Raw genomic sequence first — 72,089 nt, 5'->3', positions numbered from 1 at the left:
CCATCCATGTTGCTACACATGGCCAGATTTCATTGTTTCTCATTGCCATGTAGTATTCCATGGTATAGATAAACCACATCTTCTTGATCCATTCATCTGTTGATGGACACTTAGGCTCTTTCCATGTTTTAGCTATTGTGGAGAGTGCTGCTATGAACATTGGGGTACATGTGCTCCTATGCCTCAGCATTTCTGTATCCCTTGGGTAAATTCCTAGCAGTGCTATTGCTGGGTCATAAGGGAGTTCTATTGTTAGTTTCCTGAGGAACCTCCACACTGTTTTCCAGAGGGGCTGTACCAGTTTACATTCCCACCAACAGTGTAGGAGGGTGCCCGTTTCTCCACATCCTCGCCAGCATCTAGAGTTCTCTGATTTGCTCATTTTAGCCACTCTGACTGGCGTGAGGTGGTATCTCAGTGTGGTTTTGATTTGTATTTCCCTGATGAGGAGGGATGCTGAGCATCGTTTCATGTGTCTGTTGGCCATCTGGATGTCCTCTTTGGAGAAGTGTCTGTTCATGTCTTCTGCCCATTTCTTCACTGGGTTGTTTGTTTTTCGGGCGTGTAGTTTGGTGAGTTCCTTATAGATTCTGGATATTAACCCTTTATCTGATATGTCATTTGCAACTATCTTTTCCCATTCCGTTGGTTGCCTATTAATTTTCTGGGTTGTTTCCTTGGCTGTGCAGAAGCTTTTAATCTTGATGAGGTCCCAACAGTTTATTTTTGCTCTTGATTCCCTTGCTTTTGGGGATGTGTCAAGTAAGAAGTTGCTGCGGTGGAGGTCAAGGAGGTTGTTTCCTGCTTTCTCCTCTAGGGTGTTGATAGTTTCCTGTCTCACGTTCAGGTCCTTTATCCATTTTGAGTTGATTTTTGTGCATGGTGTGAGAAAATGATCTAGTTTCATTCTTCTGCATGTTGCTGTCCAGTTCTCCCAACACCATCTGTTAAAAAGGCTGTCTTTTTTCCATTGGATATTCTTTCCTGCTTTGTCAAAGATCAGTTGGCTGTATACTTTTGGGTCCACTTCTGAGTTCTCAATTCTGTTCCATTGGTCTATGTGTCTGTTTTTGTGCCAATACCATACTGTCTTGAGGATGACAGCTTTGTAGTAGAGGCTGAAGTCTGGGATGGTGATACCTCCCGTTTTGGTTTTATTTTTCAGTATTACTTTGGCTATTCGGGGTCTTTTGTGGTTCCATACAAATTTTTGGATAGTTTGTTCTAGTTTTGAGAAGTATGCTGGTGCAATTTTGATTGGAATTGCATTGAATGTGTAGAGTGCTTTAGGTAGTAATGACATCTTAACTATATTTATTCTTCCTATCCATGAGCATGGAATGTTTTTCCATTTCTTTGTGTCTTCTTCAATTTCCTTCATAAGTTTTCTATAGTTTTCATCATACAGATCTCTTGTATCCTTGGTTAGGTTTATTCCGAGGTATTTTATGGTTTTTTGTGCAATTGTGAATGGGATCAGTTTCTTGATTTCTCTTTCTGTTGCTTCATTATTGGTGTATAAAAATGCAACCGATTTCTGTACGTTGATTTTGTACCCTGCAACTTGGCTGAATTCTTGGATCAGTTCTAGTAGGCTTCTGGTGGAGTCTGTCGGGTTTTCTATGTAGAGTATCATGTCATCTGCGAAGAGTGAAAGTTTGACTTCCTCTTTGCCAATTCTGATGCCTTTGATTTCCTTTTGTTGTCTGATGGCTGATGCTAGCACTTCCAGCACTATGTTAAACAACAGTGGTGAGAGTGGACATCCCTGTCGTGTTCCTGATCTCAGGGGGAAAGCTCTCAGTTTTTCCCTGTTGAGGATTAAAGAAAACATTCCTAGAAGTAAGTCACTCCACAATGAGATATGCAAACATATTGCTGATGAGTTTAAGGTTCTTGACTGCTGTATAGAATCAGTTGAGGTACAACATATTCAATGTAAAATGACTGATAACTCCAGGAACTGTAACTTATAGATAGATTATGAAATGAAGATTTTTACATTTTTAGGACAAGAGGCATCTTAGAGAACAATTCATCTTTCAATTGTACCTCTTTTTTTAATTTTTGTTTTTTGAGAAAAAGAGAGCACAAGCAGGGGAGGGGCAGAGAGAGGGACACAGAGGACCCAACATGGGCTCTGCACCGACAGCAAAGAGCCCAATGTGGGGCTTGAACTCATGAACATATCACGACCTCAACTGACATCAAGAGCTGGACACAATCAACTGAGCCACCCAAGCGCCCCCATCTTTCAATTTCACCTTTTGCAGAAAACTTAATAACTAAGCAGTGATATAATGAAGAATACAACCAGGTGTCTTAGTTCTCAGTTCAGGGCTTAGTTCGTTTACCATACTAACATATTCTGTAATATATTCTGAATAATTCACATTCCACCCCAATCACAATAAAGTATCCTTCTATATTGAGTCACTAGTTTATCTCTATGATAAACAACATCTAGTTTGACATAGAGACATGAAACTAATCACGTTTATGTCTCAGGAGTTTAGAATGAGAATAATGGGGGACTAAGTCAGGGAAGAATACTTGAACTGAAAGGTCATGCTAAATAGTACAAAATTAACATCGGGTGCCATGTTGGGTATATGCAATAACATAAGGTAAATCACCAGGGAAGCCCCAAGAGACAGAGGCTTAGCCTGAGGCTCACTCCCCCAGACCAGTTCTTCTGAGGCCTGGCAATATTTAAGACTTCATGAAGCTCATTTATATTTTTAAAGCAATAACCTCAACCAATCTACTTGAATCAGCTTAGGTAGATTTCCCTTCCCTATAACCGAAGTGTCCAGGGAGAAAACTCTTGCCTCTTTTTGTTATTAACTAAGCAATTATAAAAAGAAAATGGATGTTGAATAATGGGATGATAAAAATGGCCACTGGAATCAGCATGAAGAACTAGGATAAAGCAGGAGAACAAGTTTAGTCAAGTGCCAGCTGTAGTTAAAGAATGTCAGTGTATGGGAAAGAGGTTGAGATCCCTTTCTCTAATTTATTAAGCCAATTTATTAAGCTCCATTAGGAGCAGTCCTTGGTATTATAAACATATGGGCTTTGAATCAGAAGTTTCCTCTCCCCCCCTCCTCTTTTGGACTTGCCATGGTGGATACAGACAAGATAACAAAGGAACCTAATGTTGGAACATGAAAGGGCATATTCCCTTTCCCACAAGCTACTCTTCTGATCACAAACTTACAGTCCTTCTGAGCTCTCTGCTACTTCTACCTTTTGGGGATAGATCAAAACTTTAATTCAATAAGGCCTCTTGCAATTTCCTACTAATTTTATTGGTTTCCTATACACCCAAGACAATCACTATACCTAAATCAATAAGGTCTTCTCCCAATAACATTAAACACAATTGTATTAGTATTATTTTTAACCAGCAGCCATTCTCTTAATGCTTTGTTGACAGAACCCTGACCACCCACTTCTCAGGGAAGGTGACCCTATCCCTAGCTCATTAGCTCAAAAGAAAATCCAGATTAAATTAAGATAATCATGACAATGTCATCCCCTTTGTCAATAACTGGTAGAGGTATGAGCATGTGACATAAATCTAGCCAATGAGATCATGGTAGCTAAACACTAAATGTTAATATGTACTAATACCATGTACCCTGTTCTAAGCATTTTCATGAACTCATCCTTTTTTCCTTCATTAAAACTCTATAAGTAGGATCCATGTTGTCCCTACATCATGTCTTCTTGAAGTATAAGATAATTCAACCTATTTCATGGTTTAAGCCATTTTGATTTGGATTTTCTACAAACATTTGAACCAATACTCCAATTAATCTGTCCTCTTCTCTTTAGAACCACACTTGAGCATGAATGTAAAGACAGAAAAAGAGTATATAACTTCCATACATACTAATCAGTTCTTCCTTTTCTATTTCCTGTGAGAGTTTTTCTTACCCTTTACTATGAATTTAAAAAGGAAGCAGAGGGAGGAAATATCCTCATTCTCATTATTAGGTTTATTACTAAAATACCTTACTATTGGCTTGTTTTATTTATGAAAAATTAACCTTGTAAATAAGTGTAACAAATGAAAATAAGTTTTCAGTACAAGCCTTACCAGAAAGATGAACAAATAGATTTTTCCAAGCCTGTATTGTTTCACTTAGGACTAATTTCTGCTGAAGCAATCTTAGATCCTCAATTTCTCATCCCAAGACTTCTAACTGCATAGTTATCGAAATAAATCCAATCTTCTCTTCTATCATAATTTACATTATTATGATTTTAATTTGTGGACCATCTGAAATCATTGCTCACTATTCAACCATATTTCCTGACACCCTGGTTTTATGCCTACATATTTTTGGAAATGTAGGGAAAAATTATTTTTAATTAGTAGACACTTGAAATAGCCATTACATGGCTCTTGACCGTTACATTTCTAATATTACATTAAATTACTATTCAGGTGTTTTCTTATTGCTCTCTGGCCAAAAATAAAGCAAATTAATTTAACAATTTTTTACATATTATTATAAATAATTCAGTTACAGTGAGGTAGTTTAATGTAGTGGCAGAACAAAATGTCAATATGTAAATACTAACTGTGTAATTTATTATCTTTGTAACACTGGGCAAATTAACATTTGTACCTCAGTTTCCTCACATGTAAAATAGGGATACTACTAATAACTACCTTTTACAGTTGTTGTGAGGATTATATAAACCAATATATATGAAGCACCTGAAAAGATCTCAGGACACAGTAAGAACTGTGAATATTATCATTCTTATTATTATTTCTAGAGTTAGTTGGTAATTAACAGAGAAGTTGATTAACAGTGGCTTTGACCATGAGAACATATGTTACTTAATACAACATTTCTTGGCCCTAGGGTTGATTCATAGCTCAAAGATGTCATAAAGGTGGCAGCAGCAGCCGGGTGGCTCAGTCAGTTAAGCATCTGATTTCCACTCAGGTCAAGATCTCAGTGAGTTTGAGCCTTGCATTGGGCTCTGCGCTGATATTCCAGAGCCTGCTTGGGATATTCTCTCTCTCTCTCCCTCTCTCTGCCCCTATCCCACTCTATCTATCTCAAAATAAATAAGGCTTAAAAATTTTTTAAATCAAAGATTTATAAAAGATTCAGGCTCCTCCCACCCTTCTGCTTTGCCATTCCCATTGCACTGGCAAAGTTTCCCATGAGTTACATGATGGCCACTCAACTACAAGTTCTTCCAACAGTAGTTAAGGTAAGGGGATGAGGGCAAAACTAAAAAGGGATGGGGGAGACCTCTCTCCAGATTAATATTTATCTTTTCAGAAGAAAAATACTTCCCAGAAATGGCCAACAAATATCTCATGCCTTAATGGCCAGAAATGGATCACATGACCACTTCTAGACCAATCACTGAGAAAGAACAGAATTACTATGATTGACTTACACCAAGCATGAGCCATTTTCTGAGGCTGAGGCTTTAGTTGCATGATCAAAACCAGTCTTATACCACCAAAGAAGAGAAGAGAATAGTTACTTGGGTATGCAACCAATACTATGTGTCATCAACAAGCATTCATTTGTTGCCTGTTGTGTGCTCAACTAGTGCTCCTAATAAAACTAGAGAAACTATCAAAGGGTGCCTGGATGGCCTAGTTAGTTAAGCTTCTGACTCTCCATCTCAGCGCAGGTCTTGATCTCAGGATTTTGAATTCAAGCCCCGTGCTAGGCTCCATGCCGGGTGTGAAGCCTATTTTTAAGAAAAGAAACTATCAGAGAATAAATGATATTTTCTTTGCCCTTGAGGTCCTGTTTACTTGGTATCTTCAGACTGAAGGCTACTTCTGTTAGGCCCTGGCAAGTAACTAAACCAGAGGCTTTAAGGCCTCTTTCCTGATGTACTCACTGTAAGTGGTTTCACCTAGTCTCTCCAAATATGTTTGATCTGCCTTTTCTTGGTCACATCTTTGTGTTGCATCTTAAAGTGTTTCATACTATGCATTGTCCACTTTCAAGTAGTGACAACTGAAGGACTGCACAAAAAGTAATTCAGGGGCGCCTGGGTGGCTTAGTCAGTTAAGCGTCCGACTTTCGCTTAGGTCATGATCTCGCGGTTCGTGGGTTCGGGCCCCGCGTCGGGCTCTGTGCTGACTGCCAGCGCGGAGCCTGGAGCCTGTTTCAGTCTGTGACTCCCTCTCTCTCTGACCCTCCCCTGCTCACGCTGTCTCTCTCTCTCTCTCCTAGAAATGCATAAAACATTAAAAAAAAAAAAAAGTAATTCAAAATTCCATCATTAGAATCTCTGAGCACCCCAGATACCCAGGGTCAAACCCATTTCTCTTTTTTTTTTTCCCCTATATTGAGGGGCTACTGTGAGACAGGCACTTTCATAAAAACGTTTCCACTCATTCTCACCAAAAAATCCATGAAATGTAGGATTCAGATAAAAGAAAAAGAGATAAAGACAGAATAAGTGATTTGTACAAAACCAGTGGCTACAAACAGGAAAAATAACTATCCTTTTGAACACTGTACTAAATGCTACATGTGAATTTATTCCTTTAATTCTCTTAACCAGGTAAGCATTCACTCATGACAAACACTTTCTAAGTACTCTCTTCCTGCCATTTTATAAGTAAGAAATTTGCAGTTTCAGAAACAGACCCATAAATACAGAGGACAAATTGGTGTTGCCAGAGGGTACAGAGGGTAGGAGATGGGCAAAGGGTTGAAGGGGAGTGGGAGGGTACAGGCTTCCAGTTATGCAATTAGTAAGTCATGGAGATGAAAGGCACAGCAAAGAGAATATATTCAATGGTATGGTAATAGCATTGTATGGTGACAGATTGTAGCTACACTTGTGGTGAGCTTAGTATAGCATATAGACTTGTTGGGGCACCTGGGTGGCTCAGTCGGTTGACAGTACGAGTCTTGATAATGACTCATGAGGTCGTGGGACGGAACCCTGTGTCAGTCTCCATGCTAAGCATGGAGCATGCTTAAGATTCTCTCTCTCTCCCTCTCTTTGCCCCTGTCCCCTGCTCATGTTTTCTCTCAAATAAAATAAAATAAAAATATTTAAAACAAAAAAAAAAAAAAAAGAAATTTGCAGTTTCAAAAGCTAAGTAACTTCAAGTTTACACAGGTAAAAATAACTGTATTACTTAAAGCTAGATCTGGGGCGCCTGGGTGGCTCAGTCAGTTGAGTGTCCAATTTCGGCTCATGGGTTCATGGGTTAGAGCCCTGCATCAGGTTCTGTCCTGATAGCTCCAGAGCCTGGAACCCGCTTAAGATTCTGTGTCTCTCAGGGCACCTGGAGTGGCTCAGTCAGCTAAGCATCTGACTTTGGCTCAGGTCATGATCTCACAGTCCGTGAGTTAGAACACCACTTCGGGCTCTGTGCTGACAGTTCAGAGCCTGCAGTCTGCTTGGGATTCTGTGTCTCCATCTCTCTCTGCCCCTCCCCACTCACACTCTGTCTCTCTCTCAAAAATAAACATTAAAATAAATGAATGAATGAACAAATAAATAAAGCAAGCTATATCTAATTTTAAAAGCTTTGTGTTGAAGCCTTACGCACCCTCACATGGCAGGAATTTGAACCCAGCCTCCTAACTCCTGGGTTCATTCCATAATTGCTAAATCATAGATGGAATATTCTGATGTATTATTCTATCTGCTGTTCTGTGAGACGTTCTCCAAACAATTCATGATTGGTCTAGGTGTCCAAAATGAAGTTGGGAATCTCTCAGAAAATATTTAGGAAATTATTATTTCCTCTTTTTCCTTTTGAAAGTAGAGAGGGAAAGCAAGTTGATCCCTGTTAAGCTTAAATAAAGGGGCTTCTGGGGAGGTAGATTATCAACATTTATCACATTTCTGCACTATCATTAAGCCACATTAACTATTAACACTTAGATTAAGCAAAATCATGACTTTACCTATTTTACCTAGTCTAAATTTTGTTAGCTGGTCTGTGTTTTAAAAACAATATGGCCAACGGCTCTGCTGTAAAACATTAAAGTCTTTTATTCCCTGTCAGCCCCAGGTGAAAGCTTGCCAGGACAGAGATTTGACAATTGGTAACTGCTCCGACTTTGCTACTAATGGAAGTATCTGTCCCTCTCTAGTGTAACTTTAGTCAGGTAGCTTCCTAGTCAGAAATCAACTGGGGCTCTATCTGTAAAAATACGCAGTTCAAGGGGCACCTAGGTGGCTCAGTCGGTTAAGCATCCAACTTCGGCTCAGGTCATGATCTCATAGTTTGTGAGCTCCAACCCCGTGTGGGGCTCTGTGCTGTCAGCTCAGAGCCTGGAGCTTATTTCAGATCCTGTGTCTCCCTCTCTCTCTTTGTGTCCTCCAACACTGGCACTCTGTGTCTCTCTCAAAAATAAATAAACATTAAAAAAAATTTTTTAAAGAAATATGCAGTTCAAAAGACTTTTCCTTGCCTGTTTCTAGACTTACAAGAAATGGGAAGTGTAGATATTTCTTTCTTTTGTTCACTCTGTTTGTTTCTGTTATTTTGCTTTTGGTCGTTAGGTTTGAAACATGCCATGGGTCAAAGTTATTACCAAATCCTTTCTCTAAATGCATTTATTTTCAGGAAGGAGTGAAGTTTCAGAAAGTAAAATCTAACATCTAATCTCTGACACTAACTCAGAGCTAGTGCCTAGTACCTAGTAGCTGGAAAAATCATGTTTTAGGGAAGCATGTGTGTGCTGATCAACACAACTACATAAACAATCCAAGTTAAAACAAGATGGATATGACAATCCCAGTGACCAGAATTATTTCAAAAGGTGCAAAGAACTATGTAAGATGAATGATTAAGGAAAACAATGTATTAAAGTGATATTTACAGTTTTCTTTCATTTGGATACAAAACACAAACACACACATACACACACACACACCCCAGAGTATCATTTAGGAAGTCCATGTGCATGGGACAGAAAGCACGATGTAAACTCTGAAGGCCTTTCATGAAATGAACATATCGAAGTCTTTCTAATTCTGAGTCCCAATTTTCTCTTAGGGAAAGAAGGTTTTGATGAAAAATTATCTCTAAAACTAGCTTCTTCATCTTGTTTGCCATGCTCTTTACAAGTTCATATACTGTAGCACTAATTATATCCCACTGCTCTGTAATTAGCAGGGATATTTTCTTTCTGTCTCCTACCACCAGACTTAAGGTATTATGTCCTGGGCCAGGTATTAACCTGCATACTGGCTCAGGACATGGTGAAAATCTAGTAAATGTTCATTAAAGCAAGATAGGGGTCTATCTATGGATCTATTCATTTCAAAGCCTCCAACCAAATTCTGAATGCTATTGCTGTAACACAGTTTTCAGAGTCATCACTATGCTAGAAATTCCCAGGAAGCAATCAGCCAACTATTACTAAAAACTATTTCAATAATAATTAGGGTAAGACCCTTGGGGACTTATCTAACATTTGTTGAATACTATGATAAAATGTGTATAATCCTGTTTTAGTGAGATGATAAATCAGTGGATTAATCTTCTATGGGATTACAGCAGTCCATCCCAACCCCTTCCCAGATGTTCCTCGTATATTTCCTCCTCCATCAAAACCACATGAATCCAGGGGCGCCTCGGTGGCTCAGTCAGTTAAGTGTCTGACATCAGCTCAGGTCATGATCTCATGGTTCGTGGGTTCGAGCCCCGCATTGGGCTCTGGCTGACAGCTAGCTCAGAACCTGGAGGCTGCTTCAGATTCCGTGTCTCCCTCTCTCTCTGACCCTCCCCTGCTCACGCTGTCTCTCTCAGAAATTAAAAAAAAAAAAATACATTAAAAAAAACCTACATGAATCCCAAGCACCACTAAATCATCATTTCTCATAGTTCATTCTATGGAGCCCTGAATCTGAAGTACCCAGGGGGGTTGTCATAAACACCACTTCATGGGCCTTCCTCCAGCCTTGCTGGAGCCCCTGAAGCTACATGTTTCATAAATACCACAGACAATTCTTAAGCATTCTCAAGTACAAGAACCACCATTGAGGACCCACAAATTAAGACTGAAGGGCAAACAGGATTGGACTGTGAGGATCTGCAGGAGCAATTAAGTAGTCTGAGGCTCCACCAGGTTATAAGATTACCTTGAATCTCGCACCCAAAAGAAGAACCTTGATTCCTGAGCCTGCTACCTTGTGCTGTAACTCAGAAGTCAATTACCACCTGTAATTACATGATCTTCTGGTTTCATTATGCCTTTCTTTGTGAACAGAATCATCTCTTTCTCTGTCCTGGCCAGTTAATATACATTTTAGAAAGCAACATTCCTGTACTCCTAACTTCCCTTCCACATTTCCTACTACTTTTACCAAACCTCAGATCTCTGCCTTTCCTATAAAGAAGGGAAACATTGTAAAGACTGCCTCTGTAATAGCCATGTCACTCAGGGTTCTGCTCAATGGTAAAAGTGCTTCCCTCTGGACCTCATCAAGATTAAAAGCTTCTGCACAGCCAAGGAAACAACCCAGAAAATTAATAGGCAACCAATGGAATGGGAAAAGATAGTTGCAAATGACATATCAGATAAAGGGTTAATATCCAGAATCTATAAGGAACTCACCAAACTACACGCCCGAAAAACAAACAACTCAGTGAAGAAATGGGCAGAAGATATGAACAGACACTTCTCCAAAGAGGACATCCAGATGGCCAACAGACACATGAAACGATGCTCAGCATCCCTCCTCATCAGGGAAATACAAATCAAAACCACACTGAGATACCACCTCACGCCAGTCAGAGTGGCTAAAATGAGCAAATCAGAGAACTCTAGATGCTGGCGAGGATGTGGAGAAACGGGCACCCTCCTACACTGTTGGTGGGAATGTAAACTGGTACAGCCCCTCTGGAAAACAGTGTGGAGGTTCCTCAGGAAACTAACAATAGAACTCCCCTATGACCCAGCAATAGCACTGCTAGGAATTTACCCAAGGGATACAGAAATGCTGAGGCATAGGAGCACATGTACCCCAATGTTCATAGCAGCACTCTCCACAATAGCTAAAACATGGAAAGAGCCTAAGTGTCCATCAACAGATGAATGGATCAAGAAGATGTGGTTTATCTATACCATGGAATACTACATGGCAATGAGAAACAATGAAATCTGGCCATGTGTAGCAACATGGATGGACCTTGAGGGTGTTATGCTGAGCGAAATAAGTCAGGCAGAGAAGGACAAATATCATATGTTTGCACATATAGGAGGATTAGGAGGAACTTGACGGAGGAACAAGGGGGAGAAGAAGGGGGGAAATGGTGGGGGAAAGGGAGAGAGGCAAACCATGAGAGACTCTTGAATGCTGACAAAAACTGAGGACTGATGGATGTGGGGGGGGAGGGGGGAATGGGCATGGAGGAGGACACTTGTGGGGATGAGCACTGAGTGTTATGTGGAAACTAATTTGACAATAAACTATTTGTAAAAAAATAAAATAAAATAAAATATCAGTGATAAAATTTTAAAAAAAAGTGCTTCCCTCTGAACTAGAAATAACAAAACCACCTTATTTAACAGAGAACAAAAAGTCCATGCCAATGAGAACATGTTTTACTGAAAAGATGGGTGTTCTAAAAAATTTTAACTTAAAATTTAATTTAAAATTTTAAAATTTAAGTGACCACACAAATACTCTGTTATGGGAAAACATAAGCTTTTTGGTGAAATTGAAAATATTTTGATGATTATAATAATAGTGACATTTAGGCGGATTTTCCTTCTGGACAGTACCCTATTCCAAAGAGTTTGCAGAGAATCTGATGGGAAGACCTTCCCAAAAGAAACTGTATACTGTGCAATGTTCATTAACCTCTTGCACATGCCTTTTCCAGCAACAGGTGGGCTTATTCTGAAATACAGAACTAAAAGGAGTTAAAGGAGACAGAATGCTTCTGTTCTATAAGAAATAAAGTACTATCACATAACGGATACTCAAAAAAAGGGAGGGAGGCAATGAATGGATGAAAAGTGTTTTCCTTCAAAAGAAAATAGAAAACAAAATATAGAAGACCGAAACAGAAAGAAAGAGGGAAGAAAAGAGTAATAAGGAAGTCTAATTCCATTCACTGAAGAACAGCACTGTAAGTGGAAAGGAGGAAAGAGGATGGATTTCAAAAAAGAGCATGATATAATGGGAGACCTAAAAAGGGAGAGTCTGTTCATTTCTCTACTTCTAATAGGTTGGAAGAGTCTCCCTGAGCAGATACCCCATGCCCTGGAGGAGAGGCTCTGAAAAGCAACTGTGCCATGGATATATGATTCTTTGAGTTTTGCTTTTCAATTGCTAGATAACAACCACAGTAATGAAGGAATTTACCAAAGTTAATCATGTTAATCCCCCCACCCCCACCCTATGTAGAATGGAATAAATGTCTTCTTTCCAAAAGCGATAGACATCCTCCAAATCTTCCCAGTGCTCAGATCCTGTCTACAGTGGATCACCTCCAACCTCCAGATTTAAAAAATAAATAAATAAAAAATAAAAAGTTGAGTAAATAACCCACTGAGTGGGAAAGAGGATTGTTGCTGAAATAAAACATCTCACCAGATCACTGCCACATCCCTCTGGCTATTCAGAAGAGATCTGAATTAAGCCTATCTCTTAATTAATAGAAATTTTCTGAGGTAGTTGCACAGCTGAGTCATTCCATAATGGCAGTGGGGGGGGGGGATGGCGACAGGGGGAGGAGCACAGCAGAAAAAGTAGACTGCACTGATGAAACATATTACACATCACCATCCTTTCCCCATGCCTCATTCCTCCAAGAGAAAATGTGCTTTGTAAGGAGCTAAAAATGTGAATAACATTTGGAATTGAGACAGATTTTTAGTCTAGAAACAAAAGCACCACTGCTGTAATTAAAACTTTTTTAACACAGAGGAAACATGGTCCAATGCTGCCAACTTACAGCCCTAAGTGCTTCAGCTAACCACAAGGAGTTAACATTTATTGAGTGTTCACTATGTGGGCAGAGCTTTTACATTGATTATCTCTTTTGAAAATCCTATTTGCGATAAAGATTTGTTACTTTCACATCTAGAGCAGAGAATCCATGGGAGGGATTATTATTATTTCACCAAAATAATTATAGCTACTTTATCAGGTAAGCCCTGATTTTTTTTAATCTTGGCTCAGAAGCAAGCCAAAGAACAAACACAGTACCCTAAACCCAACCTTGAAGTTGTCTTCATCTCAATCTCATGCTTTTGTTTGCAAACCCTGCCTTTACATAAAAGACCAACCTCACTGGGTGTGGCTGGCATGCCCACACAGGAGATGTGCATATTTCTCTTTGGGGATCAGCATCTGGGGCAACCTCAGAGCAGTGTCACTACACGGCTATGATCCAAATTTCAGGATGAAAGCTGAGGTGCTGAATAAGCTGAATAAGAGAACATCTCAGAATAACAAAAAAGGGAACCTGACCACAGGTTAGTGAGAAACAACTGTCAATTCTGCAGGCGAGTTCAGGCTGCAAGGAGGCAGGAGCAACATAGTGTGACAGCATGGATCATGAGAGAAACAGACCAGGCTTTTCCAACATGCCCACTGGTGTACTGGGAAAACCTGGAAAGCCTATGGTATCACCACACGATACCAGCTGCCCAAAAAGTGGCCCATAAAGCAACCTGTACATTTCAGCAACTCTGAAACAAATACTGTTCACAAATGCAATGCCAGTTGGGCCACTTTGCCAGGAGCAAATATGATCTTTACTGCAATTACTTTAGAAAGCTGCCTTCTTAAGGTTAGAAGAAATCAGCTCTGGAGAGGTCATAAAAAGAAAAATGCTTAAGCTTTGGAGACAAAGTTGTATACGTACTTGACCCAGTTACAATCTTCCTTTCTCTTTTCCCCTACTCACTGTTCAGAAGTCTCTTTCCTTAATTCTACGTGGTTTTTTTTTCCCATTGCAATGTATTTTTTCTTAGATTACATTCATTTTAATTTCCTTTTCTCCTCTAAAGTTTTCTTTTAAAAAATTCTATCAAAGTTAAAAGTTGTCTACTATAGGATATACAGGAGAAAACAAAGCTACCAAAAAAAAAATCACATCTAATCCTACCACCTGGATGACCAAAAGCTCTTTCTTTATTAACTCCAAATCTTTTAATTTTTCTTTGTGTTTTGTATGTATGTATATACATATACATGTTTGTACATATATTCAGTTATTTTACAAAACTGGGATCATTCCAAAATACAGTTTGTAATTTTTTTCTAGTTATAATGGCAGCCTATTCTCAAGCCATTAAATACTCTTTGAAAACACATTTTTTTAAATGACTACCTAACTACTATTCTTTTTCAGGCTTTGACATTCTGAGTGCAGTACATTAAATGGAATAATATATGGATTTCCCCCTTTTTAATGTAACTTTGAACCATTTGTATTTGACTGCACTCACTTTTAATGCACTTCTCTATTGTTTTTCAAGATAGATACTTTAAGTGCAGCCAATTAAGTTGAAACATTTAAGAACATCAAGAAAGATTTATTGATAGTATAATACTAAAGATACCTAACCCAGCAGTATATCTCACAACAGCTCTGTATTTCTACAATCAAATAAAGTTTACCTTCAATGAACTGTTTGCTCCTTATTTATTATTTTAAGTGTTACAACGGCTGGCTTAGTTGTGTTGACTTGTGATGGCACTATATCCCCAGCTATTGGCTATTCCTTTGCAAGTATCTGAAACCTATTATTCCACTGGGTGGCATTTATTAGCATCACACCATCTAGTTGTTTAAAAAAAATTGGATAGCTGACTGCATCATCAGTAGGACTTAACTTTGTTCTAACAGCTATTATTCCCACTGTCTGGTTTCAAACTGGTTGTTTGGAGCTCTCAGAAGACATTTTCCCCCAAAAACAACCTCTAAGTGGTAAATAACTGAAAAGGACCTGAGGCACAGGTCCCTGCCAGGAGCATCATGTAACACTATCTCTGTGATACTGGGGGGAATGATTTCAGACTACTGGTCCTGGGATCAGTGCCTTTTGTTCTCACCTTTCACCTCAGCTACCCATCCACAGGAATAAAGATTTCAGAGGGCAACTTTGGGACACTCAAAGAAGCATGGTGGTAACAGGAAGGCTCAAGGGCTCCAGGTAAAGAGGGATCCACTCTTTCTCAGTGTGGGTCAGCTTTCAGACACTCTGCACTGTGTGCCTGCTTCAACTTGCTACCATCACCATCTTTCAACATCCCTCAAGCTTCGCCCACTTCCCAAATTCTCTCAAGCCTTCTTTTTCCTATATCAAGTTCAAAATCCTTTTTGAGGTTTTCTAGGAGTATGTGTTGCTAGGGATAGTAAGAAAGTTAAAAGCTCCCTCCTAAATTCACTCCATAATTTTAATATTCTATAGTGAAAGACAAGGGTAGGAGTAAGGGAATAGGGTGGCTTCAGAGAGCACAAAGGCCTAAGGAAAAACAGGCATCTATCTACATTTCAGAATAACATTCCATGCTAATGACTCCCTTGATCACTGCCCCCACTGCTCCCCACCCTCCAACAGAGTGAGGAGGGAATTTAGAAGATTAGGTAGAGGTGAGGATTACTCTACCTGAATAGCAAAGGGAGAAAACCTGAAAAAGAATTAGCTTCTGGTCCTTTTTTCTTCCTTTTTGCTATTTTCATTTCCACTACTTATGGGGAAGGGAAATAGGGTATATTAAAAAAGAAATGAGCCTGAGAACAAACTGAGGGCTGATGGCATGGCGGTGGGGGAGAGGGGAAGGCGGATGATGGGCATAGAGGAGGGCACTTGTTGGGATGAGCACTGGGTGTTATATGGAAACCAACTTAACAATAACTGTGAAAGACAAAAAAAGGAATAAGCATTTCTTAACTTCTTACCAGGGTTCATAAACTGGGCTTTTACAAATGAGAAAACTGAGATTCAGGGAAGTTACTTGAGAAACAAGGACAAAGGGAAGCAGGAAGAGGATACAGTTTTTAACAGAAGCAAAGCCAACAAAAGGTAGGGAAGGCCAATGGAAGTCCCAAGGAGTGTCAACCAGGAGGGAAAAATAGCCCTCTATACCTTGATTGCCATTTCCTGAACCCTGACTAGAATGTGGCTGCCACTGTGAAGACTATTTCTGTATATGGAATGAACGTAAGGCAGGCAGCTGTATTCCGATTTTCATCTAGATATTCTAGCATCATATACACACCGCCATGGCATTTCAGTTTTTACCATAACAAAAGATACTCAGAAGAAATTATTTACAGTTTAATGTTTCCAACCAGACAGCCATGTCTCCCTCTCCAGCTTGCACTGTCAAGATCTGAATTTGGTTCCAAGATGCCACTCTAGTCTAACAGTCTTCAACGCTGAAAATAAATTGCAATTTAAATATTCATTCTATTATTTTCAAATAGGATGGTGCATGTCTTACTTTCAATTGTTCTTACATAAACTAACGGTATTTTATTCCCTTTTTGCAGATCATCCAATTCTAAAATTCTTCTTTCTTTTGTCTTTATTTGTTTATATCAGTTTTTGCAATGTTTTAACCTATTTCAGTGTTTTAACCTAAAGCTTTCCAACAAGTCAAAGCTATAGACACTTTCCCTATGATCTCTGGAAAAACAACCTTTCCCACAATAACTTAGAACTTTATCTTTCCATTTTACTAAATCTCTCAGCATTTCTCATTATTCTCAGTGATGAATAATATTAGCAACAAAGACAGCAACCACAAAACCATTCCTAAGCAAAGGAGACAGACTGGAAAGTTCAGTCAAGAATTGATAATATCCTCTCATACTTAGCAAATTTCTTGTGACTACTCAGTTCAGAATGTGGCATTATAAGTATTGTGGAAACAGAAACATAAGCATTCCTGGGAGAATCTTGTTTAAAAATATTTTTTTTAATGTTTATTTATTTTTGCAGGAGGGAGACAGAGCATGAACGGGGGAGGGGCAGAGAGAGGGAGACAAAAAATTTGAAACTGGCTCAAGACCCTGAGCTGTCAGCACAAAGGCACCTGGGAATTGAACTCACAAACCGTGAGATCATGACCGGAGCCAAAGTCAGATGCTTAAACAACTGAGCCACCCGTGAGAATTTTATCTTAAAAGAGCAAGAAAACATGTGATAATCATGCAGAAAAGGTCCAGACCCTTCAGCGGTGAAACAGGAGGATGGCGTAGTTCTTACCAGCAGCAAAGCCAATAAAGAGGGATAACTCAGAAGAGTCCATGGACTGTTATAAAGCAAAAATTCTTTGGGCTTTTTCCTGTGCTTAACTGTCCCGTGAGTATGGAATATTAGCAAGTACTTTATTAGCACCACCATCAGTTGGAGTTCTTTGCAATCTAAGCACAGTGGACAACTTTATTGCTGAAGAGAAGCAGGATCTAATTCCCTGGTAATAGCCATGCCAAATCTCAGAGGCAAAACAAGATTTTCTTCATTGTTCTGATGAGACACAAGAGATTTCTGAGATTTAGAGTCCAGCTTTTACAGGCATGTCCCTTTTGCCTTTTGCCTTCAAAACCAGTTTATATTTACCTGGTATAGCCTCTTAATTTCCACAGGCAAATTTAGTCCATAAAAAAGAAGTCAAAAAGTCAAAGATAATTAAAAAGCTCAAAGACTTCAGTCCAGAGACTTACGAAGACTTTGGGTTTGATTTATATTTGCTGTTCCTTGGCGTTATTATTTATGTGGGTTAGGTTACTATGGATAAAGAGAGCCTGTTCTTAAAATTAGATGACTGGATAAATGAATAAAGAAGATGTCATTCATATTCCTATATACATTTTTAGCCATAAACAGAACGAAATGCTGTCCAATATGGATGGACCTTGAAGGCATTATGCTAAGTGAAGTAAGTCAGACAGAAAAGGTAAAATACCCTATGATTTCACTTATATGTGGAATGTAGAAAAAAACAAATGAACAAGCAAACAGAAAGAGACATAAATACAGAGAACAAGCCAGGCAGAGGAAGTGGGAGAATGGCAAAATAGGTAAAGTAGATTAAGAGGTACAAAATCCTAGTTATAAAATAAATAAATAGTGGAGGTGAAAGGTACAGCATAGGGAATATAGGCAATAATATTGTAATAACTTTGTATGGTGCCAGATGGTAACTACACTGATTGTGGTGAGGATTTCATAATGTGCATAATTGTTTAATCACTATGTTGTACACCTGAAACTAATAGAACATTGTATGTCAACTACACTTCAATAAAAAAGACATAAATAATTAGGTGAACGGGAAATCATTACAAGTATTTATAGCATACTAGTAATAGCCTAATGTGAACCATTGCTTTAGTTTCACTATTTAATCGCTAATAATTATATCTTAAAACAATAAATCAACCTTTCATCATGTGTGTTATTTACAAAGCACAACTTCAATTTCAATACCTGTAGCTTTCCTTTCTAAAGTTTTGTGATATTTTTCAAAATCGTATTTCTTTTTTATGCCATAGCTTTTTTCTCATAACTTTTTATTGAGACATATTGAAACACAATGTTACATTAGTTGCAGATGTATGAAACAGTGATTTGACAAGTCTATGCAAATGCTACGTTCACCACAGTAAGTATAGCTACCATCTGTTACCATACAATGGTATTACAATACCACTAACTATATTCCCTACACTGTGCCTTTTATCCCCATGACTTATTCAATTCTATACCTGGAAGTCTGTATGTTCCACTCCACCTTCACCCATGTTGCCACACCCCACCTTTCATTTCTTTTATGGTTTTAAAATGTTTTTAATGTTTATTTATTTTTGAGAGAGAGAGAATAAGCAGCAGAGGAGCAGAGAGAGAGAGGGAGACATGGAATCAGAAGCAGGCTCCAAGCACTGAGCTGTCAGCATAGAGCCCAACACGGGGCTTGAACTTGCAAAATGCAAGATAATGACCTGAGCCAAAGTCGGACGCTCAATCTTTCATTCTTTTAAACATACTTCTTTTATAGTATCCTAAATTTCATATTGTTTTATTAAGTTCCTGGGATATAAATCTTCCTAATTTTTGTTCCCTTATCATTTCATTCTATGGCACATGGGGTGTGTGTGTGCCTGTCTGTCCAAGTGTGTGTGAATTTTTTATGCTGTGAACTGCAGAAATGTACTTAGAGAATGAGTTTTCCTATAAAGGAAACCCCAGAGGTTTCATTACTCCACAGTCAGTTTCTATATTAATTTTTCAGTTTGAGATTCCTCAAGATGCAGGTTAGGTAAATTTGGATCTTACACCCATGCACAGCACACTCATGGTGATGTTATTTTTTCCACTAGAACCCAGGGACTCATGAGCTTTCTCAGAGCTTTGCTCGGCCAGTGGAGAGTTCTTTAAGTTCACCTTTTATTGAAAGAGCATGTATCACCACCCTAGCCTTATGCTAGGATCTCAGGAGCCTTGAGTAACCCAAGGACAGACCTTTAGGCATTAAAACCTCACCATCTATCTAGGTATTTGAGGCATATATCAAAGTCTAATTCTCTTCTGGGCCATGGGGACATCTGTTCATTAGCTTACCATTCTGGGTTTGTGTTCCCTCTTTGTTTCTGAGACGTGGAGATTTCCCTTTCTTCCTTTCGAGTACAACTTTCTATTTTTAATATATTATGAAGTCTTTTTAATTAATTATTTCTATGTGTTTGTTATGTGCAGGGGTTGCTACAGTGGAATGTCATGATCCTGGGACCAAAAGTCCAAAGAACTTTTACACAATTTTCTCATTTGTTCATCATGACACTGAAGTAAAAGAGAATTTGTTTTCACAATTTTACAGATGAGGGAATAGAAAGACACTCAGACCTATTAAGTCACATAGCCAGTGCATGAATCAAAACCTACAACAGCTAGACCTATATTCTTTCCATTCCACTAGAGATTCCTCAACAGTGCGTCCTTCAATCTTTTTGGGTCTAGGCATTGTGTTCAGGCTAAATAAACGCCTTAACATATTCTACTATACTTCAAATATACCTAGATTTTGTTACTAATAAATATAACTTCATTTAAAAGGAAAACTCCCAGCAAGTCCACTTCTTGCCACCCACCCCTAAAGAACCGCTGACTACTCAGTCCTAAAGTGGCACATATACACAAGGATGTTTTTTGCAACAGTTTTCATAGTAGCAAAATGTGAGGAAAGATGGAAATGATCAATGGCAGAGGGATGGACAAATAAACAATGGTATTACACATGGGTTAAAAAGAGTAAGTGGGGTTCTTTATGAACTGACATGAAATGACTTCCAAGTCATAATGTTGAGTTGCAGCACAATACATAGAGGCCAGTACAGTGTGTGTGTTAGAGAACACATGTACCACACATGAAAAACAGCACCAAATATACAGATTGTTATACATTAGTAAGATAGCAGAAAAAAGACATGGATGGATATACACTATAGTGCTAATAGCATTTTCCTCCAGGGAGAGGTCTGGAATTGAGGCTCAGGTCCAGAAATGAGAAAGAATGTACAGCTTTGCGGGTTGTATCTAATTTACTCAATGAAAATGTAGACATATGTTAATTACATAACTAAAAATTAATAAACTGTTATATTTAAATACATTTAAACAAATATCATGTACCTGAATTCACAACAGCTTTTTTTATTTACATTTTGTAATTTCTCAATCAACAGACACTAAAAAGATATATGTTAATGAAAACTGTGGAAGTGTGATGGGCCTCACAATCACATAACTGGAGACATCTGTCCTTAGCCACATGCCTCTTTTAAGTAATAATGGCTTTGCTGATGAGGATGGGGAAACAATATGGCATTATTATGAATTGGTAAATCCTGGATGTGTCAAGTCCATGACTAAGGCTAGTAGATGACAATGACGTGTACATTAAGTGAGAAAGTGTCATATGCACCTGCCATTGCTGCACATGCTCTCTAAGAAAGGTAATCTACCAGAGGCCCTTACTGTGCAAACTGTCTTTATTGATATATCAAGAGATAAAATGAACCAAATGCAGAGATCAAAAACCAAAATAATACACATATTTTTCTTGTCTTTGTCACATATTATTTCCTGTCTTTGGAGATTCTTCTGATGCGGATTAGGCATGCTGGGTATTTCTCTTACCACTGAAAACACAGCACTAACCTTTTCTCCCCCTTAGCTTCTTAAAGCTTTTGTTTAAAAAGGGGGTGGGTAGTCCAAACCTATTGAAAGCTAGCTCTCCTCCTGGGAGAAATTCTTACACATACAGACTGAAGACCTTTAATTTCAAATCATTTGTAAGTACTAAAGACACTATGGTACTCTAGGAGGGCTCATGGTGAAGAGGCCCAAGAAAATGCGACAGAGGAAGTGTGAAGCCTGAAACAATCAGACATCAACGGTGAAACAGCAATACATAAGCCTATGTATACCCATTGCTGACAAAAGGGTTCCTCCATTCCAATAAATTTTTTCAGACCACTGTCAATGCACCTTTGTCAGGAGTGAAAAAGAAATACTGGCCAACACATACTTTTAAAATGGTAAATGCCGGGGCACCTGGGTGGCTCAGTCAGTCAAGCATCTGACTCTTGATTTCAGTTCAGGTCATGATCTCATCATTCATGAGTTCAAGCCCTACATGGAGCTCCTCACTGACAGTGCAGAGCCTGCTTGGGATTCTTTCGTGCTCTCTCTGTCTCCTTCTCTACCCCTCCCAGATGTGTTCTATAGCGCAATTTCTCTCTCAAAAAAAAAAAAAAAAACTTAAAAAAATAAAATGGGAAATGTCTTTAAAATGGGAAGGTCAAACTATCCCATAAATACAAATCCATTTATAGATCTGCAATTAGCCAGAAGGAAGTTAGGCAATGCTAAGTTAAAGCACTAGGGTAAAATTTGACTCTTGGAATGATCTGCAAGCTCCTCTCCAGAGTATCAAGAGGACTCAGAAGCATACAAGAATCTAGCCTATCAGATAAGGCCTCAAAGAGAAACACTCTGCACTTTGAATCAAACCCGCTAACAAACAAAACAAAACAGATCTATCATGCCAATGGGCAAATCAAAACATTCATGGATATCAATGCCTTTCAGTGATGTTTAGACTCATGTTTCTAAGCAAATCCCCAACACACAGGATTTAGACAAAGCAGTTCTTATCAAAATAAAGAAAGACATTAAGAAATCATGGGAGCAATTCTCCAAATACTTGTTTTAGAAGATAATTTCCCATCACTTTTTTAAAAAATATATTTCCTGATACATGAACATTTGCATACAGATTTAAGTACTTTATTAAATTAGCAAATGCAGTCAAAGTCATTTCTCAGACCTTTATCGATGAACACAGACTTCAGAACCTTGTGGGACTATGGAAATGCAAAAGCCCTGATTTCTAAGATAAGTTAACTGTAGAAATTCCAACCAGGCAAAGCCCTTAGCTGTTTTTTTTTTTTTTCAGTTTTGCCATAATAAGCACCATTGTCAAATTTTAATGAGTTTTAATATTATCCCTTCAAGCAAGGGAAAGTTTTATATTGACAGAAACATCCTTATGAATCTAAACAGAAATATCTCATTTACTTCTGCCCACTAGATAGCATCTTGGTTCAAAGGTTACAATGAAAAGTTGTATTGCATAGGGATTTCAACCTTGAGTTCTCATCCTTTCAATATGGCTTAGCTGTTCTCCGTTGTTCATAAGATCTCCCCTGACGTCAAATGGGTTGGCAGTTTTGTAAGATATAGCTAAGCATAAACAGGGAGTAAGAATTAGGTCCAAGATTCCATCAAAAGCATATGTCATTACACAAGTCAGACTGCTCATCACAGGAGTGTTATTGCTGCAGAGGTCCTTACAGACTGACCTAATTTTTCCATTTGACAAAAAAAGGAACAAATTATAATAACTATAGCTATCATCAGTAGAGCATTTTGCTTTAGTGCATTCTCTCATTGAATTTGCAATAATACCTTGTGAGAATATCATTATTTGAGAATATCAGATACTATCATGACCCCATTTATAGATGAGAAAACTATGGCTGGGAAAAACTAAGGACTTCCTTTGGATCTCCACTCAAGTGTCATCGGTGAAGTTTTCCCTTTGTAAAACAGCAGTCTCTCTGTGGCACTCCCTCTCCCTGTCAGCTTTATTTTTCTCCCTGCCACTTATTTCCAAATGATACATTTACATTTTCATAGTCTATATGCCCTTCTAGAATTTAAGCCTCACTAGGAATAGGCTTTGCTTTATTCACTGCTGTATCCCTAGCAAAGAGTACCTGGCACATAGTTGGTAGTGAATAAATATGTGGTGAGTAAAAAGTTATTAAAGAATCTGCCCAAGGCCACAGAGCTAGTAACTGGTGGACCCAGAATTTGGGCCCAGAACTATAACTCTAACGCATACACTTTTAACCATTTTGAGGTTACTTCATTTTCTCTAAGGAGTCAGCTTACTTCACAGTAATATATTTTACACGAATTCCAAGTCATCTTTAATTTTCTCTGGTTACCTCCCTCACCTCACCGTGATTACACTATTAGGATAGTTATTTGAAGGAAAGAGGACACATGGGCTGAGGGTCCTAGAGGATGGTTTTTGCCCAGCTAACTGGTTACTGAATCTTTCTACATCTTACTTCTTCATCAATAAAGAGTATTTTTTTCTGCTTGAGTTCTGACTCTGTTATTCTAAATTCTTAGACTGAGAATCTACAATGTGCAATAGAATTCGCAGTGACTCCAAATGATTGCAAAAGCCTCCTAATCCAAATTTTAATTGAATTAAAAATTTAAGATAACATGTGTATTATATCCACATTCTGCCTGCCCAAACGTCTCTCTGCCAAAAAATAAACAAATTTTTTTAAAAATTCTTGACAGAAAAGTCTACAATATATAAAAAATATTAACAGAGGTAGTATTTGAGACCAATAATGATGTTTTTTCCTTTTCACTCTTCTGTAACCATATTGTTTTGTAAAGGAAATACATACCTTATCTTAAAAATACATCTAATAATAAAGTTATATCCAATATAACTTTTAAAGCAAATAGCATTATCAAGAATGGAATAGTTCATTTATTCCATAATTTATTAAGTACCATTATGAGACAGGAAACATATTATTCCTCCAAAAAATGGCCATCAGTCTTTATTTTATAAAGTTTAGTAACAGCAAACGTCCAAGATAAAAGATTTTGTTAGACTTTTTTTCACTTTACAAATGGGTTAGATTTAATGAGAAGATAGGAAGAAGAGAGACTTGGCCACCTACTCTCATCCTTTAACATTTCCCTTTCTATAGACACCCTAGAACTGCCTCAAGTTTCATTCTAATTCAGATGGGTCAAGAGAATCTAATTCATGTTAAGAATCAACTTAATATTGATTCAATGCTAGAGAAAGTCATGGATCTTAATCAGAAGGTGGACATCCTTCTAATATTGGCTGGAATTCTCAGTTCAGAATCTTTCCCCTTTCCTTTTTCCCATTTTGATGGTCCCCCTGACCCTCTCATCCTCCTATTCCCCAGAATTTCCACTCACTCTGATATTTTTTTTTTATCCACCAGTGCTCTCAGCCATATCAACAGCCAACTTCACAGTGCCTATCCTCTTAGATTTGGCCAAAGAAGAATAATGTGACTAACAAGAGAATGAGCAAGAAAGAAAGTAGTCAGGCTTTTCTGGAACCCCAATTTATTGAGTCATTAATGGTCTTGGTGTCATCTAGTCTTCCAAAAACAATAGGGCAGTAGTAATTAGCTTGGCTTGGCCAGTTAGCAGCCCTCAGTAAAAGGCAATAAAATGGAAAGACAAAAAATAAAATAGGTTTACAAGCAACATACCTTTAAACATTTTATTATCATTTAAAATGAAAAGGTTTAGACTCTTAATTTTATAATTAATAGCCCAAGAAGCTACTTGTCTGGACAGAAAGCATACCAACTTTAAGAACTAGAGTGAGGGTGCCTAGGAGCAACTTGGGCACAGGAAGGTGCAAATTATAAATTCTTATACAGAGAGCAGCAATGTCTAAAATCCTCTGATCTTCCTCATGAATCTTATTCCAGAGAGAAGTAAGTGTTCTGCTGTCCCTGAAGGAGCCGCCAGGACTGGCAGCCTAGGAACCTCACAAGGCAATTAGCAGAGTCTTTTTCCTTTAGTAAAACAACACTGTACTGTTGGGAGTTGGTGCCCACTTCACAAACACTCTGTTATGTTTTCAGTAAATATATATAATGTCTATACATGTGTATTTTATGTATATAATATATACAATACCTATATAAACTATATGTATAATATATATTTATATATTCTATACATATAATACACATAAATACAAATACTTGAACCCATGAGAAAGCCAAACATGTCATTTCAGGTTAGCATCAATGCTGAATTTCAATTTATTTATTCAGATTTTTTTCTGTTGGTCATCTTGACTTGAATGTTATGATATAGAACTAAAGTTATAGATGTTTCAAACTATAAGTGAGACAGTTGGGTCTTCTCACAACCACTGTCTAGTTCATCTCCAAATCCATTTCCTCATCATCAAAAAATATTACCATTGTTATTGAGAATGGTGATGGTCCTAGCGACACTGTCTCCATGGTCACATTTGAGTGGGTACTGCTACTGTGGTACCTTGAATGAGGGCAGGAGCAGTGAGCTGTGCTGAAACCCTAATGCCAAGCCAAAGGGAAAAGAGAGAAAACCAAAAAAGTGAGGGAGCCAAAGCTACGGGAACATGACCATGTAAGATGTGAGCCCTTAAGGAGAATGGCCAGCAGTGTGCTGGGGCCACAATGTGCAAAGGGGCCAGATGATCTCTAACTCAGTACAGAGCAGTATGTATGACACTCTGAGACGTTGAGTGGATAGAGCACCTGGAGACCCCAGACAGACAAGTGTTGATACACTAATTCTAGAATATCTTAGTTCAAAGCAGGACCCAGTCCAAGAAAAAAGTCACTAGAAAATGTTGAGAAGCATGTGTACACTCCAGCTAAGCAGGCTACACTTCAAACCTAGTTCTAAAAAAATCAGGAATGAGGATAAAGGCTATAGCTCATACAGTAAGTGCTTAGGCTCATGGCCATATCAAGGGCAGGGAAAGTCAGGTACAAGGCAAGAACCAGAGTTGCTAATACCCTTGAAGCCTTGAACAAGATTGGCTCAGGACTGGAATCTGTTCATAGAAATTTCCTGGTATTACAGCAGATTGGGGGAGACTGAGGAAAACCAGGGATTGACTTGAGGCTCACTGAAATTCATGGGTGAGGTTTCTCATCACTCTGGTATTAAGTGACTTAAAAAGCCCTAATGGGGAATTTAATGTGTTAGAATAACTATAAAATAGTTATCAAAATCCAACATCTACCTTAGCCTGGGGATTGGTGGAACACTGCTTTTAAACCCTTTAGTCTTTCCAAAAAGTGAACATTTGTGTGAAAATCAATACTCTGAATTCCTCGGTGCATTTCTGCTCTAAAACACAAGGAACATGATTCTTCAGAGCACACTGGGTATCTCTCCTTGGACATCAATAAGATTAGGGGCGGGGTGCCTGGGTGGTTTAGTTGGTTAAGCGTCCGACTTTCGCTTAGGTCATGATCTCGTGGTACTGGGTTCGAGTCCCGCGTTGGGCTCTGTGCTGACTGCCAGCTCAGAGCCTGGAGCCTATTTCGGAGTCTGTGTCTCCCTCTCTCTCTGACCCTCCCCTCTTCACGCTGTCTCTCTCTCTCTCTCCTAGAAATAAATAAAAATATTTAAAAAAAAAAAAAAAAGAAGAAGATTAGGGGCAAGGTCAAGTGCCTTCCAAGTTCTACCTGGAGCAACCCTCCAAAGCCAGAAAAAAATACTTAAGACTAGGAATTTTAACAAGCTGTCTTCTTAACACTTACAAGTGAATCTACTTGTTACCTCTGGTCTTGGCCAGGAGTTACCTAAACAGCTTCTGGATAAATGCTTAATTAACATTATTTTCACTTTGTCTCGATCTGTGGCTAAAAGGTTAGTCATGTTTTGTTTTACAACATGAGGGGAATTTGGTGCCTGGGAAAGAGAGTGGCTAACTCAGACCATAGGCCAGTGGTTTTCAACTCAGGCAGCACATAGAATCACCAGGAAACCTTCTTAAAAATTTTTTTAATGTTTATATATTTTTGAGAGAGAGAGCGCGCGCATCAACAGGAGAGAGGTTGGGAAAGAGAGGGAGACACAGAATCCAAAGAATCTAAGCTCTGAGCTGTCAGCATAGAGTCCAATGCAGGGCTTGAACTCACAAATCACAGGATCATGACCTGAGCCAAAGTGGGACATTTGACTGAGCCAACCAGGCATTCCTAGAAACTTTTTTTTTTACAAAATACCAGTGCTAGGGCTCTACCCCTAGAGATTCTGACTTAATTTATATGTGCTAGACAATATGACAGGGAATGTTTTAAAAGCTTCAAAGGTGATCTTTCTATCCAGCAGGGTTAAAAGCAGCTCTTCTCAAACTAATGGGCATATGATTTCTACAAGACATGGCAAAATCAGTAGATCTCGATCCAGAAGGTCTGGTGTTGTGCTTCCTAGGTAATACTTAAGCTGTTTGAAGGCCACACAGTGAGATGTTAAAAAATGGAGGGGAAAGTGTGAGGAAAGAGGGTCCACACTCATGTCTTCCCAGGACTGTTAGTAGGTGAGCCCTCCCTGACCAGGGCAAAACACACTCCCACTCCCCTGTCTGTGGTTCTGCCTTAACTGTCAAGTTGAGCATATGTTCCCAGAGCTCAGAGACGACCTTCTGAGCTATGAAAACAAGCAACTGTCCAAATGTCCAGAAAGGCCCCAAATCAACCAAGACAATTCTAATGGGAATCCCAGAGTGAGGAAATAAGAGTCAAAGCAGTGAACTTTAAAAAAAATGAATCTGCCTTTGTTTCACTTTGGCTCTGTGTCTGCAGGGAAACTCCATAAGCAGAAGCTTGTGTGGCCCTAGTTTAGCCACATGGCAAACGGGCTGTAAGAGAGGAAGAAAGACATCAAGGAAGGATGGCACACAGTCCAGAACACACCACACAGAACACTAAATTCCACAGACCTAAGCTTTGGTCACTGGGAGATTGGACCCTGGGAGTTCCTCTTGCAGTGACTGCCACTCTCTTCTGTCTTCACTTTCCTGATATACTGCTTTTCTCATCTCCCTTCCCTAATCAGAAATGTCCAGCCAGATGAACTCCAAACTCTGTGTGACCTCTAATCCATGTAATTCCTCAGCCTTACCTACAAAGACACTCTTCTTTTCTCTCCTCCCAAATGCAGTGGCCATCTCTTTGTCAGGGCTAACAGCATGACATTTCTCCACCTGGAATATTCTCCTTTGTACATTTCCTGTTGCTGAGATTCTCCAGCTCTTCCCAAGGCCCAGCTCCAGCCCTTTCTCTTTTCTGTTAAGGCTTTTCTCACCTTCCAGCCACCATACCTTCCTGGGCACTTCTAGAGCTTTCCTTTATAGTCCATGAATTTTACTTGCCCTGCTTCTCCTGACTTACTATCTTTTCATAAGAATATACTGCGTCTTTCTAACCACATCATAAACTTCTCGCTGGAAGTACTATACTTATACTTTCTTGTACCTCCTGTACCCAGTATGGTTCTATATAAATAATAGATGCTACAGCAAGATTTGTCACACATTTATCAGAGAGCTCACCAGAGCTGATGAAACTGGGATTCCCCAAGGCAAGATTCTCAGGCATCTCCACTCACAGACAAGGCTTCCCACAACTAACAAAAGTGTTAGCTGCCTCAATGCCTCAGATACCTCTCTACTCCAGTTATGTTTGCCATTATGTGCCACCAAACAGTCCCTGTTCTGGATTCCTGCAAAGCCTAATGCTTTATACCCCAAGAGTCCTCACACCCAGCCAACCCTTGTGCTAGGGTGTGAATCCAATTCTATAACATAATCTTTAGGCCTGTCCAATTTTCTGTCCTTGTAAGGAAGTAAAAATTCCTTTCAGGATCGGGCTCTCAGTCTGTTCCTTTGAAGAGAATAACAATAGGGCGTGGTCAGGAGAAAAGTAGAGACCTAGCCAAACTGTCTCCTGGAAAAACTACTCAAATTGCTACAACAAACAGGTATGGCCACTCCACTAGCTCTGAGCAGAACTACACCAATGCAAGGCTGCAGATACATATGGAGGAATCCTATCCAATACCATCCACACAAGAACCATTTCTTTGTTTTTCTATGGTTGGGGGGAATCTTGTCCAAAAAATAAATAAAAACAATGAAAATGAAGGATGTGATCATTAGAATGCACCATGAGAATACTACAAAAGTAGACTTTGCCGAGGGGGTCTTAGGAACGTCCTACGGTACTGGCAGCCCTTTACAAACAGCAAAAGAAAACTGAGACTCATTTGCTGCACATTCTGGATTCTCCCCCAGGGCTCAGTGCACAACGGCCCTGCTCTGTTCTCCCCTAGGACACATAGCCAAAAATGTTAGTCTCAGTTGCACACCAGGCTTGCCTTAGCTAAGTTCTGTGTTGTCCATGGGCACTAAATGCTGCTCTGAATCCTCCCCCACTGCTGTTAGGTTCCTCTTTTGTTTTGGTAATACTTCTCTCAGGTCTCTGTCCTCCCCCATTTCAGACACGTTGAGAAAATAAAGTTAAGTCAACTTAGAGGAGGGAGAAGAAGACTTTGCAAATTAAATTGCTAATTAAGGAAGTACCAGCCTGAAGAAGCTAATTTGCACTGACCTATTTAAAATAGCTAGCAGTAGATCAGGCATGAATTAAGGTACAGCCCTTTTATGCATCGGCCAACTGGCCTTCTTTCAGAGCAGCAGCTATCAATAATTCCATGCTGAGGACCAACTGATAGGGAATCAACCACAGGCCCCTGGAATGCCAGCATTCCCCACTGCTCTGTTTTCCCAGTTGTCAGATCTGTTTATAAATTGTCCATTTATAGCAAATCCAGCACCTGCTATGAACACCTCATCCTGCCAAGTGTTGGAGTGCATCTCAGAAAGAGCCACTATAGACTTTTCCAGTTCCTTTTAACCTTTCCCAACCCAGGAGTTTGAATATTTGCCTAGGAATTCTGAGGGAGAACATATTCTATACGGAAAAAGCTAGTCTATTATAAGTTAGCATTTTGCTCCACTAAAAAAAAAAAAAAAAGAAAGAAAGAAAATCATCATTCCCTTGGGAGACACAACGCTCTCTTTCTGAACAAGTCTGACACTGGGACACATTTAAAAAACTCCAAAAAAATTCAGCAGGGTAAAAATGCTCTGGGGGAAAGTTAAGGGAGGCTTTCTTTTTAACTCTATTATGTAGCTTTTTAGCTCACTGTCAGTACTTCCACTTAGCAGACAATGCTGTCTGCTGCTCCAAACCATTATGTACAATGTATTTAAAGACACTCCCAGGGCTGAAAACCCTATAGATGACCTAGATTTGAGCTTTTTCTTGCCAATTATCCATTTGCAAAGTGCCTAGAATTAATTCTCAAAGTTCTATCCCTCCTCCAATTCCAGTACACTTCCATTCACTTTGTTCTTTGTAAAACAAAATAAAATCAATGGCATACATATAATATTTGTAGAGTGGGGGTTCATGGTTTCTAGAGGGTTATGAAGTTCAAACTAGACGCTTTCGTGGATAGAAACGTATGGGTAACCTCCAGGAGGTGCAGTGACCCCTTGATGCTTCAATTTATGCCTTCCCTCAATAATCCTTCTCAAGCATAAGACTGTCACTTTTTTTTTTTTTAAGCCAAGAGGGAAACCCTAATTAAGAGCACGGAGCAGAGGCCGCTGGTATGAGGGGGTGGCATTTCTGATTTTCAATTCTACATTCAGGGGGGAAGCCATATATTTTTATGTGAGGATTTGAACGTTTAATATCTCTTTTTTAAAAATGTTGAGGTATCTGGACACAGAAGACAGCCTTTGCAAGGTAACTGTTCTTACAGGGTCAGTAAAGTAAGGCAGTCATGAGATTAGGCAAAACAGAAGCGACTCAAGAAACAGAATCAGAGGGCATGAAATTAAACACCTATAAAATTAAAAATGCTTGCTCTGCGCAATGGATTATCCTTTGCAGGGGCCAGGGTCTTCAGCATTCCAGTCTGGGATAGCTTACAGCTTTTTGGTGGAGTTTATATAGATTAAACTAAACTTAGATTACATATGCATCAATTATTTTTTTCCAAAATGGAATTGTGCTTAATCTATTACATGTTACTCCAGTACAAATCATCTTTGCTTACTTTTTGGTCATTTGATGGCCATCTGTTTTACCAACCTGGATTCTTTCACTCATCACAAAAGTCAGGCCCCATTACTTGAGATGATCTCTGAGATGCCCCTGCTGGAGAAAGGAATGTGCAAATTAAGAGACTACAAATCAGTTTGAAAACTCAATGACTCCTTCCCATAAATCTGTGTCCTTAATATTAAAAATCATTTGGAGGTGCTGAAAAGAGAACTGATAGCTAACAGAAAACAGCAGCCCTACTCTCTTCAGGGCATGGATTAGCAGTTGAGAGGGACTATGCAGATCTAAATCCATATTCTGCTACCAAAAATAGAAAAGAGGAAACCTTTGAAGCCAAAGAAGGCCTAAGAATAACTGTCAGCAAAGAGTTAGAGCTCCATGGGCAGGAAGCAATGCTCAAGTGGCCGTTTTGTGCTTCTTTTTTTCCCCCCTCCCCAGTGGCTTTCACATTTATCCTGTTAGAAAGATAGCTTTCAAAGACTTCCCTTTAACACAGACACATAAGCCTTCACAACCCGCCTTTCTACAGCAGCTCAGGGGCCTGGTGTTTCACATCACTTCCACACAGCCCTTGGGTTCGGTGTGATTTCCCCCCATGGATCATTTCAATCTGTTTAAGGCTGAACAGTGAACTCTTCATAGACCACATTACACAGAGAGCCTCAGTAGGAAATGGCTGGCCAAGAAACATTTGTTTCCTGTTTTGCTTTTGATAATTTTACATTTCAACTCAACCTAGCTTTCATCCTCTTAATTTTTTTATAGTCACAAAAATCAATACATCAAACCAGTGAAATTTGTTTTATGACACTATGAAAACATACACTTGAATCTATCTTATAAAAGATATTCAAGTTAGAAGAGGTTTTCTGGAAACAAGACAGTGAGGATGCTTTAAAGTGGCCTGTGGGACAACTGGAGAGGCACAGAGGCTGAAAGGGTTATTAGAAGGAGATGTGGCCAATGTGTGGTTATAAGCAGCTTGAAGGCCAAGGAATGGAAAACAAGTCATGAAGGAGAATAGGGAAAATAAGACACTGAGGAAGATGACAGAGTCTTCTCTAGCCAAACAGCACCTTATGCAAATGAGGAAAAGGCACCCCTTTCAAGCACACACAAACTGATGCGAAGGTGCATGGCTTGGTTTCAGCTCTCACTCTTCCCTATGACCAGATGCCCTTCTGCAAGGCACAGCCTAATCATACCACACCTGGGGTTTGTGAAAAATGCGTGCAAGAGACTAAAAGGCTCAAATGGGGAACTTGAGACGAACTGTCAAAAAAAAATGTCACAGATGCTTCTGGCAGCATACAGGAAATCCTGTTTTGAATCAAAGAATTTTGCTGGTGAGTGTGGTTGGGGGAGGATGGTTGGCAAAATTGACTTCTCCAAACTAGCTGTATCAAAACATCCCAATGGAACATTTTATCTTTTGTCATGTTTCATATGAGGCATGCATCATTCATTTTTTAAAATATTTATTTATTTTTTGAGAGAGAGAAAGAGTACAAGTAGAGGAGGGGCAGAAAGAGGGAGACACAGAATCCTAAGCAGGCTCCACACCATCAGCACAGAGCCTGACATGGGGCTCAAACCCATGAACTGCAAGATCATGACCTGAGCTGAAATTAAGAGGTGGACATTCAACTGACTGAGCCATCCAGGTGCCCTGTATTGCTCATTTTAAGAGAGCTTTTTGTTCATCACATCTAATGAATATCTTCCAGGATTAATACATTTTATATTTATTTGTCAGGATCACAATCTGTGCCTTGATACAAAACCCTAGAACTAGTATATAATCTGAGCACAGTTCATAAAATGAACCGTTGGGGATTCTTAACTGCCTTTATCTAAAAGTTCTTGAATGTTTTATTGAAACAACGTATTAAACTTCAGCCAAAACAAAAAATAAAATAAGCCCTACCACTCAGACAGATTGCTTTTTCAAGGTCATTGCCTCAATTTGTACTATAATCCTTTATCAATCTGCTTAAGTTAGGTCCAGGAGTTGCATCATAGTCAGCAAAACTAAAATGGGCAAAAACTATAATCTCACAGAAAAGAGGGAATCAAGAGAAGAAAGAGTAAAACATGACATTACATACCTATTATTAAAAACACAATCACTATTTAACAAATGCTACCATTCTTGCTTTTGCTCAGGACCTGGGCATTCAGTGACTGTGAGGGAACCTTTAACGTTTATAACAATGTACAGGTTTTACAGCTCTTCAACAACTGTTACAAGTACCATCTCATCAAAAGCTGAGAATTCAGACAAGCTGAGAGACTTACTCAAGACCAACCAAATAGTAAGTGACAGAACCAAGACTCAATTCCAAGCCTTCTGGCTCAAAGCAATGACCTTGCTAGGATACTGGTTCTCTGGTTCAAATGGACACATGTCCTGATAGCTTTTTGTATCATGGACAGGTCTACCTATTTCTAGGATGACAAACAGCCTGAGTAGTTGATGGGATCAGCAATGATTTATTCTAGCAATCTGAATGACTTAGCTTTTGAATATCTATTTTATTTTCAAAAGATATTTTCTTCATGCACTCCCTCTGCCAAACACATTTATGGAGAAGTTAGAAAGTTAACTGATTTCAGTTAATAATAGCCTCTGAGTTATCTGGTTCTATAACACTCCATCTCTCTCCATACAATGCAGGTTCCTGATTAAAAATAAAAAACTATTTTAAAAAATTAAGGATATCTTTGTACTTATAATTGCATGTGTCTGAAACCAACTTGATTAACTTCAAAGTATCAGGGTCTCAAGTTGTCTAACAGTGACAAAATAATTTGGGAGGTTTTAAGGTCAGAGCTGGCAGTGATCCATTAGAAAACCTGCTTCCTAAAAGATTTTAGCCATGTAACTAAGTGATGACACCAGATGGTCAAACTCATCCATCATCACATTTTTACAATAAAAACAGCATCCTTAGAATAAATCTATTGGAAATGACACATATAATCTAACCAATTAACTAGTGATATTTTAAAAAAATAGCCTCTAATTGCCTATATCGACCTAAGTCCTAAATGTTTAGATTACACTGTTACAAGTTATCATTTCCCAACATATTCTATAACACCAAAAATTCTACTTCTAGTTTTCTACCCTAGAAAAATTCTTACACGTATACAAAAATGTTTGTGGGCAATGCTGTTTGACATTTTTCAAAAGTTAACAAACAACCACCCCTCACTGGAGAAATGGATTCAAATACTCACAATCAATGTAAATACAATAGAATGCTATATAACAAATAAAACAAATGAACTGAATGTACACATTTCAAGATGGATAAATCTCAAAATATATTGTTGAAAGAGAAAAGCAAATTGCAAAAATTTATGTTTAGTATGCTAGTTGTTTAAGTCCATTTGGGCTGCTACCACAGAGTTGGTAGCTTATAAACAGAAATTACTTGCAGTTTTGGAAGCTGGAAAATCCAAAATCATGGTACTAGCATGGTCAGGTTTTGGTGAAGGCATTCTTTCCAGTACACACTGCAAACTTCTTGTGCTCTCACATGGTAGAAGGAGCAAGTGATCTCTCTGGAGTCTCTTCTAATCTCATTCATGAGAGCCCTCATGACCTAATTACCTCTTATAGGCCCCACTTCCTAACACTACCACCCTATGTGCTTAGAATTTCTACATATAAATGCAGGAGGGAGACACATTCTAATCATGGCACCAGTATTTAAGTAAAAACTTTAAGCATACAAAAGAAATTATAAATGGGTATACACAAGAATATAACAAATGAATGAATGAAAGCATTCATGGAAATTACACATATCAACTTGACAAATGGTGTCACCTCTAGAGATAAAAAGAGAAAAAAGAGAGTTTTGCTCTACCTATAATTCTTTTAAACCTTTAGATAGATTTATGGGTTTTTTTCAGAGTAATCAAAATCATATAGCACTCACATTAAAACATGCATATAGACCAGTAGAATAAAACAGGAAGTCCAGAACCTGTTCTACTTTGCATATGTTGTCAAATGCTTTTTGACAAGGGTGCCAAAAACACTCAACAGGGAAAAGACAGTCTTTTCAGCAAACGATGCTGGGTAACCTGGATATCCACATGCAAAAGAATGACTCATAAAGTTGGACTAATACCTTACACCACATATTAAAATTAGTTCAAAATTAATCAGAGACATAAACATAAAAGCTAAAATCATAAAACTCTCAGAAAAAAATATAAGGGAAAAGCTTCAAGGCACTGGATTTGATAAAGGTTTCTTAAATGTGACTCCAAACACATAGGCAATGAAAGAAAAAAATAAATCAGATTTGAAAATTTTAAATTTTGTGTATCAAACAACACTATTGACAGAGTAAAAAGACAACCCATAGAATGGGAGAAAATATTTGCAAATCATATATCTGATAAGGAATTAATACCCAAAATACATAAAGAATGCCTACAACTCAACAGCAAAAAAAAAAAAAAAAAACCAACCCAGGGCACTCGGTTGGCTCAGTCAGTTTAGCATCCCACTCTTGATCTCACAGTTTGTCAGATGGAATCACCTATCAGCCTCTGTGCTAACAGTGCAGAGACTGTTTGGGATTCTCTCTCTCCCTTCCCGGCTTGCTTGACCTAGCTAGCTAGCTCTCTCTCTCTCTCTCTCTCTCTCTTTCAAAAAATAAATAAACTTTAAAAATAAATGTATCTTAAAAAACAACAACCCAATTTAAAATGGGTAAAGGACTTGAATAGATAATTTTCCAAAGAAGATATACAAACGGACAACAATCACATCAAAAGAAGTCCAACATCACTAATTATTAAAGAAATGCAAATCAAAGCTACAATGGGATACCACATCCATCAGGATGGTTATTATATAAAACGAACAAACAAAAATATGTATTGGTAAGTATGTGGAGAAACAGGAACTCTTGGGCAATGCTTTTGGGAATGTAAAGTGGTGCAGACAGTATGGAAGGCAATATAGTGGTTCCTGAAAAAATGAAACATGAAGTTACTATATGATCCAGCAATTCCACTCCTGCATATATACTCAAAAACAGTTAAAGGAGGGAGTAAAACATATTTATAGACCAACAAATAGCATTATTCACAAGAGCCAAAAGACAGAAACAACCCCATGTCTGTTAGCAGATGAATGGATAAACAAAATGTTATATATACGTGCAGTGTAATATATTCAGCCTTAAAAAGGAATGAAATTCTGATACATGCTACAGTCATGGCTAAAGCCAGACTCTTGAAAAACATTATGTTAAGTGAAATAAGCCAGACACAAAATGACAAATATTGTATGATTCCACTTACACAAGGTACCGAGAATAGCCAAATCATAAAGTAGAATAGTGGTTACCAAGGTCTAACAAAAGGGGAAATTAACAGTTATTGTATAATGGATACATGATCTCAGTTTGGAATAATGAAAAAGTTCTGCTGATGAATACTGGTGGTGCTGTACAACATGAGTGTATTTAATGTCACTGAATTGTATACTCAAAAGAAGTTAAAATGGTAATTTTAATGTTATATCTTTCATCTCAATAAAATTTTTTCTTCAGTAGGTGGAGAATGAGGTAAATCAGAAATGGCAAACTGCCAAGATTAGTATCTCTTTAAATTCAGTGGTAGGTTTACAGATAGTCTATTAGTTTCTGTATTTTTTGTATGTTTGAAATACCTCAGCTTAATTTTTGTTAATTTGTGGTAAGTTCTGAAGAAAAGTTTTCACAAAATTATTCTGACCCTCAGAATGATGAGACTCTGGGATAAGATATTGAAGGCTGAAGGTCACCTCTCAAATTATTTGATTAGTCTCTTTTGCTCTACAAGAGAGCTTCTCAAATATAAAGTGAATACAAATTACCCAGAGATCTCATTAAAATGCAGATTCTGATTCAGTTGGTCTAGAGAGAGCCTGAGAATCTCCATTTCTCACAGGCTCGCAGGTGATGCCTATGCTGCCAGTCCATAAACACACTTTGAATAACAAGGATCTAAAGAATTATAGTATTCTACATGTACTATCTTTCATCTGAAATTGTCTTAATTATGTATTTCTAGATGATAAAGAGCTAAAGCCAGGCTTGAGTATTCTTAAATGAAAATTCATCATCTTATAATTTGTGTGATAAAAACTACCATACAGCAATATAACAATGAAAGGCGAACCATTACTGAAAGTATTTCACAAAGACTACACCTCTGTTAAAAATATGAATTAGGAACTTTGACTCAGCTATCAAAATATATAAAAAATGCATAGTTTAGGACATATTAATCCCTCTTCCCCAAATGAGTTGTGAAATAGGAATTACTATAGCACAAATTTCCACGGATGGGAAGTTATTTTACTTAATTATACAGTCCTTAGTCTCTTTTTATTTTGTAAATTCCAGGATAATCCTAGGTTGGAAGCTAATAATTTCACCCACTATAAAATGACTGATTAATTGCCTAAAATTAAAAAAGCCTCTTGCACAAGATTTCTTGCCAGAATGGTCTAGAATCTGGTCTGTATGGTGGGCCTCATGAGGCCATTCTAGTTAACTGAATTAAAGCTTCAGCAGATACAGGGGCACCTGGATGGCACAGTCAGTTAAGCATCCTAGACTTGTGATCAGCTCAGGTCATGATTCCAGGGTCATGGGGTCAAGCCCCACACTGAGCGTAGAACCTTCCTATGATCCTCTCTCTGCCCTCTCTCACTCTCACTGGGGGGGGGGAAAAGCTTCAGGAGATACAGTGCTCCCAGAATTGGTACAAATGTGATCCACCCCATTGCTAAAATGTAAGAAATCCTCTATATCCCCGTTAACTGTCAAATCATCAAATTCCTCCTTGAAATCAAGCAGTATGGCTCCCTACATAAGTATAGGTGATTAGGAATAAGCAGACTCCCAGCATAATTATCCCACTGTTGAGCTTGTTTTAAATAACATAAGAGTACAGTATTCAAAGCATTCACTAATCTTTCATCAGCCTATCATTTCAGAGACATGAATTGTCTTCAGTCCAAACTGAAAATTTTGACACATTGGTTCTTTGGAATCTGTATTCCAAACTCTCTGAAAGCAATAGTTATATCAATAATACATACATAGGTACCGCTAACTTTTATGGTGCCTTAACTCTGTGATAAGGGCTGCTCTACATGCTTTACTTTCATGGATTATCTCCTTGAATCCTTATAACAACCCCATAAGACACATACTATCATCTCCAACTAACAGTTAAGAAAACAGACTAAGAAAATTAAGTAACAGGTCCAAAGTCACAACATAAGTGGCAGTTTCTGACTCCAGAATATTGTCCTTCACCATGACGCTCACTTGCTAACTTTGTTATTACTACTCCCCATTGTAAACAGTATCAAACAGGACTGCTCCAAACTGCTTGGTAGAACTCCAGTAAATTCAAAGAATGTCCCTTGCTTATAACAAGTATTCTCCTCTATGTCTTTATTCAATCCCTTTGGAGGAGTCATTAGAAACATATGGGCCTACTGGCTAATACTGTCAAGAAAGAAATACCATTCTATTTGGCAGAAATCTGCAATATTTAAGCAGAAGATCACTAATGCGTCTACTGAATCACTCGGTTCAGTTTGCCCACTTAGTTAGCAGCATAGCTAAAATCTAGGGGTGTCATGAGATTTCTTTTTGAAGGATGGCCAGTTGGAATACAAGCCTGAAAAACAAAAAGCTGCATTTGGGAAAAAGCAGCACATTTTCATTTCTAAGGTAATTGAATTCCCTCCCAAATGACTTATTTCCCTCCACAAAAACTAGACACTTACTTCCTGGGCTTGATATTTCATCAGCAATAGAAAGACTGTATATACATACAAAATATTAATGGCTCCAAAAGAGGTCACATTGATTCAAGAATCATCTACTTACTGTGCCAGTGCTAGAGAGCTCACACTCTGGGTGGATCAGAGGAAGGCAGGACTGAAGGATATAGACACTGTCAAGTCAGAAAACAGAAAGCCCAATCTATTTCAATCCCATTTGCAGTCTTAAATTACAACTTTTACTGACAAAGTCAGTATTTAAAACAGACATTTCTCAATAAAATATAATTCAAAGGTAATTTGTTGCCAGAGGCCAAATGGCTCTTTTTCTTCCGGATTGGCATAGTATATTTTCCTCAGGACGTGAAGGCATTTAAGATATATTTAACTTGAGAGAAGAAATCAAGAGACCACAAGGCTTCCTAAAGATACAGAAGAATGAGTGATGATTCTTTTAAAATTAGTAACTGCAAATCAAACTACCAAAGAATTAAAGAGAAGGAAAACAATTATTACATTAATCAAGGTGATTAATTATAAAGGATCTAAAGTACATTTCTCTTATTTATCTTCTTTCACCTCACAAACATAAGAAGTTATGCCAAAGCTAAGGACTTCATCATGAATGGGGTCAGAACTACAGAATGGCCAATAGGTATGAAACATACGTTTCCCCCCCACAGATTGAACCCCCTTGATTACGTCTTTGGAGTTGTGCTAAAGGTACAGGTGTACTTAACGAAAAGCAGAGTCACAAGTCATTTGAGGCCACTTATCTGATATTCATGTGCAGAGATTTATGTAGATATTTGGTTAATGCACAGGTTCGTTGTAATTTTGCACAGAGCACTGAACTATGCGTTGCTGGTGAGAACACAAAGAACACACCATGTATCAAAATATAATACAGTTATCATTTATTATGTATACCTGCCATATTTCCAAACTTTACGATTACCCTACAGAATTCAACAAATTATTCTAGTAGACTAGTGCCCTTGAAATATTTCAGTCTTGGGAGATTTTCACTTAAAAACTGATGAAGACCACAAATAATTTCTTTTTATGCAGGTTCTATCTATATTTATTGTATTGGAAACTTAAAAATGACAAAAATTTTAAATATCTATTCATTAAAAACCATATGTTAATGTATTTTAACAAAAAGTAACTATATTTTCCAAAACAAAGAAAAATTAGTAAGAGTGGCACTGTTTAAATTTTGTCAATCTTTTTTAATGCCTGCCTTAATGGAAGACAACTGAGTCCTTTTGCATTCAATCTGCTCTGATAGGTTGCTATGGTTAAAGTATATGAAAAAGATCCACTCTCAGACACATATGCAGTTGAAAAGAGAGAAGCATTTTAATAACCTTTGCAGATAATTGTGAATATTCTTTTCTGATACTGTACCGAAACACAATAAATAGGTTTTTAAAAATTAGTTGCAATGTGGAATCTAAAACAAAACCCTAACAACAAATTTTTTTTAATTTTTTTTTTTTTTTTTAATTTCTGAGAGAGAGACAACGTGAGCAGGGAATGGTCAGAGAGAGAGGGAGATACAGAATCTGAAACAGGCTCCAGGCTCTGAGCTAGCTATCAGCACAGAGCCTGATGCGGCGCTAGAATCCACGAACTGTGAGATCATGACCTGAGCCGAAGTCGGACGCTTAACCAACTGAGCCAACCAGGCACCCCAACAAATTTTTCATAGTTACACTAAAATCCATTTATCTTCTGCACTTTAATGGATCGTTTACCCTTGTTATAATGTAATGAACTATCATTTGGAAAGTGTTAGTTGACGAGAGTTATGAAAATCTTCCAAATGTTGACACATTTTTTTAAAATTTTTTTAATCTTTATTTTTGAGAGAGAGAAAGAGGGACAGGGTGGGAGCTGGGGAGGAACAGAGAGAGGAAGACACAAAATCCGAAGCAGGCTCTAGGCTCCAAGTTGTCAGCAAAGATGCAGGGCTTGAACTCATGAACCGCGAGTTCATGACCTGAGCCAAAGTTAAATACTTAACTGAGCCACCCAGGCGCCCCAACATATTTCTTTTTACAAGAACAGAAGTTTACCTTTGTTGATTATAATAACACTAACATATAATATTTATTAATGTAACACTAACCTCATAAAAAATTGTTAAATAGGAAAATATCAAACTCACAGTGATAGACACAGTTTTTTAGAATTTTAATTATTGTTTGAAATCTCAGGTTTTAACACTGGCAAAGATACTGCCAGTTGTTTTCTTGAAAGTAGAAGTCCTCTTTTTTTGTTAATTTTAAAGAAAATGTCCACCAAACACCCAAATTTAAATATCCACGGTTTGCCAGTCATTCCTTCAGGTAAAGACAGGATTCCAAATTTAAAAACTTGGGTAACTTCCTCTTTTCAAGATGACGTGTTTCAATTTACAGCAGAAGGGCTTCATGAACTAAACATCAATTTCATCACAAAGAATATTTAAAAATAATGCCCATTGCATGGTGGTGAAGAATACACCCAATTACAACTAGTCCAATTTGGTACTGTTGCCTTTATTTCTGCTGAGGCACTAGCAGCTTTTGTGCCATCTGTGCAAATGTCAACACAAATAAAAAATAACCTCTTACTATTATAAACACTGTTTTCACCTGGCTGACTCCCAGAAAAAGTCTTAGAGAGATCCCAGGGGTCTGTGGCTCACACCTTGAGAACAAGCGGAGGAGACTACAGCTCCCATAAAAATTCATCATCTGTAAACTGTGTTCTCTAGGAGACAATAGCTATGCAATTCTGTAGTGTGGTTACTAAGCAGAAGGCCTACCAGAATGAAGACTCTTGACTGATGATCAAATGTTATGTGCTGAAATGCCATTTTCATTTGAAAAATTGTCCCTCTATGTTGTCATATGGTAGATGACAGTAACCATGAGTATGGGGGCGGGGGGGTAGCTGCAGAAGAAGGTTAGGAAAATGAGACTAGAAGAACCCAGGAATCCCAAAGACAGACCTGACCTAGTTGATTCACAGCCAGTGCTTAATCAGCCAATCACCTAATTATCACATCTGGTAGACAGTGGAAATGCCAGGAGCCCCAAGAAGACAGGTCTGGTATCTGCCATTCCAGATAGCCTCAGGTGAAAGGGAACATGGGCAGAGATTGCTGACATCTGTGAGTTAGTTAGGTATTTCCAATGAGGACACTGTTATGCCAGATACCACTGGGCTGGGGGGGGTCCCCTCCCTGTCCCTGTGGCTTAGTTGGCAAGATTTCTTTGTCAACATCCTTCCTGGTATCTTTTAGCAGGTATTTCCATGCTCCAGTCCCATATTTACAATGAAGTTTCAACGGAGGAGCTAAGTAGCTCCTTACCTCCCCACATCCCAAAACTGGACCCCCAGATCTTGAATAAATATCTAACAGTACGGTTTCAAGAATTCATGTTTGTAGTATAGCTTTGCACTTTTCATCTTTGGTGTCAATTTCTTTTGTTACATTGTATTTTTAAAACCCTCATTCTTACTACTCAGAAGTGGCATCTCTTGTTCCAGTGATGCTGATGAGATTTTTACTGGTGCCATCTGGGTAACAAGAAGGAACAGCTGGGGTAAGGGGTATGTACAAGGTCTTTTGTATTGGGTAGAGAAAACACTTAAGAGACACCTTAACAAAGTTTCCCCACATACCCTACATGATTTATTAACTAGCAATTCCTGTGGTATTAGTAAAATCTGTAAGTAACTCCACATTATAGATGGAGAAATGGAGGTACACAAGGTTTAGATAACTTAGTTAAATCAGTAGACAAATTTAAGATTTGAATACTCTCAACCTGATGTGTTTTCCAGTCCAGTGGTTCTGGGGGATTTCAGGATCCAGGCTCATATTCCATCTCTCTACCTACCACCAACCTTCACTCCTATCCCACTAAAAAAAAAAAAATTTTTCAGTCCAATTTGCTATCCATATTGTTGATATATCTGAGGAGTTAATTAGGAGAGTGATAATGACAGTGAATATTAAATACCAGCAGCAAGAAAGAAAGAAAAGTTTACTAGAACAGCTTTTCCATGGTGGGTTTTAGTTACAAAAATATGTTTTTGACATATGCTTGGTTGGTTTTTTTACTTTTTAAAAAATTTTTTAATGTTTTTTATTTTTGAGAGAGAGCATGAGCAGAAGAGGACCAGAGAGAGGGAAACACAGAATCGGAAACAGGCTCCAAGCTCCGAGCTGTCAGCACAGAGCTCAACACAGGGCTCAAACCCATGAACCATGAGATCATGACCTGAGTCAAAGTCAGACGCTTAACCAACTGAGCCACCCAGGTGCCCCTCTTGGTTGGTTTTTAAAAATAAATTCTGAATACTGATCCACTTGCACATTTTACCCTAACCAGCAGTACACTCATTTCATCTATAATTAATGTCTACAAGTAGAACTCTTAACTTCTTTCAATTAGATTGTTAGGTCTATATTTGTATGATAGAAAGTGCTCTATAATTTAATACCTATTTTTTAAATGTGTTACTTTGAATCGATTTGTAACCACAGTTGCCATGTTTTCTTGGTCTTTGTTCTGTAAGAAAAACTTCTGTTGGATTTTGATTTATAGAACTAAAGATACTCTGACAGAAGCATAGGGCAAGCCCCACTGTTATTAAGGCTTCATGCAATTATAGGTAGAAACGAAATTTTAAAACTTTCTACAGTACAGCATGCATTCATATTGAGTGATCCATTTTATTAGAACAGTGAGTTTCTGCTATTGCTTATTTCTACCTTTGTCACTGGACCCTCCATCCCTTCCTCAGGCAATTAGCTCATTATGGATACTTGAATTATTGATAATAACTACTTGGCACTTAATTAGGGCACTGTGCTAATGAGGCCAAATTGCAGCTGCGTGTCTGTGGCTGTCACTGGTTTCACTCCATTCACCCTAACCTCAGTTCACTGTCTTGCATCATGCTTTCTAACAAGTTCACAAAGGGGACTTAGTAAGCAATCAAGAATTAAGTCAATAAAAAACCAACAATGCTGTTAAATAACGTTCAAAATGTTTATGCTACTAATGGAAACTGAAGTATTACTAAAGTTACTTTAAAATCTCTTAACAAAGATTCAGTGTCCATAATGTTCATGACACTATGCTAGCCATGGTGAGTGATCTAAAAAATGAATAAAGTCTTATCCCTACCTTATAGCCTAAAATAGAGGTGGGAAGATAATTATAATGTGTATGTCATTATTAAACTGTTATGCTGAAGATAATGTACAAAGCCCTTTATATATATTACCTTATTTTCTCCACCACCATTTAGGTAGGTATTATTATCCCCAATTTACTAACAAAGTAACTGGGCTCAGGAAGGGTAAATGATTTACTGAAAGATACTAAGTGCCTGAGCTATGATTCAACTCATGCCTCTTTGACTCCAAAATCTTAACAGTTAACTACAATACTACAAAGTACAAAGACTTAAAATGGTAAAACAAGACACCAAAAAAAAAAAAAAACAATTTAATATAGTTCAAATGTTCCTACACTTAACCAAACCAAAAAAAAGTCACAGAAAAATCAAGAATACACAAATCCTGCTTTTGCTTCACCTGCTCCCATGAACTATTTGGCTGCCTGAAATGTACATCCCTCAGCAGCTATTTTGGGGAAACCACAAAGGAGGTGCAGTCTCATATGTGCTCACAAATCATTCTTTCAGCTACAGTCCTCAGGAGGCACCTAAGTGAGGCTTTATGGAACACGAAGCATTAGTACTAGACCTTGTAGACACAGAGTCTTACTCTAGGTAGACTGGAGGAAATAGAGTCTCAACTGACTATGAAGGTGGTATTTAGAGAACACACAAATAATTATATTAATCTATACTTAGTTTTGGAATTCCCTCAGAGATGGTCACCCACAAACCCACTCACACATTGAACCTGATCACCCAAATCTCTCAGTCATTATTAAGGGCATTCAAAGGGTCATGTCTGGGGCTTGAATCAAAAACAAGCATTTGAAAATGTGGAATTGAAGAAGTTGCTTTTGGGAGAGGGGGCACAGGGAACTGGGGTTTGATTTCTGTTACAAAGACAACATTAAATGTTCACTACACCATTTTTTGTGATCATACAGAAAGTGCTCTTTCTCTACACATAGATGGGAACTAATGGAATACAGATGACGGTACTGAAACCACTTGTTTCACTTGTCATTAAAAACATCTCCCTCAATAGTCTAGCATCCTCTTCCCACTTTGTGGTGATCTGGGAAATCATGTATTCAGATAACATAGTGGAATGAGGAAAGTCCAACTGGATCCCTGAGTGATACCTTCAAGATGAGCTGCTAAGAAAAACTATATGGTTTGAGTTACACTCTGATGTAAGCAAGAAATAAATCTGTGTTCCATTAGGCAAGTAAATTTGGTTATGTTACCAAGACACTCCCTAATCTATCTTCACTGATATGGCCCCTTTTGGAGGCTCCGGACTCTTAATATATATCAGCAACTTTTTATCCCAGGGATGTCACTGTGTTCGATATATAGGATAACAAACAACAGGTTAGGGACTATGGGAGACAAGGAGTTGTACGATCCAAATATTCCTTGGTAACAAACTAATAAAGGAGGAAAGGGACCACACCACAAAAGATTGCTAACAACTACCTGTATGTACCAGTAGGTCCAGGGAAAGATATGTAGGACTGGATTCTGAGGGTACTTTATTAAGGGACTGGAAAATAAAATCAAGTAGTGAATAGTGTGTGTACTTAGGGTTGTTTTTCTGAGATCTAGGATTTAACATCTTGGAGAAGACCCTAGGAAATGGTAAACTCACTACTCCAATAGATCTCAGAAGTTTGGAAAAAGGGATGGACATGCTGAGTGAAGTTCAAATGCCAGAATTACCATGGTGGATAGTGGATAAAGGGATTAAGAGCTCGGGGAAGTGGCCATACTGGAATGGATATACTATTTACGGCCAGAAGACCATCAGAAGATAGTGTTCCATAGAAACCCCAAAGTACACACAATTTGTAAAGCCATATGGTATACACCAGTGAGAAGGGGAGAAAAAAAAAAAAATGTTGGCTCCCCTTTGTCGGCCAGGGCTGACCAGGGTGAGAGATACCGTTACAGAACTGGGCTGACTGACAGCAAAACAGGGCTCCAGAACACACAGTCTAGAACCCAGCAGTTTACAGTCATTGCAGGAATCCGTAAAACTGAGGTGGCAGTCTAGGGTGCCTAACTCAAAGCACAGCACCCAAAGGAACAAAATAATAAATGGCAGACAAAAATACTATTCAACCTGTACTAGGAGAAAGTTAAGGACAGATAACTGGGAAGTTGCGAGCACTCATCCCAATAAATTGTCACAGTCCTTGCCCAATTTCTGGACCTGAGCCAGTTTTCAGCTCCAAACCATTGTCTGAAGATGTGGACAAGTTCGGAGGAAAAAGGACCATACCACACCATTAATAAGGAAGCACAAACCTGGTGAGCCTCTTGAAGTTCTGGAGACAACATATCCACATGCAAGGATACTTTGCCAGCCTACAGATTGAGTTATACAAAAGGCTGCCAGATTTCTGGGTGGCCTAGAATGGAAAAGGGCTGTACAGCAAGTCCAGCTTATGGTAAAAGTAACCCTGCCACTCAGGCCATATGATCTGCAGACACTATGGTGTTGGAACTATCAGTAGTAAGAAAAGTTGCCATTTGGAATTGATTGCAAGTCTCAGTAGAAGAATTATACTATGAAAAACTACAGGTTTGGGGCGCCTGGGTGGCTTAGTCAGTTAAGCGTCCGACTTTCGCTTAGGTCATGATCTCACGATTCATGGGTTCGAGCCCCGTGTCGGGCTCTGTGCTGACTGCCAGCTCAGAGCCTGGAGCCTATTTCAGAGTCTGTATCTCCCTCTCTCTCTCTGACCCTCCCCTGCTCACGCTGTCTCTCTCTCTCTCCTAGAAATAAATAAAAATATTAAAAAAAAAAAAAAAACTACAGGTTTTATTCCCTGTTTCAGTGTCTGCTTCTAGAGAACCCAATCTATGGTCAGAGTAAATGGGATACTTCCAACCTTGCCACATGATGAGGATGCACTACAGAAAGAAATAAGGAAAAAATACAAACTTCATGAGAAGCATATACTGAGTGTATCTAAATGTTTCTGTATTTTATAAAGGGAAATTACCCCCCCAAAACAGGCAATTCATTACTTCCTCCATGAAAAGTTTTCTGAAGAGTACCACCAAGATCCACTCCATGTACCTTTTCATAGGAGAAAGAGACCACTGTTCTTCCAAAATCATTAAAGACCCAACACTCAAGTAGCAGTGTCAGAGTCTGATCCTTATATTCACTAAAGAACATCAAGAAATGTTGGAAATTGAAAGGATTTTGCAGGTCTTTACCCCCATTGATAGAGCCTGACATCATTCTATGGAGGCTTCAAATGTCTGATAGTCACTTTCCAACTTCCTTTGGGACTATGGCATGGAATCTAAGGATAAGTCTGCTGAGGTCTTCTATGAAACGCTTCCTCCCGGATTTAAAAAAAAGAACTCATAAGGAAGTAATGCTCTTGTGGCCTCAAACCATGATAGTCATATGCAACCATCAGGAGAGATACCAAGCTAAAGATGACAGCACAGTAAGACAAAAGGGCCTGCATCCTTGATTTTAACATGGAGCAGTTGAACCAATTTCCGAAATAATCTTAAATCCAAAATTTTTATTTGACATAATATGTCTCTTATTTTTAAGGTCATTTTTACTTGGATATTATGATTTTCAGCCAAAAGTACTTTGTTTAAGCATTATCTAACCCAGTGACTTTGTTTCACAGATTAAGAAACTGAGATTCCAAGTGAGTAAGTAACTTGTCCAACATTTAACAGGGATTAAGTGAAAGAGTTACAACTCAAATGCAGGTGTCCTGATTCTTGGATTAGAGCACTTTCTGCCAACCCTTGGACAACATTCGAGTTGGAATCAAAGGGAAGTAGAAAAAATAGAGAGAGGCCTGGTAGGCTCTGAAGGGAAGCAATCTCAGGCACTCAGGGAGAAGAGGATTTATAAGACAAAGGACAGACCAAAGGGACAGGGTTTCAGCCAACTGTGAGTGACTTCCCTGTCTTGTTCCTGACCTCATACCCCACCCTTGTGTCCCCAGAAAGCCAATTAAAAATAAGCACTGACCATGTCACTGTCCTAGATACATAAAAATAACATTACTGTACATGACCAAAAGTGAACCAGATTCTCTGAATTTTTTTCCAACTTCCAAAAATAGTTAGGACTTTCTGCCAAAGAGAGTGGGGCTTGAATTCCCATGAAAAAAAAAAAAATCGGTTGATGGCATTTGCTCCAGTGTAGAGATAATTAAATACACAGTCAAGAATGGAATTCTCCATGTTCTCTCACCCTACCAGCCTGTTTTCTGAAAATAAAGGGGGGAAAAGAAACAACCAAGATGTAGTGAAGAAAGCACTAGACTTGGAATCAGGAAAACTGGATTCTAGATTTTAGGAAACAGATACCATTCTTTTTAATGACCCAGTATCTAACCCTTCCTTTACAGGTTAGAGGAATCTCTCATTTAAAGACACAGAGCCCATCTTTCATTGAATAAACTTAAAAGGCCAGATATTTATTAACCCAGCCTCCCTTGCAGCTAGAATTTGGGCACTTGATGGCTCACTGTGATGTCTTATTTGATGTGTTAACTTACCAGGCCACAGGCTACCAGATACATGGTTAAACAATGTTCTGGGTATGCCTGTGACAGTGTGCCCGTAAGGGTGTTTCTAGATGTGATTAACATTTCAATCCATGAATTGAGTAAAACAGACTGCCCTTTCAAAGGTGGTGAGTCTTGTCCAATCCAGGGAAGGACTGAATAAAATGAAAAGGCGGAGTAGAAAAAATGTGTTCTTTGTGTCTGACCTTCCTCAGGCTGAGATATCGGTCTTCTCCCACCTTTAGGCTCAGACTGGGACTTAATGCCATTGGCTTTCCTGGTTCTTAGGACTCTGACTTGGAATGAAACAATATCATCAGCATTCTTGGGTTTCCAGGCTTGCCAACTGCAGATCTTGAGACTTCTCAGCCTCTACAACGGACACATTCCTCATAATAAATCTCATTCCTTATGTAATTCCTACAAAAAATCATATACATCCTACTAATTCTGTTTCTCTGGAGAGCCCAGACTAAAATATCCACCAATCAAAGGCACTATCCCCAGATTTTGAACAGGAAGTGGAAAGAAGGATGGGGCAAAGAAGGATCCAGAAATAGAGGGTGGTGAAGAGAATGGGAAGGCAAAGAGAGTTGATTAGACCTTCCTAGTTGAGATATGACCTAGAATCACAGGAAATAACCCAGGGGCTTTTCAAAAAATATTTAGGGTATGGGCTCTTATTTTATCTCTTAGTGTTGAGGCACTGAACATTATTGATTCACAAGTCAGTCTTTGACTCTTGGCCAGACTGCAAACTCCATGAAGAGAGAAATCTTCATCAGCCTGTTCACCACAGTACCCCTGCACCTATCTTAGTGCCAAGAGATAGCGGCTACTCAAAACTATTTGTTGAATGAAGTCATTTTTGTGAAGGAACACATCAGCCATTATTTGCAAATAGGACCATTTTGTTTTGAGCTTTATAATGACCAAATTAAACACTGCTCAGTGTAGGAACTTTGAGGAAACCCCAAGCTAACAGTAGCATAATAATAACTAAAGAAGACTTAACTTCAGGTTTGACTGCAATTGGAAGAAGTCACAACATTGGACATTTCTCTAACAATGGAGGATCTAGTGATTGACGTTTTGACTGTGAGAATGATAACCTCCAATCATACAAATTCTCATACACCATGCCAAGATAAGCTGGGATTTAGGGTGATAAGACCTGCCTGGACCTTCTCTGACTAGACAATTTCAGCAGTGACTCAACTTACATTCTGGTCTTGTTACAGCTTGCTGTTGCCATAAAAGGGCAAAAGTGGGATCGAAGGAGCAATCTTTAAGTCTAATAAAATAATGACTCTTAATGTGTTTATCATATTATAAGAGAAATTTAGTTTAAAAGGTAGCAGAAGCCTACAGTTAAATGTGCATAAAAATTGAAAATGCAGCTTCTTTTGTCAGAATTGTACTTCCTCAGGTCACTATATGGTGTAGCAGTGCATAGGGCAGGGCACAAAGGGACCCTTGACAGTGCTTAATTGTAACAGAAACTTCTCTGGGCTAATCCTGGGTACCCTAACACACTGTAGAGTTATCACTTACAAGCAGACATTACATGTTGGTCATTGTCTAAGTGCTTAACATGCACTAACTCAGATAATCCTCACAAATCCCAGTAAGTATGTTACCATCATTTCACCCATTTTACAGATGAGGCAAAGCAGGCACAGAGAAGTAAGTAACTTGTACAAATTCACACAACTATGATGTGAGATGTGAGGAACTTAGATACAGACCCAAGCATTTAGGTCTGGGTCTGTGCCCTTAACAATTATACAAGTAAACACTATCTGAAAACCTCAGTACCTACTGCCACAGATAACATGGTTGGTGCTCACTGGCAAAGACGAATTAGGGCTAAGAATTAGTGAGTGTGGAGGGGCTGAGGAATAAAGAACAAATTTAAGGCCTTGAAAACACACACATACATACACACACACACACACACACACACGTCACCTTTGGTGTTGTTTATTTACTGACTATAGGGGCTTCTGGGTAGCTCAGTCAGTTGAGCATCCAACTTCTGCTCAGGTCATGCTCTCATGGTTAGTGAGTTCAAGCCCTGCACTGGACTCTGTGCTGACAGCTCAGAGCCTGGAGCCTGCTTCAGATTCTGCCTCCCTACCTCTCTGCCCCTCCTCTGCTCATGCTCTGTCTCTTTCTCTCTCTTAAATATAAAACAAACATTTTTTTAAAATGTATTTACTGACTATAAAAATAACATGTTTGGGGAGTTTGGGTGGCTCAGTTGGTCAAGCATCCGACTCTTGACTTCAGCTCCCACGGTTCCCAAGTTCAAGCCCCATGGAGGGCTCTGCGCTGACAGTATGGAGCATGCTTGGGATTCTCTCTCTTCCTTTCACTCTCTGGCCCTCCCCCACTTGCACACGCGCGTGCACATGTGTGTGTGCATGTGCTCTTTTTCTCTCTCAAAATAAATACTTTGAAAAATAAACAAAAATAAAATATGTTCACAGGAGAAAATGTGGAAAATATTAAGAACTTTAAAAATTAAAGCCTGGAGCCTAGAGAATTTATGGAGCAAAAATGTATTGCAGGGGCACCTACGTGGCTTAGTTGGTTAAGCATCCAACTTTGGCTCAGATCATGATCTCATGGTTTGTGAGTTAGTCTCATATTGGGCTCTGTGCTGACAGCTCAGAGCCTGGAGTCTGCTTCTCATTCTGTGTCTCCCTTTCTCTCTGCCCCTCTGCCACTCATGTTCTATCTCTGTCTCTCAAAAATAAATAAACATTAATAATTTTTTTAAATTAAAATCTCATGTCAGTTTCAGTCTTTTATATCCATCAACATATCTTGTTCATCTGCTCATGTGTCCTATCAATTATTCAGTATACTTTTGCACTGTCCTGTACCTGGCTGTGTGGAGCAATTATAACTCAGCTTTAGTTTACAAGAGGAAACAAAACACAGCTAAGAAATGTCCATTATCTACAATTTTATTAAAAGTGATGGAGCACAAGGGTCTTAAGGCAGCAAAACTAAACTGCTTAATACTATACTAGACATTTGTTAAAACGCTCAGAATGTGTAATACCAAGCATGAACCCTAATGTAAACTATGAACTCTGGGTGATAATGATGTATCGATTGTAGATTTATCAATTATAACAAATGTACCACTCCAGTGAGGGAGGTCCCCCATCTGGGGGACAGGAGTTATGTGGAAGTCTCTGTACCTTCTTCTCAATTTGGTTGGAAACCTAAAACTGCTCTAAAACAATAAAATCTATTTAAAACTCAAAAAATTTTAAGTTTGAAAAATTGATACAAAGTTAAAATAACTAATGCATGGTATTTATTGTATGCCACACATAGTTCTAAGAAGCTACAGGAATCAACTCATTCAGTCCTCCCTACAACCAAATGGATGAGACTATCCTTAAATACTCTCTTTACAGATGAGGGAGCCAAGGTGCAGAGAAACTACCCAAGTTACCAAAACTCACAGCTATTAAGTGGTAGAGGCAGACTTTGAATTTGAGCAGTGAGCTCCAGAAGATCCTAATCACTACTGACCCCTGTCTTCATGAAGTTTTGGGACAGGTAAAGATAGTAGGAATGCTTCAGTGAAGAGCAGGGGTGAAGGGACAGGGGAGCTCTAGACTGATATAAGCAGGGCAGAGGAGCATTTGAGGAAGATGAAGGAGTCCTCATTTTTCCTTTTCCTGAAGTATTACAGAGTCTCCCAATACCTTGCGGGTGCATTTCCACCAATACAGAATGCTAGATTTCTGTTCCTTCTGTGGAGGGTTCATACCAAGCAAAATGACAGCCATTTCCAGAAAGATAGTGATAGTGGACATATGCCCAGCACTACTAAGCACTGTAGATATATTGTATCTTTAGGCCAGAGTAAAGTATCTCCGTCTGGGTCACCTTACCCTATGCCTCCCTCCTCCTTCTCCTCACAGCCCTCTCTATCTCAAATCTCTTCCCAGTGACAGCTTGCCCTTGTCCCTCTAGAACTGCCCCAGGACACTGCCCTGCCAGCACTTCCCCACCCTCTCTCCTGGCACCTCTGCTCAGGTTGTGGTTTGGCCCTGGAGGTCTACACTGGCCAGGGACAGCCCGAGACAAACTTCAGATAATGATAAAGTTCCATGTTTGCCTGAGGCATGACAAGTCATTCAACAGAATCTCGTACTAGTTAGTACTCCATCCCAGCTGTACCCTCACTGTACATACAGGCCTGCAGAGGACAGCCAATCCTGATAGGCCTGCTTCTCTGCCTTATCCTCCCTCAAGGTACATTACTAAGATTTCTTTCTGACAAATTTCTTTCTATGGAATTTTCTAAGTATTCAAAGTATTCAACCATTTCACAAGTGTGCTTAAAACTGTATCAAACTAGGGAGCCTGGTAGCTCAGTCAGTTAAGCAGTTAAGCATACAACTGGCTCAGTCATGATCTCACAGTTTGTGAATTCAAGCTCTGCACTGCATTCTGTGCTGACAACATCACTGACAGCACAAAGCCCGCTTGGGATTCTCTCTCTCTGCCTCCCTCGCCTCCCCCCCCCCAAGATAAATAAATTTTTTAAAAAACTGTACCAAAATATACCTGAATACATTTTTTCTTTCTTTCTTTCTTTTTTTTTTTTTTTTACAAATAGTTTATTGTCAAGTTGGTTTCCATATAACACCCAGTACTTGATTACATGTTCAATAGTTATAAGTGGTAGCATGACTCGAAAGTGAACCAATAACCTTCCTATACTCCCTGTAGGCACATGCCACCTTTCTTCCATCAGAAGGAGAATATACATAGAATATAATATAGACTGGTTTGTTACTACTTTCAACNATTTTTTCTTTCTTTCTTTCTTTTTTTTTTTTTTTTACAAATAGTTTATTGTCAAGTTGGTTTCCATATAACACCCAGTACTTGAATACATTTTCAAAAGTCATCGGTGGTAGCTTGACTCCAAAGTGACTGTCATCAATTCCTATACTCCCTGTAGGCACATGCCACCTTTCTTCCATCAGAAGGAGAATATACATAGAATATAATATAGACTGGTTTGTTACTACTTTCAACAATAGAATGTGGCAGAAGTGACACTGTGCCACTCTGGGCACTGGCCTTGAAGGCACTGATAGCTTTCCTACCCTACCTCATGGAGTCCTGAGTGCCATGGAAGAAATCTTGGCCTCTTCACTGGAGGAGAGGCCATGTGGAGGAGCACAGAGACACCAGACATGTGTGAAGAAACCCTACTGAATGTCTAACCCGCTCAAGTCTTCAGATGACTCCAGTCCCTACCTCCACTTGACTGCATGAGATCCAAAACAAGAAATGCCAAGTCATTTCAACCCACAGAATCATGAATGACAATAAACTGTTTTTAATTGTCTCTGTTTTGGATCAGTTTGTTACACAGCAACAGATACCTAAATTATGATCAAGCCCACCTTATAGAAGATAACCGCTCTCAACATTATTTTCGTCTGTACATTTCCATGTATAAATGTCCATTTTAAAATAAGCAATGATACTATACATGTATTATATTCTGATTTTTGTGCCTGTTTCACACTAAGAAAATAAATCTCAAAACATAAAATTGATGTTATTTTTCTCAGGACTTCTCACTGCCTTTTTATCCCTCTTCTTTCACACAGGTTTACAGAGATGTGAAGATATACTTAAATAATGTAACCACAGGAACATAACATGCCATGCCCAAAAACAGCAGTGTAAAAAGTGTACCACTAAGCAGTAATTAATATATGAGGACAATTTATATTTAGCAACTTGGACAAAAGGGTTCCTTGGTGCTCCCCTTTCCCTTAGAGTTGCCTTGGAGGACCTTGAACCTGACACTGACTCACAGCAAATGAGGCCTATTTAGCAAAGAAATTACAGGCAGAGCTATGCCAGAGTTAGTTAAAATTCCTCCTCCTCCACCTCATGCTGGCTCTCTGACCTTGGGCAAATGACTTGACTTCTGTAAACCTTCATTTCCTTATCGAAAAAACAGAAGCAATTCTATTAATGACCTAAAAGGGATGCTGTAAAGATTGAATTGGGCAGTCCATGTGAGATGCTTAGCATAGTCAGTTATTATCTAAATGGTGGTGATATCATTATTCTTTCTTCCCAGAAAGGGCTGCCACATTTGATCTGGCTTGAAACCCACCCAGACAAACAGCATTTAGTCCTTACACTATTCTGTCCACATGAAGATAAAGAAAAAAAATCAACAGGCAGCAGATATTATACCTTATACGCATATCACATATATACATATCATACTAAAATAATGTTCCACCGTCTGTTACTATCCCATGATACTCATTAACTAAGAGAGTTTAGAAATGGAAAGAAAGTTTAACATTTAGGTCTTTATACATTTTGTTAGACATTAGATATAGTAAAAGTAACAATAAGAGCAGGAGGAGAGGAAAAGAGTAGCTACAATTTTTGCATGCTTTCCATATGTCAAGTAGCATGCTCAGGGCAGTTACACAACTAAATGCTACCAACAAGTATTTTTTGCCCCTATTTTACAAATGGGGAAACTGAGGCTTAAGGAAATTATGCAACTTTCCTAAGATCACACACCTGGTAATTAGACTTGAATCTAGTATATTTAATTACAAACTTCTGAGCTCAATCACAAGGATAATCTTCCCAACAACTCCACAAAATAGGCATTACCTCAAGTGTTACCCAAGGTTAACACGTAAGAGTAAGAGTCTTTCCGTGCTGGAATTTACAAAATCTTTTCTGCAATAGTCAAACCCTACATGTTATTTCTGTGATGAGAAGCTGATTTCATGGCTGCACATTAAAATTACATGGACAGGATTTTAAATATAGCAAACCTCCCTACAGAGATTCTAACGTACTGCATCTGAGCAGCTCCAAGCCCAACCCAGTCCAACTGAACCAGCATGGAGAAGCACTGCACTAAATGATGCCAAGAGCACCCAGTGCTTCTGAATAGACTCTCAAGTGGTTTCTCCTTCCCTTCAGCTCCTCAGAATTTCTACTCCATCCAGCAGTACCTACAGCTCTCTTCCTGGGCTTGCTCTTCTCCCTCTCATGGATTCTCTGCTCTGCAACCAAAGACCTTAAGTCACTTTCCTGGATCATTCACCTCCCTCCCCCTCACCTGAAAGCTTCCTAGAAAGCTTTGGTGAAAGCATGCTCTATTCATTTGTTTCAGTGAGTTTGGGAAGCCACTCTCTGTGGTTTCAACAACAAAAAGAGGAGGGGAGGAAACAACAACAACAAACAAGAAAAAGGATGCTCACAATTACCATTCATTGTTCCTGAGAACCTATCCTGTAATTGATTTTTAAGAAGAAAGGAGGGGGTGCCTTGGTGGCTCAGTTGGTTAAGCAACTTACTTGAGCTCAGGTCATGATCTCACAGTTTTTGAGTTTGAGCCCTGCATCGGACTCTGCACTGGAGTATGGAGCCTGCTTGGGATTCTTCCTCTTTTCCTCTCTTGCTACCTGTCCCCCACTTGCATTTTCTCTCTCTCAAAAATAAATAATTTTTTAAAAGAAAGAATAGAGAAAACCTGCCAGACTCCTCCTGCCCCAAAATCACCTGAGAGGAATTTTGCTGAGTGTGTTCTGGATACAGGGTCATCTGTATCTTGGAGAGCAAATGACTGCAAGCTGTAGCTTCTGTTTTCTAAAAGTTACATTACATCATCTGTGGAAGACTTTTATTACATGGATCTTCTTGCTCTAAGAGTGCTCAGTTCTTAAAAATCTCAGACCCTCTAACTACTAAAAGAAAAACCACACTGATTTTGTTCAGCAGTAAAAACATATAAACATTTGGCCCCAAACTGACATATCTAGGGTTTTTGCTTAAAATGATATACCAGGGTTCTTTCTACTGACTACTCCCTTAATTCTTGTATACTCACAAATGCCATACAATTCTGAAAATACTTCTTTTAACCTATGTAAGTCTTTATCTTCCCATTTTAGTTGTTTATATCCACCGCAAATAGCTTGCAGAGGCATGAGTCAGTGTAAAACTTGCACTACTTTTCACCAATAAATCCACAGAAAAGGACTTTTGAGATGAAGTGACTGTTCTCTCTCCTCATATTTGACAGTTTAACAATTATGCGGCCACAAGAAAAGCTTTAAGCAGCTCAACCTTCACCTCTGCTTTTGGTCAGAATCAAGAATGAGACTAATGATCTTGTCTGAACTACCTGTAACCGATTCCAACCTCTACTTTTGCAGTTTTGCATCCAAGAAGAATCTGAGATTTTAAGCAGAATGTAAGAACTTAAACCATGATATTGTTGTACAGTCTCCTCTTGAAAGGACTTTGGCTTGATTCATGTGTACCTCATTATTAATTTACCTTTTGCTGCAGAGAAGAAAAGAAAAATGCCGAAGAGCCAAATCTCAAAGAGGCCTTACTAAACAAAATGGACGGGTTTACCCTGCTGTTTCTCAAAAGAAGTCCCAGAAGAGTACAGAATTAAGAACAAATTGTTTCAGCAACACAAAAATGTTAGTAAATTAAACAAAAGCATCTAAACTGGGATAACTAGCCATTTAGGGATAACTTGCTGACTTTAAGAATTTTGAAATCCAGGACATCTGGGTGGCTCAGTCAGTTAAGCGTCTGACTTCAGCTCAGGTCATGATCTCACGGTCCGTGAGTTCGAGCCCTGCATCAGGCTCTGTGCTGACAGCTCAGAGCCTGGAGCCTGTTTCAGATTCTGTATCTCCCTCTCTCTGACCCTCCCCTGCTCACTCTCTCTCTCTCTCTCTCTCTCTCAGAAATAAATAAAACATTAAAAAAAGAATTTTGAAATCCTAATTTATAAGTTATATAACTTATTAACTATAAAAAGTCATCAAAACCATATTTATTGTAGTTATTATCACCGTCTAGAAAAGACAATAAAATGAGTGAGATGTACTCAGTTTCACAGATGAGGTGGAATAAGTTGAAATCAGAATCAATCAATAAAAAGATGGACGTCATTTTAGTATTTAAATACACTTGTTTAATACTTCTCCATGGGTACAAATATATCTGCACGTGTGTAAGATACAGATGTACAACTTTTTCCTGGACTGATAATCATGAACAGTTATGTTTAGTTTTAATTTCATGTTCAGTTTAAAGCTGTCCAATTGAGCTTTCTAACCATACACTAGTGACAATTTCTTTTTAATAAAACAAGTGTCAACTGGGCAGTAAGGATATAGCCCATTTTAATTTTTTTCTATTTTCTTTTTTTTTTAATGTTTTATTTATTTCTAGGAGAGAGAGAGAAAGAGAGAGAGACAGCGTGAGCAGGGGAGGGTCAGAGAGAGAGGGAGTCACAGACTCTGAAATAGGCTCCAGGCTCTGAGCTGGCAGTCAGCACAGGGCCCGACGCGGGGCTCGAACCCACAAACCGCGAGATCATGACCTAAGCAAAAGTCGGACGCTTAACCAACTAAGCCACCCAGGCGCCCCTCTATTTTCTCGTATTAAACACTGAATATATGCTATTTGAAAATTAAATATCATTACTTGTTCTATTTTTAAAAATTGGGGTGCTGTCTGGGTGGCTCAGCCGGGTAAGTGTCTGACTTCAGCTCAGGTCATGATCTCACAGTTCGTGGGTTCAAGCGTCACATCAGGCTCTGTGCTGACAGCTCTGAGCCTGGAGCCTGCTTCGGATTCTATGTCTCCCTTGCTCTCTGTCACTCCCTGACTCACGCTCTTGCTCTCTCTCTTTCTCTCTCTCTCAAAAATAACTAAATGTTTAAAAAAAAATTTTAATTGGGGAAGGAGGCAAAGTCATCAAAGTGAGAGCCAGTTTTTAAAAAACATTATGCAAGATATTCTCTAAGAATTCTAACAGATTTTATTCTGTTCACATATTTATTTCATTACCCATTAATGACCAGATTTTAGTTTTGTATTATATCCTAGTAAAAAAAAAATCTGAAAAAAGCACCCAAGACCCACCAGAATACATAGTTTTTATTTTATTTTGTTTTGTTTCCAATGCTAACAAGTTATTATATGGTCTTATTGTAAGTAGAGACATGGGAATGGCAAGAGGTTTGGGGAGGAATCTACATTTTCATGAACTGTACTCAGAGTTTGAGTATAGTATGCTGTTCCTCACAACTATGAGTACTTTTGTACTTCCTTATTTCTCACAAAGTATAATTGTTTCATGTTTTCCATTGTTCAGTCCCCAAGAACCTTCACTGAAGAACCAGCAGTCTGTGCCAGGTTTGAATTCATCATTAGCACCCAGGGTAACCTCAGTCCACAGAATGTAAGAAGACAAGCGAGGCAATGTTTGTGGAGTCCAGCGGCTGAATCTGCTCCACAATAGAAGAAATGCCCCAATTGTCCTTCCTAAGCAAAAATTGCCATGATTCCCCATAAACAAGCAGTTGTCCGCTGACTGTTATAAATAGACTTTAATATACAACCAGCTGTCTGAGAAAGTTTATAACTTGACCAAAGACACAGTAGGGAAGAGAAATGGGAGGTTTCCACATAGCAGGAAAATAGCTTGTCTGCAGCAAGTGAGATTGCACACAGATCCCCCATTTAAAATATGTTAGCATGCCCGAATTCAAGCTAAAATTAGGGGATAGTACAATGGGCTTCATGTGGGAGTCTTTTCAATAGAGACTGCATTCTTCTCTGATGGGCACCCTTGAATTCAGGATTGTGAAATAAGTAGCAGTTACCAGCAGACATCCTACAAAGTGCTGGTCAAAGAAGATATTTTAGAAGATACAGAGCAAGACGCACCAGTTTGGCTGTGATAAGAACTAACCTCTGTCCCTGTCTCTTACCCATTTCCTGTACTGCTTTTCTTTATCATTTTGAAAATGATTCTCCTTTTTTGCCTTCTTTCCCAACCTCCCCAGATAAGAACTCTATGAGTGAGTGTTTTGAACAGTTTATTTTAACCAGACCCAATCCCTGGGGCAAGATGCAGTCTCAAAAATCTGATGGGATATGACAGAAAACAAGGCCCAGAGCAGCCAGCCAGAGCACATGCCTCTCTGTACTGCAGAAGGATCCCACCCACGGCTGCTCTGAGTTCTGACCAGCCAGCCGGAGATAATTGGATGTGGCTGAGACTAAAGGTAGATGTGGTACTGTTGCAAAGCTCAGTAAAACAAATCAGGGAAGGACAAACATGCCTCAGAGAAATATGGAAATAGAAGGCTGAGGACAGCAGACAGACATAGGAAAGCAGAATCTAAAAGGAAAGACTTACCAGAATGTTTCTCCTTCCTCTAAAATAAATAGGGTATTAATACAAGAAAGACTAGGAAAGTTTAATACAAAATTGCATACTGCACACATTTTTAAATGTACATTTTCCCAAATATCTCTGAAATACGCTTTGAGAATGATTTTCTTTCCAAATTAGTTCCTAGTTTGATCCCCTCCCTCTAAAAAATTTTAAAAAAGATTATAAATTTTTTTAATCACTTAGATAAAAAAAAAAAAAAAACTGTCATGATTGCTTTTGAACTATCCAGAGCTAGCAGATCATTCTATGATCCCAACTTACCCTGAAATTTACATGAGTGAGAAAGTTTATGTTTAGTTTAAATTGGAGATTTTTTTTCCTTCTGGTTGAGACACATGTAATTTAACACCAGGTCCTATTTAAGAATTACAAGTTCTATTTTCAAGACTGAAAAACTTTAAACTGAGTAGGCAAGAGAATGTACCCTTAGAGATGTACACCTGAAAGATCTGAGTTATTTATGATGTCCTACTACAAACTTGTAAATGATTTTTTTTCCTTGGAAACTGCCATTCCTTAGTTTCCTTTCATAAAGCAGCACTTCCCTCAGAGTGTTGTAATAGAGCTAAGTGGGTGGGAGAGTGCCTTATATATGGCACTCAGGATTGTACTCTAGCACAAATTAAAGCACTTTACAACTGGACATTGCTTTCTTTTTCTCCCATGGTAACTTTGCACCGTAGTATTTAAACACAAGTACGCTATACAGCTTGATGAATATTCATGAACTGAACATACCCATGGGACCACCACTCAAATTAAGAACATTCCCCACCCCTAAAGGAGCTCCCTTCATGCTCCACTGTGGTCACTACTGCCCTATGTGCCATATTTTTAATTGTGGTAAACAGACTAAAATTTACCATCTTAACTGTTTTTTTTTTTTTACAAATAGTTTATTGTCAAATTAGTTTCCACATAACACTCAGTGCTCATCCCCAAAGTGCCCTCCTCCATGCCCATCCCCCCTCCCCCTCATCTTAACTGTTTTTAAGTGTACAGTTTTGTGGCTTTAAGTATGTTCACATTATTATGCTACTGTTACCAGCTTCTATCTCCAGAACTCTTCATCATCCTTAACTGAAACTCTAATACGAATTAAATAGTCTCTCCCTACTCCCTGCTCTGCCCAGGCCCTGTCAACGACCATTATATTTTCCACGTCTATGAATCTGACTATTCTAGGTACCTCATATAAGTGGAATAATACGTTATTGATGCTAGTTTTGCCTAAGAGACACGTATCCAACATAAAGGACCATGACCCTGGTACTATGGTTAAAGAATGTTATTAATGATAATTAAAAAGCTTAGTAAAAATGCTGACATGTTTTCCAGACCTCATCAGTTTCATTCAACAAATTAAAATAGTTAATATAAATAATATTAAATAATTAAAAATCTAATAACAGAAGTTTAGCAGTCATTAGTCAGAAAGCTCCTTAAATGATGAGAAACTTAACCTTTCTGTCAGACCAAAGGCCCACCCCTCAACCTAGGGTCATTCTCCAGCAACATCCTCCATACTTAGAGATTCCCAGGCTCTCACCTAACACTGGCCAGTAGCTAAGGACTTAGCGTCCTGAACCCAAGCTAACCCGTGACAGAGTACTCCAAAGAGGCTGGCAATGCTAAAGGGTGGCGAACTGCCATCCCAAGGTCCAGATCAGCTTTGGAGCAGCCCCAGGCCGATGATACAAAGAAGCTCAACAACAGGGGAATAGGTTGTATCCCAACCAGACACCTGTTCAACAACACAAGTTTGCCCAAGGGCAAACATACACCCATTCCAGCTCCTCCTTCCCCACCTAAGTGACCTCGAAGGTGGCACTAATCCTGACCCACACACAAGCTAGGGCAGAGCAATATTCGAACATTCAGACAGAACAAGGCTCAGCTCCCCTCAGTGAGGAGGTGATGAGAATGGCAGTAGAGGTGCCTCCACCGTGTGAGACGAGCATGATTCCCATAAACCCATCCTTGTGACTCTGCTTCGAGACCGAAACCAAATTTCACCCTCCCTCCCAAGCGCTCTTGTCACCATGAGAACGAATGCTGGTCCCTCACTGGAGTCCTGAGACATGAGTGGCTGCGGGGATCACTGGGAGCCTCTAGTATTTCCAAAGCAGCCACACTTTTCTATCAGCAGCCCTTGAAGGAACACAGAACAGGAGGGTGGACACTCTGATAGCCCATACTTACGGGCATCGGTAAACTTAGGTGGTTATTTACACGACCTCCACCCCCACTCCCACGAAATGCTACCAGAAAGCTTCTGGAACATTCCTTCCCTGACAGGACCCAGACCACCAGCTACTTACTTGTGCACCTGAAAGTAAAGCCACGTCATCTGGCAGAAAAGATGTCGTTCGCGTAAGAAGGCAGACTCCAAATGGGATAATCCAACGGCTCTACCCAGGAAAAAGGCATGACCAAAACCCCAGAGCCAGTCGCTCCCGTTCAACCTCGATTGAGTGGGGCTGCGTGAGACACTTAAGCGCGGAGGCGACGCTGCGTGCTGCCGGAGTAAGCGGTTTACGCATGCGCGGGTGCTGCACCGCCCTGCCCTGTGCTAGACCAGGAGCTCTTGAGGAGAGCGACGACGGGGGCGTCCTGCGCGCGTCACTTCTCACCTCTATTCCCGCCGTCCCGCCAGTGTACTTCCTTAAAGGAGGATGGGGGGCTTTCTAATATATTCTTTTTAATTTTTTATTATTTTTTTAAGAGAGAGAGGCAGACAGAGCATGAGCACGGGAGGGGCAGAGAGAGTGGGAGACACAATTTGAAGCAGGCTCCAAGCTCCAGCTGTCAGCGCAGAGCCGAACGCCGGGCTTGAACCCACGAACAGCGTGGTTATGGCCTGACCCAAAGTAGGATGCTTAACCAACAGAGCCACGCAGGCGCCCCAGGAGGCTTCAGGGAGGCTTTCTAATGGGAATATCCTGAGTGTTGCATGGATGTAAAACTCATTTCACTACAGATGGTTGAAACCAAAAAAGCCCTCATGAACCAGTGTGGGAAACCAATGCCAGTTTATGACCAGGACCAGGGCACCCCGTTTGAAATCCTTACGTTGCTCCACCTTGAGAATGCCTCCAAGTGGGAGTTCTTGGCCAACTTGCATATCATAGCTCTGCTAAATGTCTCACAGTGAACCTTGGAGTCCTGCATGACCCACCTCCAGTACAAATGGATTCCGTAGAAGACAGGCACACTGCTGACTTTGGCTCTCACTTCAGGAAGCAATAGGCTTCACTGTCTATGTCAGGAAAAGGGAAGACAAGGTCCTAGTCCACTGTGAGGCTAGGATCTCTCATTCACCCATCATCTGCATGGCTTACCTCATGAAAACCAAGAAGTTCTGCCTGAAAGATGCCTTTATTTACATCAAGCAGAGGAGGAGCGTGGTCTCCCCCAGCTTTGGCTTCATGGGCCAGCAATTCCTGTGATAGGAGTCTGAGATCCTGCCTTCCACAAAACTAGGCTCCCTCCTGCCAATGAGAGGCAGCCAGCTCTTCATTCATAGCCCATTTGCAGACACTGAGCCCTAATATGTAGGGTTCCTACTGCACGTTTCCTTCCTCAGTGCTGGCTCCAGTGCCCACACATTCAACAGTCTCAGACCTCAGTAGAAACCCCATGGCATAGCCACAGCCTACAAAAACTGGGCTGGGAGAATGAGCCCAACCCCCAAAACTGTGATTTTATTTTTTTAACTCAGATATTTCATACCTGTGCAATACTGAAAACCTCACTCTTTCCCACTGTGGGTGATAATAAATAGCCACCAGAATTGCAAATGAACTTCACACCAACCTTAGGGATAGGTTTTGGGGACTGAAGGAAGTTCAGGCCATTAGGAGAACATAGCATGACATAGCTGACTACTATACTTCCAGAGCTGGTGCCCTCTCAGGACTGACCAGTTTGTACAACTCCTAATTCACCTTTTCATTTTGAGCCTAAAGTAATAGATAACCTGTAGCAAAATGGAAGAAAGCAGTTGCTAGATCAAAATGATCAATTCATTTTGAGGGAGCACAATTTCCACCTTACTTTAACTTTGGCAATCTCAGAATCAGTCTCCGTTGCTTTGGGACATAGGCTCATCATCATCCAGTCAGTAAAATAACCCAACAGGGTTTGTAGGGACATAGTCTATATGCTGATTTGAAACTTTAAATGTTTTTGAGACTCTTTCATGAGTCCAATGGAGGTAATTGGTTGGAATAGTAGAGACACTGATCTTTCTGGGTGTCCTGTCCCTGTGGATTCTTTCCTGACTTTGGACTTTGCGTGATTCCCTTTCATACTTGAACCTTTCTTATTGCGCCTCTCCTCAAATCAGCTCTTGTGTCATTTGAAAAGAGTTCTTCAGACCTGAGACCAAATAATTCCTTTGAGATGGTAGCAGTGGGTGGAAGTAGAAAAAGAATACTTACTGTGCCTGGGTGGCTCAGTCCATTAAGTACAACTTCGGCTTAGGTTGTACTTCATAATCTAATGGTTTGTTGATTTGAGCCCCGTGTCAAGCTCTGTGCTGGCAGCTCGGAGCCTGGGGCCTGCTTTGGATTCTGTGTGTCCCTCTCTCTCTCTGCCCCAGCCCCACACATGCTCTGTTTGTCTCTCTCAAAAATAAATAAACATTACCAAAAAAAATTTTTAATACCTACTGATAGGTCAGATGGCACTGAAACAGTGATTTCCCCCAGCTAGTTGTCCTTACATGTGCTTGTCTCACCTTTTACAACATGTGTTTTCTTCTCTGACTCTGGGGGTTGTCTTCAAGCTGTTGACTTCTGGAATTTATAGATTTGACAATGTGTTACACGTGTTACTACTACTTTTTTGTGTGCAGTTTATTTCTTCAAGGGAAAAAGCAATAATTCCATAAAATCCATATGAATATGAAGAAAGGCAGTATGTTACTGGTTGTTATTGTTGTTGTTTACAGTGTAAGATAAAAATAGTAAAAAGAAATAATCAGAGCCAGAAGCACAACAAACCAAGGGCTACCACCTCCTATGACCACCACTCCACGTTAGGCTTACTCTCTGAGGCTGGGCAGCCTTCCTCACAGCCTTTATCCTTCTGCACAGGTGTGGGCCCTTTTCTAACCACAACAGTGCGAAACTGATTATGAATCCTGGAAGAATTGAATTCAGGTAAGAGAATTTCATACTCCCCAGGTGGCATCAACACCTACTCCTGTTTATAGAGTAGTGATGCAAGAAGTAATACTACAGAGTGTTTCTTAAACTAAACCCAAAAGCATAAGTACCCAATAGTAGATAGATGCACTTATATGGAAGGCGCTGGCAACCAACACAGATGTGGACAGTTTACAAGTTACAATCTAACCCTTTGTATTTGTAAATAATAATAACCATACCCTCCAGAGCAGTACTTCTTGGACTTTAGCAAGAATTAGAGTCACCAAGAGGATTTGTGAAAACACAACTTGCTGAATTCCCTTTCCAGAGTTTCTGATTTAGAGGTCATAGGTGAGGTCTGAGAATTTTTCTAACATGTTCCCAGGTGATACTGGTCCTGAGACTACAGTTTGAGATCAACTAATCCACATCACTGTACCAGACTAGTGGCAAGAAGATGCCCACAAAAGTGTATGTCGATTCACTGATAATAGGCTATCCCTGGTATGTTTTGCAGGTCTGAAATTCTTAAAAAAAGAAACCTTTCAGGTAAAAAAGGATGAAATTTACTAAATCTAGAAATATCAAAGAAAGTATCCATTTAAGGAAAATAGCATTTGAAATTCATACTCCCAAAATTCTGTTTTTCTTTAATTTTTAATGTTTATTTAGTTTTGAGAGAGAGAGACACATACACACAGTGTGAGTGGGGGAGGGTCAGAGAGAGAGAGACACACACAGAATCTGAAGCAGGCTCCAGGCTGTGAGCTGTCAGCACAGAACCTGACATGGGGCTCGAACCCACAAACTGTAAGATCATGACCTGAGCTGAAGTCGGCTGCTTAACCAACTGAGCCACCCAGGCGCTCTCATAGTCCCAAAATTCTTTTGTTTTGTTCAAGGAAAGGAAAAATCTGGATCTTCAAAATTTAAAAAAAAAAAAAAACAGTAAAGATATAAAGAAGACAGTACAGGATACCTGGGTGGCTCAGTCGATTAAGCATCTGACTTCAGATCAGATCATGATCTTGCAGTCTGTGAGTTCGAGCCCCATGTCAGGCTCTGTGCTGACAAGCTCAGAACCTGGAGCCTGCTTCAAATTCTGTGTCTCCCTCTCTCTCTGCCCCTCCCCCACTCACACTCTGTCTCTCTCCCTCTCTCAAAAACTAAATATAAAAAGAAAAGAAGACAGTACAGTCTTCTTTATGCATCACAACACTTTTATGAATATCGTAGGAAAGGTCTGTCAATTAAACATTCGTGGTTAGTCATACTTCATTAACAAATTAACCAGAAGTTCATAAAATTTGTTTTCCTTAAAAGACCAAATCACATCGGCACACCTATATAATTAAAAGAAGAGAAACTTGACATTTATTTACTCTCATTAAAAAATTCAGAGTATATCCAAAATTATGTAAATAAATATATGGAAAGTAATGATAATCAGTACATTCCATCTTTAGAATGCTTCAACAACATTAGCTAATGAACTCACACAACAAGCTTTTGAGATAGGTGTTATTTTTCTTGTTTTGCAGATGGAGAAACTGAGGAAGGAGGAGGTAATGACTTGCCCAAGGCAGGCATGAGTCAGCATCAAATGCAGAATAGACTCTATGTTGAGACAATTGCTATGGATTTTTGCCTCTTAACAACCAAGAAAACGAAATAAAACCAAAGGAGAAAATAATTCAACTTAGGAAAATGAGTGTTAGTAAAAGGAATAGGTTTTTTTTTCAAACTAAGAACAGAATTTCCAAAGCTAATAATTTGGATGTCCCAAACCTTCCCACTAATTACCACCATCTCCTCTATGTTATCTTCCTAGTGAGAAGTTGATAACTCTCTCTTTGGACCTGAGAAACTTTGCTTTTTAATGAACAGGTTCTTATGGAACTCTAGTTAAATATGCAGTAAGCTTATGGAATTTCTAGCAAATATGGCTTTCTTTTTGTTTACATAAATTAATCTTCAAATTATCAGTGAAAAAAAAAGAGGTTACTCCAGTGTAATCCCTAGACCTTCCCAAATGCCTTCAAAAGCTATATCAAGTGTGAATATAGTAAGTGAAACCCTTCGTGAATTTGTAAATTGCTTTAAATAAAGCCCTTCAATAATAATTTTGCAAGAGAGGCTTGTTTTTGTAATTTATAGCTAAGCAGCTGTTGTGGTGGTGGCATCTCCAGTTTCTTTTACACACACAAAAAAATCTGAAAATGAGTCATGTGGACAGGAAGACCAGATTGCTTGATATGGTAAATGTTTTGGCATGCTTGTCTCATAGAATTTTTAAAGTCTCAGGAAAGTAAACACCAAAAAATATCATTCATTAACCATCAGACTGGAAAAAATGTTCAACTTATACTCCCATGGATTTTTATATTTCGTGTGGATTGACACGTAATAGCTAAGTGTGTGTGATGAGCACATAGATTAGCAAAATACAAGACAATTTCTCTGAGGCCCTGCAAAGACTAGTACATACCTCATCATGGCTGTAAGGATAGACTTTTCAGGTGTTTTACTCTGGTACACCTCTGGTATGCACCATTCACTTTAGTCTACTTGGATGTGGCAAGAATCAGAAGCTGATGAAAAGTACATAGTTACTGGGGTGCTGGGTCTGTCTCTCTCTCTCTCAAAAATAAATAAACATTAAAATAATTAAAGTTTAGGGGCGCCTGGATGGCTCAGTTGGTTGAGGGTCGACTTTGGCTCAGGTCATGATCTCACAGTTTGTGGGTTAGAGCCCTGCATCAGGCTCTGTGCTGACAGCTCAGAGCCTGGAGCCTGCTTCAGATTCTGTGTCTCCCTCTGTCTCTACCCCTCCCCTGCTAACGTTGTCTCTCTCTCTCTCTCTCTCTCTCTCAAAAATTAAAAAAAATCCAAAAAAATTTTTTAAATTAAAGTTTTAAAAAAAGAAAAAGAGCATAGTTACTAATATGCTCAGTATATTCTTGGCACTTGAGGTGATGTACGTAAATGTGCTTTGTAAATTATAAATTACAACTCCCTTCTGTATACAGAAGTGTCATATGCTTCAGTAATATGATCATATCTAAGCTTTTGAGTGAATACCAGTAAAAGAAATGAACATATACCCTAATATCTATGTATATTTTAATCACTAATAATCTATATATGTGTACTTCTCTGCTAATACATAGAAATTGAAAAGGGATAAGAAAGATAAATAGAAAAGAATTTCTAGTATTTTCTTTCTCCTCCCAATGGATTATCTTTAGAAACTATTGCCCTAGTGGAAAATTAAGTCTATTTTCAAAATAAGGAGTGATAATTATAATTAATTTATATGTAAATACTGCTAACTATTACTAATTCTAGTGCTTTACATTTATTAACTTGTTTTATCTTGATATCAGCCTTATGCAAGAAGTATAATTATTATCTGCACTTCACAAATTATGAAATCAAGTCACACACTAGTCACCTAACTTGTCTGTGGCCACACAATTACAAAGAAGAAGGGATAGGATTTAAATCCAGGCAATTTAGAGTTAGACTTTAGCTAATCTGAAACTCTGAATGCCTGGCACATTATTATCATACTAACCAGTAAGAAATAGGAGCCTCAATGCATTAGTTTCCATAACACCTTTATAATGGCATATATCTCTTTATTATAACTTGTTTTGAATATTTGTCTCTCCCACAAGAAGGAAAACACTTTGAGCTCAAAGACTGAAGTACCTCTGTATTTGAATCACAGTGCCTGTTATCTGGAGACCATCTGTTGAATAAATGGTTAGATGAAGGGGAAAAAAAGATTTTAAAAAATGGGATTTTCCCAGACTCTCTACTTAATAGGATATTGTTCCTATTATGTGTTACAAACACATAAAAAAAATAGCCTGATGTTATCCGAGCTCTTTCAGGTAGGAATACTGTCCTACCCGTGGATCTTCCAATCTTTTGATCCTAGAGAAACTGAAAAGGTGAAAGTAGAAAGGTAATAATGTTGTTTATAGAAATAATCTCTCTTGGGAGCCTTATTCATACTTTGTCTCTTAAAAAAAAAAAAAAAGAAACAAAAAACAGGGGTACCTGAGTGGCTCAGTTGGTTAAGCTTCTGACTCTTGATTTCGCCTCAGGTCATGATCTTACAGTTCGTGAGTTTGAGCCCCATGTCAGGCTATCCACTGCCAGTGTGGAGACTGCTTGGGATTCTCTCTCGCACTCGCCCGCTCGTTCTCGCTCTCACTCTTGCTCTTTGCCCCTCCCCCACTTATGCACATACTCTCTAGCTCCTCCCTCTCTTTCTCAAATAAGTAAATAAACATTTAAAAAATTTTAAGACAAAACAAAAAGAATCTGTTCTCATGTTCTTGAGTCAACAGGAAACCTATTTCATTACAACCTTCACCTGGATATCTGCAGGGAAAAAAAAAAGATGGATGAATGAATGACAGACTTGCCTTCTATGAAGTGGAATCCAGATATCCAGGTCTCAATCCAATCTTATTCAAGAATATGTGGTTACACTTCCATTATTAATATGATTCGTTACAACACACGTTACCCAGTCTGCAAGAATGATGTCCCCAAACCATGACATTTCATGTTTTCTTTTCTTCATTTTCAGTGACAGAAACCAGCACCAGGATGTTATCCAAATCTTGAAATATTCCCTCCTATATTTGAAGCTAGAAAAACTGCAAGGCACTCTCACCCAAACACACACTCTAATAAATGTGTGCTATTTTCACCACAGTTACTACTGTACATAGCTTAAGGTACAAAAGCCTCTTACAAACAATGACTGTTTAACAAATCTAATGATGTACTTAATGTAATGTAATGAGCCCCATCTAAATACTATATAATTGTGCCTGTTTTTCATTGCTTTATATTCTTTCAAATAAAAGATGATTTTATAGAAGTTGAATTCTGGACTTTCATTGCTATGATTACATATGTAATAATATTAACTATGTATACGTATTACATATAATTACATTATATATAATATTTTTTTAATTTAAGTCGATTAGTGTTGTTCTTTGGTGCTTCTTTTAGCAATCAAATGCAATTACCACTGTTCTGTAACACTGCCTATCAAACTTGTTATTTCACTCTAAGAGCTGTGCTTGTCTTGTCTTTATTTTTCCTTCTTCAGGACAACGTCCACAAGTGTTGCTAAATCTTTGCTGAATCGGATCACTATTAAACTACCTTGCAAAGGTAGCATCTGTTTAATGAGTAGAAAGCGAGTACAGTCCTACTTAAGTGTGGTTTGCTGGACCAGCAGAGCAGCCTTAACATCACCTAACAGCGTCGTAAAAAATACCTTCACCAGGGGTGCCTGGGTGGCTCAGTTGGTTAAACATCTGACTTCGGCTCAGGTCATGATTTCATGGCCCATGAGTTCAAGAGTTCAAGGCATATGTTGGGCTCTGTGCTGACAGCTCAGAGCCTGGAGCCTGCTTCAAATTCCGTGTTTCCCAGTCTCTCTGCCCCTCCCCAAATTGCTCTCTCTCTCTCAAAATTAAATAAACTTTAAAAAAGTTTTTTAAAATGCCTTCATCAATCTAAAGCAACATTCCCTGATCCCTTTTACCTATAGTAAAGGTACCATTTTGATCACCATTTATATATCTCCAATAGAGCAATTTGGGAGGGAAAAATAATTATTTAATGATCTCCTAAAATCCCAGCACTTCATAATAATAGTGAGTGCTACTATGTGCCTCACACTGTTCTAAGCTACATTTTGTGAATTAACACACTCAACCCTCCAAAAAACTCTGAGGTAAGTATTATTATTAGTCTTCATTTTGCACATGAGGGGAGTGAGGCGCACTAAGTAAATGAAAGGATACATCATCTCATGGATATAAAGACCCAATAAAATAGAGAGGTCAGTCCTCCCTCAAACTAATCTACAAATTCAGTGCAAACTCCAATCAAAATCCCCACTGAAAAATCATTGAACTCATAGTGGATCCTAAAACACATATAGACAAGGAAAAGCAAGAATAAAAACAAGAATATCTAAGATTTTGAAGAAGGAAAAAGAGAGCAAGATGATCCTCTTAGATATTAATCTGAAGATAAACCAGTGTGGCAGATAGATTAATGAAGCAGATCAACAAGTCCATGAGAACTTCACATATAACAAAGAAAGCTTCACAAATCTATGGAGGTAAAAGTGTAGTATTCCAATTAGCTCCCATATGGAACAGTAAATTAGACCTCAATAAATTAGGGACAATAAATTAGGCCTCACCCCACAACATCACACATTTAAATCTATGCTGGTTAAAGGTGTAAGTGTGAAAAATGAGACTTCCAAACTTCCAAAAAATCAAAATTAGGTGTTTAGGCAACAAGGGTACTACACACCAAAATTAAATGACAAATCACATACCAAGAGACATGCAATGTACTTAAAATCCAATATCCCTAGAGTAGATTTCTTAGAATCATACAAATCAACTTAAAAAGGGCTATCCAGTTTTTTCAAAGGATAGGAACAGAATTCATACAAGAACCATATAAGAAAAATATGTGAAAAAAATTCTCTTTCTCATCAGCAAACAGAAAAATATTTTATATACAAAGACTAGCAGAACATTAAAATCTAATAATGTAAACAAGGAGTACGTGGGGAAGCAAGCACCGTCAATATACTCTACAAAATTTGCTAGTAAATTTTAGTAAATGTCTAGTGAAATTTAAAATGCACATATTCTACAAACTAGCAGTTCTACTTGTATGAAATGATCTAGAGTCCCTC

At 38.8% G+C, this 72,089-nt stretch overlaps 1 pseudogene; it reads left to right on the top strand.

The window, feature by feature from the left end:
• The first annotated feature begins 27,541 nt into the window (after positions 1-27,541).
• On the top strand, positions 27,542-63,824 carry LOC120239940 (annotated as a pseudogene).
• The last annotated feature ends 8,265 nt before the right edge of the window (positions 63,825-72,089 follow it).

This window comes from Hyaena hyaena, unplaced genomic scaffold (assembly GCF_003009895.1).
Source record: "Hyaena hyaena isolate Hyena2069 unplaced genomic scaffold, ASM300989v1 scaffold_241, whole genome shotgun sequence".
NCBI lineage: Eukaryota > Metazoa > Chordata > Mammalia > Carnivora > Hyaenidae > Hyaena > Hyaena hyaena.
This window is presented reverse-complemented; position numbering and strand designations above follow the sequence as displayed.